The 63903-nt window shown below is 65.5% G+C and overlaps 9 protein-coding genes across 17 annotated transcripts; 6 read left to right on the top strand and 3 right to left on the bottom strand.

Annotated features, from left to right (window-relative positions):
* Window positions 1–14995: 14995 nt before the first annotated feature.
* Window positions 14996–18273, top strand: LOC309597494 (uncharacterized protein; the record flags this gene model as incomplete). The annotated part of the gene is made up of 7 exons (XM_082326946.1): window positions 14996–15125; window positions 15338–15421; window positions 16176–16264; window positions 16618–16803; window positions 16993–17130; window positions 17317–17509; window positions 17936–18273. Exons 1-7 carry the CDS (start codon window positions 15059–15061, stop codon window positions 18271–18273), a joined length of 1095 nt encoding a protein of 364 aa, XP_082183072.1. The 5' UTR covers window positions 14996–15058.
* Window positions 18274–19330: 1057 nt separating this feature from the next.
* On the bottom strand, window positions 19331–22700 carry AFMID (arylformamidase). Of its 5 annotated transcripts, XM_082326394.1 has the most exons (11): window positions 22557–22700; window positions 22348–22438; window positions 22119–22223; window positions 21999–22047; window positions 21751–21836; window positions 21605–21677; window positions 21124–21221; window positions 20721–20799; window positions 20284–20419; window positions 19934–20038; window positions 19331–19752 (listed from the first exon to the last, which is right to left on the bottom strand). In XM_082326394.1, the coding sequence occupies exons 1-11, from the start codon at window positions 22584–22586 to the stop codon at window positions 19723–19725; spliced, it is 882 nt and encodes a 293-aa protein (XP_082182520.1). In that variant the 5' UTR covers window positions 22587–22700; the 3' UTR covers window positions 19331–19722. The 5 variants fall into 5 exon arrangements, 4 of the variants coding, with proteins under 4 accessions (XP_082182520.1, XP_082182519.1, XP_082182517.1 ...); XM_082326393.1 differs by lacking the exons at window positions 19331–19752; window positions 19934–20038 and having other exon boundaries at window positions 20106–20419; XR_014229700.1 differs by lacking the exons at window positions 19331–19752; window positions 19934–20038 and having other exon boundaries at window positions 20295–20419; window positions 21124–21677.
* Window positions 22701–23126: 426 nt separating this feature from the next.
* Window positions 23127–25853, top strand: TK1 (thymidine kinase 1; the record flags this gene model as incomplete). The annotated part of the gene is made up of 7 exons (XM_082327094.1): window positions 23127–23192; window positions 23846–23877; window positions 23950–24063; window positions 24146–24239; window positions 24577–24666; window positions 24755–24874; window positions 24995–25853. 7 exons carry the CDS (start codon window positions 23127–23129, stop codon window positions 25151–25153), a joined length of 675 nt encoding a protein of 224 aa, XP_082183220.1. The 3' UTR covers window positions 25154–25853.
* A 1099-nt stretch (window positions 25854–26952) lies between these two features.
* Window positions 26953–29458, bottom strand: SYNGR2 (synaptogyrin 2). The gene is made up of 4 exons (XM_082326742.1): window positions 29336–29458; window positions 28743–28980; window positions 28282–28421; window positions 26953–28174 (listed from the first exon to the last, which is right to left on the bottom strand). Exons 1-4 carry the CDS (start codon window positions 29441–29443, stop codon window positions 27977–27979), a joined length of 684 nt encoding a protein of 227 aa, XP_082182868.1. The 5' UTR covers window positions 29444–29458; the 3' UTR covers window positions 26953–27976.
* On the top strand, window positions 28931–39781 carry TMC6 (transmembrane channel like 6). Of its 3 annotated transcripts, none has more exons than XM_082326735.1 (21): window positions 28931–28998; window positions 30591–30700; window positions 30969–31087; window positions 31427–31549; window positions 31674–31832; window positions 31950–32055; window positions 32154–32250; window positions 32342–32596; window positions 32932–33122; window positions 33206–33350; window positions 33447–33602; window positions 33804–33979; window positions 34129–34210; window positions 34625–34722; window positions 34902–34997; window positions 35769–35844; window positions 36140–36273; window positions 36695–36871; window positions 37067–37145; window positions 37308–37386; window positions 37917–39781. In XM_082326735.1, the coding sequence occupies exons 2-20, from the start codon at window positions 30645–30647 to the stop codon at window positions 37377–37379; spliced, it is 2397 nt and encodes a 798-aa protein (XP_082182861.1). In that variant the 5' UTR covers window positions 28931–28998; window positions 30591–30644; the 3' UTR covers window positions 37380–37386; window positions 37917–39781. The 3 variants fall into 3 exon arrangements, with proteins under 3 accessions (XP_082182861.1, XP_082182862.1, XP_082182863.1); XM_082326736.1 differs by lacking the exon at window positions 28931–28998 and adding an exon at window positions 29717–29782; XM_082326737.1 differs by lacking the exon at window positions 28931–28998 and adding an exon at window positions 29918–29970.
* A 22-nt stretch (window positions 39782–39803) lies between these two features.
* Window positions 39804–41113, bottom strand: ARL16 (ARF like GTPase 16; the record flags this gene model as incomplete). The annotated part of the gene is given in 6 exon segments (XM_082326743.1): window positions 39804–39989; window positions 40230–40345; window positions 40620–40733; window positions 40841–40908; window positions 40911–40966; window positions 40968–41113. Coding segments are annotated over 6 exon segments (672 nt in total). The 3' UTR covers window positions 39804–39817.
* On the top strand, window positions 40650–51351 carry HGS (hepatocyte growth factor-regulated tyrosine kinase substrate). Of its 3 annotated transcripts, none has more exons than XM_082326740.1 (21): window positions 40650–40721; window positions 41635–41719; window positions 42118–42193; window positions 42706–42798; window positions 44696–44819; window positions 45793–45845; window positions 46390–46458; window positions 46665–46789; window positions 47028–47106; window positions 47194–47292; window positions 47668–47763; window positions 48140–48178; window positions 48264–48407; window positions 48562–48775; window positions 48964–49136; window positions 49294–49434; window positions 49512–49689; window positions 49769–49902; window positions 50222–50338; window positions 50545–50640; window positions 50723–51351. In XM_082326740.1, exons 2-21 carry the CDS (start codon window positions 41697–41699, stop codon window positions 50828–50830), a joined length of 2181 nt encoding a protein of 726 aa, XP_082182866.1. In that variant the 5' UTR covers window positions 40650–40721; window positions 41635–41696; the 3' UTR covers window positions 50831–51351. The 3 variants fall into 3 exon arrangements, with proteins under 3 accessions (XP_082182866.1, XP_082182865.1, XP_082182864.1); XM_082326739.1 differs by lacking the exon at window positions 40650–40721 and adding an exon at window positions 41177–41279; XM_082326738.1 differs by lacking the exon at window positions 40650–40721 and adding an exon at window positions 41177–41279 and having other exon boundaries at window positions 47028–47292; window positions 48565–48775.
* Window positions 51352–51451: 100 nt separating this feature from the next.
* MRPL12 (mitochondrial ribosomal protein L12) lies at window positions 51452–55436 on the top strand. Its single transcript, XM_082326744.1, has 4 exons — window positions 51452–51826; window positions 51930–52004; window positions 52150–52281; window positions 55092–55436. The coding sequence occupies exons 1-4, from the start codon at window positions 51572–51574 to the stop codon at window positions 55206–55208; spliced, it is 579 nt and encodes a 192-aa protein (XP_082182870.1). The 5' UTR covers window positions 51452–51571; the 3' UTR covers window positions 55209–55436.
* A 289-nt stretch (window positions 55437–55725) lies between these two features.
* SLC25A10 (solute carrier family 25 member 10) lies at window positions 55726–62302 on the top strand (the record flags this gene model as incomplete). The annotated part of the gene is made up of 11 exons (XM_082326640.1): window positions 55726–55815; window positions 58830–58949; window positions 59130–59244; window positions 59328–59376; window positions 59801–59842; window positions 60058–60101; window positions 60619–60689; window positions 60794–60886; window positions 61144–61221; window positions 61325–61381; window positions 62201–62302. 11 exons carry the CDS (start codon window positions 55726–55728, stop codon window positions 62300–62302), a joined length of 861 nt encoding a protein of 286 aa, XP_082182766.1.
* Window positions 62303–63903: the final 1601 nt, after the last annotated feature.

Genomic DNA, 63903 nt, shown 5'->3' with positions numbered 1-63903 from the left:
TCACCCCCGCAGAGGCTTCCTGGACAGGGAAGGTGTTCTCGGCGGTGATTAGACCCTGTCACTGCGTGGTGGTGCCGGGAGCCGGATGGGAAACGGGGCATGAGCACAGGGGGCCAGGAGCAGGGCCGGGAGACCGCGGTCCTGCGGCTCCCCCCACCCAATGTCTCCTGGGGCCGGGGTCCAGGTGGGTGCAGCGAGGCTGCCCGCCGAGCCAGGGCTGAGCAGGGGACACGGCAGCCCTGCTCACCCTGAGGCCTCGGCTCCCATTTGCCTGGCCAGGAGCACTCAGACAATCGGTTGGCATCCCCAGAGAGGGACTCGGGGCAGCCTGAGGACCAGTCAGCAGCAAGCATGGAGGTGGCCATTGCAAGCCAAGCTGGGCAACCCAGCAGCTGATCAGGGCACCCGGTCTCCTCGCTGTCCTGGGATGGACCAGGCACCGGCACAGGCATTGGCACAGCACCCTGCCACGCAGTGGCCCCAGGCCCCATCCTCCCCGCGCTGGACACAGCTGGAGGCTGAAGCCACCCATGGGCTTTCCTCTGTGCTGGGGCTGAGCTGCACCAGCAGGGACAGGACAGGACGGGTCAGCCAGCAGCTCCGCTCTGCCTGCTCTGAGCACAAACGACCCAAACCCGGCACGGCTGGGCTGGGAAAACCAGCGCTGGCTCTGCCCTGCCCAGGGCACTTCTAGGCAACTGCAGCCCCCTGCACCAGCCGGCCGTCCCACCATGCCAGCCTGCAGCATGGGGCTGCGGGGCCCAGCCTGTTCCCAGCTGCATCCCAGGTGGGAAGACTTCTGGCTCGTGCACCTCTCCAGGCAGCGTGGGAGCCACAGGCTGAAAACCAGCAGAACTCACTGCAGCTCTAAGCACAGCCTGTCCCCAGGGCCACCACCTCCTCCATGCCATGATGGTGGCCATGCAGAGCAGGGCGAGAGCAAATAGGGCCATGCAAGAGCCTGCTGAGGTGCTGGGGTGCAGGAGGGTGGTTGGGCAGGGACAGGCAGCTGCCTCACTGCCCCTGGAAGCCCCTGCCCTGCCCCAGCCTGGCCTCCCCGGAGGGGTGCGGGGCAGCCGCCAACGCTTCCCGCCATGCCACCAGCTCATTACTGGCACGAGAAGGAAGTGTCCACTGGGATGGCCAACCCAAGCCCTGCGGGGTCAGGGGGTGCAGGAAACCTGCTCTGGTGCATACCAGCATCTGCAGACCCAAAAACAGGAAACAACTGCAGCCTGCGATTGCCGCAGGCAGACAGCCCCCGGCAGGGCAGGCAGCGGGGCAGCCGGGGGGGCTCAGCCGGGCACCACGGCTCTGCTGCAGGTACTCCAGCTGCATGGTGAAGCCTGGCCGGGCACAGGCAGAGGCCATCCCTGGGGAGCAGGACAGACCCACGAGGGCACCCCGGCCCTGCACCGGGACTAGCAGCCTGCCCCTGGCCACCGGTGCACGGAGAGCAGCCCTGTCCCCTTGTGGGAGCAGTGGCCATGCCAGGAGGGGACCTTTCTGCTTGGAGCACTCCTGTCCCACCTGGGCCATGCCAGCTCCCTCCAGGGAGAGAAGGAGAGCCCATGGGACAGGCCAGCCATGGAGCCGGGCACGACCCACAGCCTGCAGCAGGAGGGAGGTGGTTCTGCATGGGGCACCCTCAGTGGGTCCCCCCGGGCTGGCTGGGCTGTCACCCAAGGGGACGGTCACCCACCAACCTCTCCTGTCTTTGCACCCAGGACTCGGCGGTCACCCCGAGGAAGGTGGCAGTGAGTGGCAGCACCGGTGGCCGCCAGCATAGCAGAGCCAGGCAGGGAGTTTGCTGCGAACACCCCGACCTCGCGGCACACCCCTCGCGCACTTCCTCCTGCCTCGGCTCCGCAGCGCCAGGACGTTCCCACATCCACCACTGCGTTTCCCAGTAGGATGCAGGAAAGGGCTGTGCAGCAGCCGGGGACTTACTGTAAATGGCACCACCTGCTCCTTACATGGCAATTCCTCTGCGGGCCAGGGCCACGGGGACGGTTGGGAACAGGGACTGAGACATCTGCTCCCCGGTGTGCTGCCGGGAAGCACGAGCTCAGGCTCTGCAGCACAGTCTGGGGCTGGTGCCGGCTGCCCCGGCTGCGGGCTCGGGACAGATGGTGGCTTCCTGCGCTGCACAGCCCCGCAGCCCGATGTCCCCGGGGCCCGCGGGAGCCCCCCTGATCCCACAGCATCCCCTCGTCTTGCGCCTCTGCCCCAGGCACGTGCACACAGCACGGCCCTGCGATGTGGCACAAGATCCCTGGCCCTGGCAGGGGCTCGGCCGGCGGTAGCCCATCCCATTGCTGGCACAGCGGAACCAGAGCCTTGGTGGCCAGGGGAGCTGCAGGGGCTGCCCTGAGCCCCTTCGTCGCATGCCTGGCTTGGCCCCTGGCTCTTCCCGACCTGGGCAGGGCTGAGAGCAGGCGGGGAACGCGGGGAGGCAGCGGGACCCCAGTGCCCAGGCCAGGGTGTATTTTGGGATGCTGATGAGCCCAGAGGCCTGTGTACGTCCCCATGGAAACCACTCTCTGTTGCTACTTCTCCAGCCAGACCCGGAGTCAGCTCGGAGGGAGCCAGCAGCTGCGGATTCCTCACTCCTTCCATCAGCAGCTCCACGCGGGGCTGCGCTGCCCCGGCTCCCCCCGCCCAGCAGCTGCAGCCACCAGCTCACCGCTCCCCCTTGCCCACCGGCCGTGCCGGGGGTCCTGCTGCCCCACCAGCCAGCACTGCCCCGAGCAGTGACACAGACCCTTCACCCTCCCCACGGGACCCTGGGAGGGAGCAGCCTCTCCCACCACCCCGCAGCCCCTGCCTGCCCCTGCCCACTCCAGCGCCTGCCCGGGGCTCAGTCCTGCACCCGACAACCACCGGCCACGGCGTGGGGCAGAGCTCTCGCTGCCCACGCGGAGGCGGATGTTCAGAGTGGAAACCCCCCCCCCGGCACATTTCCACAGCCCGGGAGGAAGTTTTCATCCCAGCAGCGGGCAGCTGGAGCCTGAAGAAAGTCTTGACATTTCAGAGGAAGGTTTCAAACAAAGCCACGTTGCTGTGGCAATGGCAGCCGCAGGCCCCCCCGCCCCATCCCGGGCTGGGGACACGGCCAAGGCGGAGGGAGCAGCAGCCCAGCACCGGCAGTGCCGGTGCTGCCGGGTGGGTGGATGGCAGTGAGCCGCGTCCTGCGGCCCCAGCCCTGCCCTTGTGCCGGGGCCAGTGGGTCCCGCTACCAAGTGCCGCCTGTGCCGTTGCCGGGAGGGCCATGCCCAGGAGGGGCTGAGGGTGCCGGCACGTGGGCAGACTCCATCCTGGTTCCTCTTCGGGGTCAGCCCTCTCCCGCTCCTCCACCAGCGACCCTGGCCCAGCCCGCGCTGCTTGTGCACCTGCATTCGCAGGGAGCAGCGAGGCGTCTGCCGCCAGCTGTGGTCACTGCTGGGCACGGGCACGCTGACGGCACGTCACGGGAGGTCCCCGTGGGCGCTCCGGGCAGCAGGCTGCCAGCTGCCTTGGGTGTGTTTGCCCAGCACAGTGCAGCGTCCTTAGATGACCCTGGCAGAGCAGCCATGGGCAGGTGCCAAACCTCAGCCCTGGAGCATCCCTTGGCCTCACATCAGCCCTGGCCTCGGCCCTGGAGCAGGAGCAGGCAGCAGCGATGCTGCACATGCAGCTGGGGATGGGGCTCCCAGACATGGGACCCTGCATCCGCGGGGCTGGAGCGGCTGCTCCCAGTCCAGCCCTGCCCGCCTGCCCCCTCCCCACCAGTGCATGATGCTGGGGGGCCCAAAGGTCCCACGGCTCCGGGCAGAGAGCAGCTGCAGCCTGTGCCAGCTGGGCTGGGGTCGGCGGGCAGAGGAGGCACTGTGCTGGGCGAGGACATGATGTGTAGCTGGCAGAGGGCACAGCTGGAGCAGATGTTCCCTAGAAGATGTTCCCAAGGGCCCCATCTCAGCATTTAACGAGTGGGAATGGGAGCACTTTACTGTAATTCCAGCAATTACATTGTTCATCCTTGGCAGCTGACACCAGTTGGTGTCCAGCACCACGGGATCATGATAAGCCACCTGGCACGGAGACTTGGCAGCACGCCGTGCCACCGGGCAGCCAGCCAAGGCAGGGCAATAAAGGGCTGTAGAGCAAGGTGTGAGGTATGGTAAGGACCCGCCCCAGCAGTTCCCATCATCGGCACAGCCCCCGTGTGCAGGTGCCAGCCAGGAGAGCCCCAGTGTCCAGGAGTGCCTGCCAAGCCTGGCAGGACTGGGGATCCCCAGCCCTGCGGCTCCGGGGAGCCAAGCTGCCGCCCGGCAGGGGCCTGGCAACCTCTCCGCACCGTGGCAGCCCCTGCACCCACACAACCTTGCTGGGGTGCTGAGCTGGAGCTGCCGGCAGCAGGATGCTCTGGCCGACGAGCAGCAGGGAGGGCTTGGGGCAGCGAGGTGCCAGCAGGGTGGAGGGAAGCCCCCAGTCTCCAGGCGCAGGAGGGGGCTTGGGGATGGGGCAGAGGCTGTGCTTGAGGGCCTGTCACCCCTGGGGGCCCCGGGGACCTGGCATCCAGCCCTGCCAGCATCTCCCTAACCCCTGCACGCCCATTGCTGCTTCCAGGCAGGTGCTGACCCCGGGGCTCTCCAGCCCTGTCCTGGCTGCTGCATCCGCTGGGTGGTCCCCACCGGTGCCCGGGGCCGCGTGGGAGCAGGGGACACTTGGCACCCAAGGGATGGGAGTGTGAGCCCTGCTGAGTCATCACTTCACTGTTCTCGTTTTTCCATGGTGCTGTTGTGCAGTTTGCTGGAAGCCAGCTAAGAGCCATGACTAATCTGTTCTCAAAACAAGCACAAAGAGAGCAGGGAGGTTTGTGCAAACCCTGTGGGGAAGGGGGGGTGAATCACGGCGCGGGGCTGGGGGAGGCGAGCAGCCGGGAGCAGCTGGGAATGCCCAGCCAGGGAGCAACCCCACGGGCAGCACCTGCACCGTATGCAGGGGGTGGGCACAGCCCAAAGCTCGGCAGGGGCAGTGAGGACCCCCCAGCTCCCTTCCCATCCCATCCCCTCCCCGCACAGCGCAGCCAAGCCAGGGAGGGTCAGGGTGCAGGCATGGCGCCGGGGCGCGGTGAAGCCCGCAGGGCAGGCAGGCGTGGGCCATTGGCACTTGGAAATGCACGTGCAGTCACTGGGGTTGGGGGTCCCATCCCGGTTGTTTTTGCCCTGCAGGGAAGCCACCGGCCAGGGAGGCTGGGGAAGGAAGCAAAGGAGTTTGCTCTGGCCGGAATCGGGCATCCATTGATTTGCTGTTATTTAAACCAGAGCTGCTGTCGGGAACTCTGCAGCCTGGCTGCCCTCGCACACGCTTCCTGGAAAGGGCCGTCCCGCATGCCCTCGATGGCGGGGGACGGTCGCCCCAAAATACCTGAACGAGGCACTGGCCCGCGCTGGGTTCGGGCAGCAGCCAGGGCAGGGGAGGCCCCCACGGGGACGGGAGACGGGGAGTCAATTTTGTGCTTGGTGTCCACTGCACTGCTGCCCAGGAGCTCTCAGCCCCCGCCGCCCCCAGCCCTCTTCGACTCGCCTGGCACCCCCGGCGCTGCCCCCCGTCACCCCACAGTGGGTGCTGGTGGCGGCGAGGGCGCAGTGGCACTCGCTGCCCCTATCATCTGCTGGGCTGAAGAGGGTTTACTGGAGAGGCAAAGTCATCACTTCCAGCGGGGGATGAATCACCCCTGTCAGGAATTCTGCCCGGGGGCTTTTCTGTAAGAGTGTGGAATTTCGACATGGCCGGCCGAGGGCCGTGGCCGTGCCCTCCTGGCCGTGCGGGTCCCTCCTCCTTGCACAACCTCCCGCCGGGGTTCCTGTTCCCGTCCCTGGCCTTGCAGCCGCAGCAGCCGCCGAGGGGCGCAGGCACAGGCACCCTGGCGGGGAGGGTCCCTGCCCACGGCAAGGAGCGGGGCCCTGGGAGCCGCTGGAGCCAGCGAGGGGGCCAAGGACGAGCCCGGGTTCCCAGAGTGGCACCCACAGAGCTGCACACCCCAGTGCCCTGCACGGCTGTCCCAGCCATAAGCGGGTCCCCGTGGGGCCGTGGGCTCACCGGTGCCGCCTGTGCTCAGCACCGCGTGGCCGCGGCTGCTGGCGGGCTGTCGCCACGGTGGTTGGCTGCGGTTCGGAGCCCCCAGCTGCACTCGCACCCACAAGCAGGTGCCGACAGAGGGGAAGTGGCGGGTCCCAGCCGCAGCAGGCGCGCTGTCTCAGCAGCAGCATCTTCCCTTTGCCCTGACTGCGCACATCCTACCCCCATTAGGACTGGTGGCACCCCAGACTGTGGGGAGCGGAGTGGGGGATGCCAGCAGGGTGGAGGTGTGCGACCGCGGATGGAGGGGCAGCTCCCAGCAGACACCCGCTGGCTGCCCCTGCCGCCATCCCGGTGCCATCCTGCTGCGGGGTCACTGCAGGGGGACGCTGCTGACCCTGGGGGACACCAACAGCCCGGGGGCTGCCCTGGCATGGGCTGCTGCAGCCCCAGGGCTATGGCTGGAGGGGAGGCAAGGAGGGGGCCAGAGGCCGGGGCTTTCCCGGCAGCCAGCGGTGAGCCCACAGGAGCCCAGCCAGTCCGTAGGGCCATGCCGAGGCTGGGGTTTCTCTCGGTTTCTACATGCTGCAGAAACTTTCTTTCAGAGCGAGAGCAGAGGGGTTTCTTGATAAGGGGGGAAGCACACTCAGAGCAGGAACTGAAACGTCGCCTTTGAGACTGGCAGCTCTTCCCCAGACCAGCCGCCCGGAACAGCCCCACCACTCTCCCAGCAGCTTTGCAGTAAAGGGGGCTGCCAGAGCGGGGGCTGCCCCTGCCCCATACCCAGCCCAGCCCGCCAGGACCTGGCATCTGCTCCAGTCATGCGCACAGCGTGGCCCCGCTCTCTCCAGCATCCCGCTGCAGCCCCTGCCTGCGGCGGCCCGTCCCACGGCCCCCCATGATGGCCTCCCCAGAGCCTCAGCCCCATCGATCCCCATGGCCAGGGCAGAGCTGAGCCCAGCCCCGCAGCCCCCTCCTTCACTCAAAGCCTCTGCTCTCTGAGCCTCTGCTGTCTGAGCCCAACCAGCCCGCTCCCCACGGGGGGCTCTGCCTGCATGCTGGGGCTGGCCCTGGGGGCCAGAGGAGGAGGACACGGTGGCTGGCATGCGGGAGAGGTGAGGGGGCTCAGACAAACCCACTGGCCAAACGAAGCCGACAGGAGCCCCTGTGAGTGAAAGTGAGCCCCAGCCCAGGCTGCGGCCGCAGCAGCTGCACCGCAGCGAGCGCGGCATGGGGGGGACGGGCTGTGCCGGTTCCCCAAACAAACCATCCCACAGGTGAGGAGAGCAAAGAGCCGGCTGCCCGCAGCCCCACAGGGCCTGCGCTGGTGAGGCGAGCACACCGCAGTGGGAAATCAGAGATAACAGGTCCCGCTTCCCGGCGCCTCCTTTCCTGGACATCAGGCTGCCAGGAGCAAAATGTGTTAGAGCCCCTTCCCAGGAGGCTCCGTGCCCCACTCCAGGTGTCCCAGCGAGGCTCCCAGCCGGGCACGGCCCCGCCAGGCCAGTGTCCCTGGCGGGGAAGGGACAGCCGCTCCGAGCCAGGCAGCCCAGCGCTACGTGGGGGTCGCAGGACTCGCAGCCTTTGCAGCCTCCCTGCGCCAGTGGCAGCTGGGCACATCTGCTGCAGGCAGCTTCGGTGCAAAGGGCCCACGTGCAGGCCCTGCCACCACAGCGCTGCTTCCCGGCAGGGGCCAGCTGCCGTGCGGTAGCCACCAGCCACAGCTGCAGCGATGCTTCCCGGAGGGCTGGGTAATTTGCTTGCCCTGCTTTGCATGCCTGAGGCTGCCCCGGGGACAGGGGGACGCAGGACGTGCGGTATGCCCGGTGCGGGGGGCACAGCCGCAGCCCTCACCCCAAGGCAGGGCAGGCAGAGGGGCAAAGCCGCCCCCGCCCCAGCGCACTGAGCACCCAGCAGCCTCTCCGGGTCTGGAGGAAGGGAGATGGGGGATGTAGGGACAGACCGGGACACGGCACAACCTCGGCTGTGGGAAGCTGCTTTATTTTGCTTTACACTTTCTGCCATTCCTGGAAACAAACAGCTGGAGGGGCCACTCCAACCTGCCTGCTGGGAAGCAGCCACATTCCCCTCGGTCCCCACCCCTCTCCGCCCTGCCAGGATGCTCCATGCCCAGGGGCTGCCTGCGACTCCCCGAGGAGCTGCTCCTTGCCCAGAGGGGCTCCCATGGCCCCCGCGGGGCTGAGCTGCCAAGCCCAGCCTGCCCCTGAACCCGGGAGCAGCTCATCCAACCACCCCAAAACCGGGGGGATGTTCATGCCTTGGTGTCGCAGAGCATCCCCAGCCCCGCAGGCTGGGATGGCTGCGTTTGGCCCCCCCTTCCACTGTGCGCAGCACTGGTGAGCCCTTGGGCTGCGGTCCCGTGCAGGGAGGCTGAGCAGCTCCATCCCAGCCCCGAGCCGCCTGCGGTCTATGGTCCCCGTGCACCAAGGCTGAGCAGCTCCATCCCAGCAAGCCCCACGCATTAGCACCAGGTTGATTTATAGAAATCCAATGGCTGGGGCTGCCAGTGCCTCCTGCCAAACCTCATTAACGGCTGGCCTGGGAGCAAGGCAAACAGCTCGTGCAGCAACAAGGAAATCCTTGTTTAAGCATTTCTGGCCATGCAGGGCCCTTCCCCTCCCACCCAGGGGAGGAGGAGGAGGTGCAGGCCACAAGCCCCAAGCTGGTACCACCTTGGCAGCCATGAGGAAGCAGACGCAAGGGGACATAGCAGGATCTGCACAGGGAGGGAGCCCCCAGGACGGGCTGTGAGCCTGGAGGGAGCGGGAAGCCACAGGGGCAAGGTGGAGGGCAGAGGGCTCCCACGCTGCAGCGCTGGGGTCTGCCCTCCTTGCACCACCACGGTGGCACCAGTAACCGATGGGGAGATGGGGACACTGGGGTGCCAGCAACGGGTGACCGAGGGCTGGCTCAGAAGGGCAGCACTGCTCAGCTGACAGCTTTAGGCAGCCGAGGGGCTTTGTGGCTCACTCCTGCCCCACTGCCTGGGGTCACTGGCTGGCCTCCCTGTGCTGTGCCATGCCGTGCTGCGGGGCAGAGCTCTGCCAGGGCTGCCCAGGGCTGTCCCAGAGGGATTCGCCAGTCCGCCCTGTGCAGAGCAGCCTGGAAGGAGCTTCTGCGCAGGGCTGGGGCAGGATCCTGCCTGCCCCTCAGTGCCCCCTGCTCCCACCCACGCTGGGTTCCCCGCACAAAGTGCTGGCCGTGGGCGCAGTGAGCTCCGGGCACGCAGGGCTGCCAGGAGGCCATGGAAGCCGGCGCCAGCATGCCTGCCCCGCGGCGGGCACCGGGCACCGGCACGGCTGGCCCACGGACCTGGCACCGGTGAGCTCCGGAGCAGCCTCAGCGACCTGCATCCGCCTGCCCCATGTGTGGCTCGGGATCTATTTCATCATCTGGAGAAAAGCATTTACTGCCAATAAACGGGCTAATTAATTCTCCTCAAAGACCTCTCAATTATTCATCTCGGGCCACAGAGAAAACAATTACAGCACTTACCTCAGCCCTGGCTGGTCCAGTGCAGCAGCCAGCGTGGGGCCAGGGCTGGCGGCAGGCAGGGCACGGCCAGGGACAGCCCGGCACAGCTCCCGGCATGGACCCCCAGCTCCAGGTGCCCAGCCAGCCCCAGCTCTGCCCACCCGGCAGGAGTGGCTCCACGGGGTTCTGGGGAAGGGCTGCTGACCCGGCACAGCCACCCAACCCAGAGCCATCGCCGGCAGCGGTGCTCTCCCAGGGTGCCCCCGAGAGCTGATCCCAGCACAGAGGCTCAGGAGTGAGGAGACCAACCTGGCCCCCTGCACTGCTCCTCGCCGCAGGGCGCGTCCCATGGGTCTAACCCCAATCTGCCCACGCGCAGCTGAAGCCGCTGCAACCCGTCCACCGAGAACGTGGCAGTGGTTTGCTCCCTCCTCACCGCCCACCTGCAGTGGTCTCCTCTCCTCATTCTCGTCGAGCCAGCTGCTCTCCACACCTCTGCCCAGGGACTCGCACCTTCGAGCTGTGGCCAGACCCAGCTACGGGCACCCGCTGCGAGCAGGGGCTCAGGCCGCATGCCCTGCGAGCTGGCTCCCAGCACTGCCCAGCCCCGTGCAGCACATTGCTCCTGCTCGTCTGGGGACAGGCAGGACCCCGGCCCGCCTGGGGACCCAACCCCCCGGCTGCCCCTCTGCCCCGCAGCCCCAGGGGCCAGGCCATGCTCAGGTCCCCCTTGGAGAGGGGCTTTTTCCCCAGACCATTCTCCATCTCCTCGGGATGCTCCTTCTGCCCCACAGCGGGGTTGAGTCCCTGCTCCCTCCACATCAGCTGCACCGCTGGGAGCTCGGGGGTCCCTTCCCACGGCACGGCCGGATCACGCCTGGGCAAGACGTGGGCGCAAAGGCTGCCCGGGGCCGGGGTCCGTGTCAGCCCTCTCCCGCCCACCTCCCCCGTGCCCGGCGGGTCGGGCTGCTCCAGCACGGCCGTCCTGCTGCGCCCCGGGCCCCCCCGGCTTCCCCGGGGAGCGGGGGCATCGCTGACCCGGCCCGGGCAGCCAGAGCCCCCTGCGCGGCTCCGCGGGGCGCCCGGCCCCGGAACCGGTGCCACCGGCCGGGGCAACGCGGGGGACCCCGGGCGGCCGCGGGGCCGGGCCGGGAAGGGTTAAGGGCGGCCGGCGCCCCCCCGGCGGCCGAGGGGCGGGCCTGTCGGGAAGCCGGGATTTCTGCGGTGGTTTTACTGGAAAAGTTGTTGCCGGCGGAGGGAGGGGTCACCCGAGCAGTCCCGGCAGGTTGGGGACGGGGGGGACCGGCCGGCACCGCACCTCCCGCCAGCTCCGCTCCGCTCCGCTCCGCTCCCGCCGTCCGGCCGCAGCCCCGGGGGCCGGCAGCATCCACCGGGCTCCGGCTCGGGGCTCCGGCCGTTCCGCCGGCCCAGGCGGGGCTCGCTGCCTGCTCCGCTGCCCGCGCTGCCGGGACGCGGCGCACGGACACCCCGGCTGCTCGCCGGGGGCCTCCCCGGCACCCCCGGTGCGGGCCCTGCCCATGGCTCCCGCAACCGGGGCAAGGACGCCCCCGGCCAGCCCGGGGACGAGGGACGCTGCCCGGCCGGGGGCTCTGCCCACCGTGTCTGGTGCTGGTGCCCATGGGGAAAAACCAGCCCTGGCCCACGGCGACAGCAATCGCAGCCGAACCTTGCTCCACACGGGCCAGCCCCGCCAGCCCTGCTCCAGGCAGTCCCACCGGGACGGGGCAGCGGTGCCCACCGGGTGCATCCCAACGGCGCCGTTGAGGGTTGGTTGTGGGCTCAGGCTCGTTTGGACCCCGTGTATGCAAGCAGCTGCTGACACGCACCCCAAGGAGCCCGGGCCCATCACGCCGATGGTGCCATTACACTGGGACAGCGGCGGGCTGGGGCTGGCGGAGATGGCAGCACCCGTCCCTCAGCGCCGCCTCCACCCCCAGCGTGGCCTGGCACTGGCCACGGCATGGCACGGCATGCTGGAGGCCTGGCTGTGCCCCTGGCAGGCTGAGCCAGGAGCTCAGCACGTCCCAGCGCTTCCAGGCATCACTCCACAGTTCCCGACAGTAGGAAATCACTTGGCTCCGCAGCTCCTACCCCTCCAGGGATGATTGATGGTGGCTCCCCCCTGCCCGGGGTGGGAGTGAGGCCCTCCAGGACGGCCAGCCTCAGCCAGCAGGACGAGCTATGGCAGCCCGCAGCGCAGGCAGTGCAGCTGCGGAGCCAAGGCAGCCCAGGAGGAAAACACCCTTGAGCTCATGGCGAGCACTTCGGCGTCGCCGCAGGCCCTGTGGCCAGCCCCAGTCACCCAGCACAAGACGCCCATGACACCGCCTGCGCCACCGCTATTCCTGTGCCCGCAGTCCCCACCCGAACCGGCCCGCAGCCCGCCGGCTCTGCCGGGAGGCCAGGAGCAGAGCGCCGGCCGCCAGCCCCGTCCCTGGGGCAGCCATGTGTGCTGGGGGCAGGCGGCTCAGCCCCAGCCCGGTGATGGCCCAGGAGGAACAGCCATGCTAGCCTCCTGCCGCCCCGCAGCGCCTCCCGAGGCACCCGCAGAGGGGATGCATGTGGGGGCCCAGCCCCGTGGCCGAGGGGCCGGGACGTGCAGCCGGGCGAGCGGGCAGGGCCTGGCAGCAGCTGCTCGCAGGGCTGCCTGTGGGGCCAGGGGCAGGGGGAGCCCAGCCGGCTCCGGGAATCGCCCCGGCAGCTGCCAGGCCTGTGGCAGGGAGGGAGGGGGGAAACCCGATCCTCCCCGGCGGGACCTGGGCTCCGCTCCCCGGCCAGACCTCGGCTGCTAATTTTAGCCCTGGGGAGGCACCACTGGAGCATCAGCTCAGCCCACCGCGGCGGCACGTTCGGTGGGGTTGGGAGCCGCCGGCCAACGCTGGCAGGTGGCGGCTGCGGAAGCCACGACACAGCCCAGCCCTGGGCAAGCCCCCAGGCGAGCCCCTCCAGCCGCTGGCCGAGCCCCCGCCAAGCCGCCAGCCAGGCGCCGGCGCTGCCCTCCTGCTGCCCACACGCCTGCGGCCTTGGCTTGGCCAGCCCCACATATGGCCACGAGCCCTCCCACGGACCCCGGTGCTGGCCCCACCGAGCCCCCACCAAGGCCCTGCTGGGTGCCACATGGTTGGGGGGCTCGCTGGGTGCCGGTGGCCGGGGGAGACCACCCCTGAGGCGGGTCCCAGCCCACAGCCCCGGGGGAAAGGCCCTGGGGGGGGGCTGGCAGGACGCGGGGATCCACGGAGCAGGCCCTGCCACGCTGCAAGGTCATGCGAAGGATGTGGCTGCCTCCCAGCGGAGGAGCTCCCTGCGTGGCTGCGGACCCCAGGCCCTGCCCGGGCTGGTGGTGGGGGCTGCGCAGCGCAGAGCCCTGATCCAGCCCCCTCGGGTCTCCCAAACCAGCGCTTGCAGGTGCCGAGATGACCGGCGTGGCCAGGATGGGTGCTCTCCCCACGCTGGGCACAGTGCTGCAGCTGGCCCAGTGGCCCCGTGGGGCACCCCAGGGCCACCTGGCCACCCCCACCGGGAGCAGCGGACAGGCGAGCAGCTGGGGAGGCCCCAGCCCAGGGATGCTCCAGCCAGCCGGCCCTTCCCGAGGGAGCAGAGAGCGGCTCCGGAGCCTGCCCTGCCCCAGGGCAGCTGCCCCAGACACGGTGGGGTCCCCAGCCCAGGGCCCCACAGCTGCACTTCCCCACCAGCCCTTCACCTGCGGCGTGACCGGCTGGGCTGCCCAGCGCTTACTGGAAGAGGAAGCTGCTGGGAAGGCAGCGCGTGCAGTGGGGCAGGTTTGGGGAGGAGAGGCTCGGCTCAGCAGCCGGCAGAGCTCGGCTGTCCATGCTCCCAGGTCCAGGGCCAGTAACGGGAAGCGTCTGCTCTCAGTGACGGTAAATCAGATCGGGGAGATTAGAGGCCTTTTTGCCTAATCATGAGCAGCTTGAAGTTGGAGGACAAGTTCCTGGAACAAAGAGGAAATGGAGGCAGTAAATAAAGAAAAACTGTTAACATGTGGCCCTGCGTGTGAAAAACGTCTCCATGAAGGACTGTTTATGGCTCACTCATCTGCGGGGCTGACAGCGCGGGCTGCGGTGGGAGGTGGCGATGAGGCCCCGCGTGCAGGGGCGCAGGCGGGGCGGCGGGCGTGCGGGCAGCCCGCTGGGACAGCTGTGGGGGGCTCTCGGACGGGGGGGAGGGCTAGGGGGGCTGGGGCCGTGTGGTGGCACATGGCGGAGGGAGGAGGAAGGCAGCAGCGTAGCAGGGGCCATGGCGCAGGCAGCTGGACCAGCGATGTCAGGGAGGCTGCGTGCACGGGGAGGCAGCGGCACGGCACATGCGAGGGGACGGGCAGCGGGCAGGCAGGGGCTGGGCAGCATGTGGCCCCCAAGGGGAAGGGGGGCACCCGAATGCACCTGCCCCACTGCTTCCCCCGCAAGTGCCAGGAGAGGTGCTGAGTGCTGCAGAGCTGTGCTGTGCCCCCCGCCTGCAGCATGAGGGGGACACAGCCCAGGCTCTCCCAGCAGAGCCCAGTGTCCCATGGAGCATCACCAGCCTCCAGCTGGTCCAGCCCAACGGGGGGAAGGCGGGGGGTCTCACTCCTGCGCCAGGCACGTGCTCCCCTGCTCCGGGGGCAGAGGGGATTTCTGCCAGGAGCCAGATGCCGGCGGGTCCCCTCTCCGGTGCAGGCAGAGAGATCCGCCACCAGCGCTGCTGCAGTACGTGCCTGCCCGCGGTGCCACAGGACAGCGTGTCAGCTGTTTCCAGGGCAGACGCAGCCAGAAGCCAGAGCCGATTCCCAGCAGCAAGGTCACCCCCGCGCCATCCCCGCTGGCAGCGGGAGCAGCGTGGCGGGAGCCATGGCGGTTCAGCACGGGTTCAATAGGCCTGCGGAAAGACTCGCGGACCTGTGCGGAGCCACGGCCAAGCGGGCGCCCGTGGCCTCGTGCCGGTGCTCCCTCCAGCAGGACACCGGGGACGGGCGCTCCCGGCAAAGCGAGGGGCCACGGCAGAGCCGGGGGCAGCACCCACCCGTGTCCCCCACCCCTCCGCCTGCCCCCGCACCGTGGCTCGGGGGTGCAGCCGGCACAGGGCAGAGGCCGGGCAGAGGCGAGGGATGGAGGGATGGGGAGGGTCTGCAGGGGCCGCGCTGCGGGGACAGCCCCGGGACGGTGCCCAGGCAGCAGCCGTTGCCCCGTATCCCGCCGTCCCCGCGGGTCGTGCAGCCCACGGCCGCGGGTCCCAGCCCCTCCCGCCACGGGGGCCGGGGCCACGGGCGATCCCGCCCCCGCCCGCGTACGCGCCCGGGAGCCCTTGCGGCGGGGCGGGCCCGGCGATGCTGGCGGCGCGGGGCGCGGGCGCGGCGCTGCGGCGGGGCCGGTTGCTGACGGCGGGGGCCGGGGCGGTGCAGCCGAGGGCCCCCCCCCGCCCCGTTGGGCCCCCGCCGCACGTCGTGGACCTGCGGAGCGACACGGTGACCCGGCCCTGCGCGGGGATGCGCCGCGCCATGGCCCGCGCCGTGGTGGGCGACGACGACTACGGGGAGGACCCGGCGGTCAACGGTGGGCGGCGGGGACGGGACCCCCCACCCCGCCCCCGGTGGGGTCCCTGCCTGCAGCTCCCCCAGCCCAGGGGCAGCCGGGATGGGGAGCCCAGAGGGGGCTGGGGGTGGGAGCCTGGACCTGTGGGGTTCCCGACCCCCCCCCCCCGTGCCCGCCCAGGGCCAGCAGACGCCCCCCCCTCCCCAGGACCCCTGTGCTTCTTGCCCCTGCAGAGCTGCAGCGCCTGGCCGCAGGGATCCTGGGGATGGAGGAGGCTCTTTTTGTGCCCACGGCCACGATGGCGAACCTCATCGCCGGTGAGTGCCCGGGGCTGCACCCAGCCCTCCTTCCCCGCGCCCCGGGGTGGCCAGGTCACAAACCGAGGGGCAGGTTTGTGCCCCCATCCCATGGAGGGTGTGGAGGGCAAGAACAGCCCTGCTCCTCCCCGGGGTCCCAAGGAGAGCCCCACTTCTGCTCAGGAAGCTGCCCGGACGGCTGCAGGCTGCATCTGACCTGGCTGCATCTCCTCACCCCTTCCTCGGCCCACTCCACCTCAAATCTGCAGCAGCATGACCCCGCTCGGACCCCGGAGCTGCTCCCTGCTGCTGCTGAGCAAACCCCCGTTGGGTCTGCTCGTCCCCGTCCCGTGCTTGGCCTCCACTCTGCTCCGTTAACCTTTACCCGGTTTGCTTTCCTGCCCTCCTGTGAGCGGGGCTCTGCTGTGCGCTGCGTCGGAGCATGGGCCCCGCTCCAGCCCCTGCCATGTGCATGCACCAGGGAGGGGAGGCTGTGCCCCCCAGCTGCTCCCCCACCTCCAGCTGCTGCGGGCAGCCCCGGTCCCACAGCCCCAGCACCTCCGGGGACAGGGTGGGCGCCCTGTGCCTGCAGGAGGCCGTGCTGCTGTGGCACCGCTGTGCTGCGTGCCCAGCCCTCGCACGCCGGAGCCCCACAAACCACCAGAGCGCAGGCAGCCCGCGGGCACCCCGGCTGAGCCTGCCTGTCCTCCGGCACGCGCTGCCCGCTGGGTGCTGCCCGCGGTGCCCCCTCCCTCACGGCCCCTCTCCCTCCCAGTGATGTGCCACTGCCAGCGCAGGGGGGCTCAGCTGCTCCTGGGCCGGGACGCCCACCTGCACCTCTACGAGCACGGCGGGGCCGCGCAGGTGGGTGCTGCGGATGGACAGACGGACGGACGGGCTGCGGCCCGGGCTGGCGGGGCACGGCGGGCCCGGTGACACTGGCGGCGCAGGCAGGGGCAGGAGGGCGGCTTGCTGCTGCCCTCCTCTGGCTGCCGGGGCCGGGCTGGGCGAAGGATGCCGTGCTGGGCTGAGGCAGCAGCATCACCCGGATCGCCCCGAGCCACAGCCTGGGGCACGAGTGGGGGCTGCGCACACCCGGCACAGGGCAGGAGGGGATGGAGGGGCAGAGGGCGGGGACCCCCGTGCACCGCCACCATCCCCCTATGCGCCATCATTGTCCCCCATCAGCTTTGCTCCCTGCCTTGCCCCGGGCACAGGTCGCTGGCGTCCACTCCCAGGCGCTGCCGGATCTGCCAGACGGCACCTTCGACCTGGACCAGCTGGAGCTGACCATCCGCGAGGCCCACGGCAGCCGGTACCACCCGCGCCCCGAGCTCATCTGCCTGGAGAACACGCATAGCTCGGCGGGGGGCCGGGCGCTGCCCCTCACCTACCTCCAGCAGGTAGGAGCCGGCAGCTGGCAGCAGCCCTGCCTGGGTGCACGCAGCTGGACGCAGCAGGACGGCACTGCAGGGGTGCCAGGGCCTTGCTGAGGAGCTCGGAGCGCAGCTCACATTGGTGCTGGCCGCCCCACCGGGCTCGGTGCCTCCAGGGGTCCTGCCCAGCCCAGCTCCTCTTCTGCCTCCCCCCAGGTCCGGGGGCTCGCTGACCGCTATGGGCTGCGGGTGCACATGGATGGAGCACGGCTGATGAATGCAGCGGTGGCCCAGGACGTGGAGCCGGCTCAGATCACCCAGCACTGCGACTCTGTGACCCTCTGCTTCTCCAAGGTGTGCTCGTGTGGGGAGGGTGTCCCCGGGGCCAGATGGGTCCAGCACAAGCTGGGGCCTCGCCCTTGTTTGGGGGTATGGGGCTGAGCGCCCAGCTTGCAGGCTGGGGCATCCCTGGGTGCATCCCTGGGAGGGGTACGGGCAGCCCCCCAGGGCAGCTCGGGTCACCCCTCTGTGGCTCCGCAGGGCCTGGGCGCCCCGGCCGGCGCGGTGCTGGCTGGATGCAGGGAATTTGTCGCTGAGGCCTGGCGCGTGCGGAAGCTGCTGGGCGGGGGGATGCGGCAGGCAGGCGTGCTGGCAGCCGCTGCCCGCCTCGGGCTGGAGCACGCGGAGGCGACGCTGCGCAGAGACCACGACAATGCCCGACGCTTTGCTGAAGGTATCTTGGGGTCCCTCGGCACGCCGGGAGGTACAGGTGCCTCCAGCCTGACATCGCTGCGGCACAGCCGGGTCCTGCCCTGCCTGACAGCTTGGTGTGGGCCCAGCCTTGTCCCCTGCTGCCGGCTGGGCTCACCGCACCCAGCACTGCCGGGGGTAACAGCGGTGCAGGCACCTTCCCTGGGCAGCCGTGCTGGATCTCCAGCCAGGCAAGGATGCCGCTGGGGTCCCTGCCTGGCTTGGAGTGCCGGGATGATGCCATGCCTGTCCCCATGGTGCCCACAGTGGCCCTGGTGCTGCACAGCAGGGAGGGCAAAGGGCCCCTCCTTCAGCTGGGACCTGGGGCCGGGCTTGGGCAGCGCTGCAGCCTCCTCTCCCGGGAAGCCGGGTACCGGGCTCGCAGCCTACCACCCCTGCCTCCTCCCAGGTATCCAGGAGCTGAACTCACCCCTCTGCTCTGTCAACCTCGCAGCAGTGGAGACAAACATCGTGATGGTGAGCGTCAGGGGGGGCTGGCCGTCCCCCGCAGAGCTCTGCGAGCACCTGCAGGCAGTGAGCGAGGAGGAGTTGGCCGAGACCGGCCAGGCTGTCAGCGTCCTGGTGTTCCCCTGGTCGGCACGCACCGTGCGTGCCGTCTGGCACCGCGATGTCTCAGCCCATGACACTGAGCTCGCAAAGAACAAGCTGGAGTTTGTGGCCAGGAAATGCCAGGAGAAGCTGGCCCTGGGACTGCGCCCAACTCCTCCGAGCGTGGGGGGAGCCTGAGCATCCTCCCAGCCCCAGCCCGGGGGCAGCCGCCTTCCCCTGGCTGCTGCAGGCAGGCTTGGGCGGCTGTTCCAGCCCTGTCCTGGCAGCCAGCAGCAAAGGGGCTGGGACCAGCCACAGCGTGCTCCAGGCATGTTCCCAACCAGCTACGGCACAGCATCCACCCCTGCGTGCAGCCCTGCAAACCAGCATGAGCTCAGCCCCGGGGAGACCCCAGCCCACCGCCCCAGTGGGAGCACCAGCCCTCCCAGGAGGGATTGCCTTCACAGACATGCCCCGAGGGACAGAGGGGAGCCCACATCTCACGCTGTCACCCAGACCCCTCCGAGGCAGTGTTCCCGTCTTGCTAGTCACCCAGCAAACATCCTCAGAGCACCCTCTAGTCCTCTACAGAAGCTCTGCTTCTGTAACTCAAGTCCTGCAGACAGCACCCAAAAGCAGAGCCAGACACCCCCCGCCCCAAAGGCCACACGCTGTGTCTGGCCCATGTGCACTGCACGTGTGCAAGGACACTGCAGCAGGGAGACAGACCCCGAGGGATGGTCAGGGCACAAAATAAATGTGTTCTGGCAGCGCTGTGGCTGCGCAGGATGTTTTCTCCCAAGCGTGCTCCTCCCCTGAACATGCAGCAGGGACATCGTCGCAGCCCAGAGGTCCTCATTGAGGGACAAGTGCTCCTGAGGATGCGGAAGCATCTCACAAGTTGGTATCTGGCCAGGACTGGCCCAGCCTGGCTGAGGCAGCTCCCCAGTGTGCTGCTCCATCACCCCCATCCCCAAAGGCTTGTGTTACCCCAGTCCCATAGCTTCCCAGCAGCTGCAGGCAGGCTCTCCGGGCTTCCCTGCCTGCTCAGCCTGTCGCTTTCTGGGTTGGACTTTGCCTGTGCAGAGAGCGGGGCCGGGCTCAGTGGTGTGCTTCCCAACGCCGGCATGGAAGAGCCCAGCTGCAGGACGGGAGCTCCGTGCTGGGAGAGGAGATTCTGCAGCAGCCACATCTAGTGTGTACTCACTGGCTCGGCGCAGCCCCAGCTCCCCAGGAAGCAGAGTTACACCCAGGCAGCAGTTATTCCTATTTTATTTTGTATTGGCAATAAGCAGTTTAAAGGAAATCAACGGAACAAACTTCATCACCTGGTTGTCCAGGCGGAGCCCTGCAGGCCTGCCAGCCCCATGCACTCCAGACAGGCAGAAACACTCCTGCAAGGGAATGCCAGCCCAGGCGAGAATCGGCGATAACTGGTGCTCCCCTGCTCCGAGCCCCCCTGCCTGGCTGCAGGCTGGAAGGAGCGGAGGGGGCACAGAGGGTGTCCAGAAGCAGCAGGCGCCCTGTGCTGCAGGAGGAGACCCAGCGGGCTGGAGCGAGGAGGGCAGCAGGGCAGGGTGCACGCAGGCTGCCTGTCACCGCCACGCAGGGCTGTGTTTCCCATCTCAGTTTGCTCCTCACGTGCCATCAAGTTCTTGAAATCATGTTCAGAATTACCTGGGATGAGGAAGCGACCCTGTGAGCAGTGCCTGACCATGCTCCTTCACTCCTGGAGATGACAGCCAGCCCCAAAGCTGCAGCCCCGCACTCGCCCCGGTACGCAGGGACAGCTCGTCTGGCACAGCCCTCCTGGGCTGCTGATCTTAGAGGGATGGGAGGACGGGAGCTCTTCCCCTACCTGAGTGAGGACATAGCTCTCCTCCGACAGCTTCTCAATGATGTCAAAATGATCCACGCCGGCGAGATCCAGCAGGGAGACGGACCAGCCAGCTGCACGCAGGGCCTGCAGAGAGAGCGGTGCTGGCAGGAGGGACCCTGACACCCATCCACCCCAGACGGGGCAGCAGGAATGACGGCTCAGCAAGGATTAGCATCCTCCCCTGAGCCGCTGTCGTCTTCAACAGCAGCCATTGCCACAGCAGCAGAAACACGGCTCTGATACGGCACACGAGCTCTTCGTCCCAGCTTAGCAGGTCTGAGTGGGCCAGCTGGAGCAGCATTGCCGCGGAGCCGCTGCCCAGAGCTCACCTGGCCGTACTCCTGCGACTGCCTGCGAAACTCCGGGGAGTCATGCTGGGCCACAGCCACCAGCACCTCACAGGCTGCAGCCGCAGGCGCTGCTGGGGCGACGCACAGCATGGGGCTGTTCCTCTGGGCGACCTCCCTGGAGGAGACACCGTGGTGGCAGCTGACGTAGCCCCTCGCTCGGAGAGGGGGTCTTTGCCTGCAGAGCACCCGTGTCCTCGGCTGGGCGCACCAGCCCGGCGGAGGGCGCAGGGCCTGTGCCCGGCTCAGGCGCAGAGGCAGCCGATGCCCCGCTGCGCAGGCAGGCTGTGCGGGCAGGGGCAGAGCAGGCTGCAGAACCGCTGGCATTTGCCCACAGGCTGCGCTGGCCAAAGCCATGCGTGTGCCACAGCCTGCCCGTGCCCTTTCCCAGTCGCTGTCCCCACAGCGTGCGGCCTCACCGGCTCATCTTCAGCGCATCGTTCACGTAGGTGTGCAGGATGGGCTCCAGGTCGTACACGCCGCTCACCAGCACGGCTCCTGGAGGCAGAGGCGTCAGTGGGTGAGGGGCCCTGCAGCTCGGGCCGCTCTCACAGCCCTGCGCATGGGAACTCTCCGTGAGCCCACGTCCCCAGGCCTCAGTGAGCGGCGGGCGGCCACAGGACACGCACACCCCCAGGGAAAGCCTGTCCAGGAGCCCAGAGTCCTGCACTCCCAGCGCCTATGGACTGCAGTCAGCTGGGGCAACTCATCTCCCTCGGCTCTACAGCCCCCAGAGCCCTGTACGGGCAGCAGAAACGGCCTCATCCCGGGTGCAGACACCAGTTCACCTTCAGCCCCCACGCCCGGACATGGCGGTGCTACCTTTGATATCTGGCACCACTCCGTATTCCGTCCAGTCCGTGGACAACACCATGGCTGCCAAGTGGGCCCCTGCCGAGTGTCCACACAGGTAAACACCTCTGGAGAGAGGGAGCCGTGAGCCAGTGCAGGGAGCGACAGCGCGGCGCCTGCTGCCTCGGGACGCCCCGCTCCGTGCGGAGGAGGTGGCACAGCCGCCAACGCCACAGCCCAAACGCGGCAGCTCGGACACGTTTCCCAGTCCATCAACTGACACCTCGCGCAGTGACAAGGGAGCATGGCCACGGGTGTTGCCCAGCGCTTGGACCAAGGCATTGAAGCTTTTGTCACAGCACAGGGCTCGTTTGTCCCCTCCTGTTGCTGCCACAGCCACCCCCATGCACCAAACCACCCAGGGAGTGTCGTGGGTGCGTTTTGCCTCGAAGGCCCGACAGCGGACATAGCGGTGGGGCGGAGGGAACCCCAGGAGCTGCACGCGGCCCACCTGATCCCGGAGAACCGCTCCACCAGGAAAGCGAGGCTGCGCCGCACCTGCAGCACCATGGCGTCCATGTGGCCTGGGCAGAGAGCGGAGTCGGGAGGGCGCCGGGCCAACGCGGGCAGCCGCAGCCTTCGCTGGGCAGCACCTACCTTTGGGGGCTGTGTCGTACCCCACCGCCACCACCGCCACGCCACGCGACACCAGCGGAGGGGCTGCGAATCCCGACTCGTCTTTACTGGGGAGCAAAGAGCAGCTGGGCTGCGGGGGCTGGCGTCTCTGGGGTCCGATCAGACCCAGAGTACCCAGAATGAATCCGGGTGTCACAAGAAGGGAGGCGGCAAAAGCGGGCTGGGGGGCTCCCTTCCCAAGGGATCGCCTCACCGACAGCCCACCTCACCTCAGGCACTGCCAGTATCCGCCATGGATGTAGACCAGGACTGGGAAGGCTGCACGGCACAGCCCGGGGTGAGCGGGGGGCACGGCCCCCGCTCGCCCCCGCCGCCTGCCCATCACCTACTTCCAGAAGGGTCGGTGGGAAAATAAATGTCCAGCTTCTCCCCCTCCCCGTCGCCGTAGGGGATGTGCAGCGAGGTCTGCGCGCCGGCCCGGGCCCGCTGGGTTCCTGCGGGAGGACGGACACGGCGCCTGGGGCACGGCCCGCGGGGCCGGGGCACCCCGAGCGGCAGCCCCGCTCCCGGCGCCCCCAGCCCAGCCCTGCCCCGGGGCCGGGACCGGCGGCTCCTCACCTGCCGCCGTCGCCGCGAGGTGGGCCTGGATGACGGCGTCCCTGCCCAGGCGGGGGGACCACCGGCTGGGGGAGTACTGCTCCTCCAGCGCCTGCGGGGGAGGCACGGGGGCTGCGGCGCGGGGCAGCTCCGCCCGGCCGGCGGCACCGGGGCGGCGGGTGCCGGGCGAGGATCCTCGCCCCGCGCACCGCCCGCCCCGCGGGCCCTACCTCCGCGGGCATGTCCCGCCACCCCCCCATGCCGCGGCCGGTCCCGGTCCCGATCCCGATCCCGATCCCGATCCCGGTCCCGGTCCCGATCCCGATCCCGGTCCTGGTCCCGGTCCCTCCGCGGCGGCCCCGCGCCCCTCGCCCGCCCGGGGGCGGGGCCGGAGCCCGGGGGCGGGGCCGCCCCGCTCCCATTGGCCGCCCGGGGGGCGGGGACGGGGGCGGGGCACCGGGCGGGGCCGCCCCACTCCCATTGGCCGCCCGGGGGGCGGGACCGGGCCGGGGACACCGGGCAGGCTGACGGGACGATGACGTAGAGGCGTGCCGGCGGGCGGGCGGGCGCGCGGTGCACGCCGGGAAGGCGGGGCGGGCCCGGGCGCGGAGGCGCGGAGGGAAATAAGAATTTTCGCGCCTGTGCTCTCATTGGCCGGCGCGGCGGCTCGGCGGCGCCAGCCCTCCTCTGATTGGCCGGCGCGGCGGCGCGTGGGCATGAGGCCTCCCCGGATTGGCTGGCGCCGTTCCGTAGCGGAGAGGCGCGCGCGCGGGCTGTCTGTCCGTCCGTCCGGTGCAGCCATGAACTGCCTGACGGTGCCCGGCGTCCACCCCGGCTCGCCCAGCCGCCAGCGCGGGCAGATCCAGGTACGGGGCCGGGGCGACACCGATACCGGTGGCGGGTGGGCGCTCAGCGGCGTGGGGCCGGTACCGAGGGGGATGCGGAGGCTGGGCCGGTACCGGGGAGGGGGGGGGAATGCCCGGGCAATGGCGTGGGGCCGGTACCGAGGGGGATGCGGAGGCTGGGCCGGTACCGGGGAGGGGGGGGGAATGCCCGGGCAATGGCGTGGGGCCGGTACCGAGGGGGATGCGGAGGCTGGGCCGGTACCGGGGAGGGGGGGGGAATGCCCGGGCAATGGCGTGGCGCCGGTACCGAGGGGGATGCGGAGGCTGGGCCGGTACCGGGGAGGGGGGGGAATGCCCGGGCAATGGCGTGGCGCCGGTACCAAGGGGGATGCGGAGGCTGGGCCGGTACCGGGGAGGGGGGGGGGGGAATGCCCGGGCAATGGCGTGGCGCCGGTACCAAGGGGGATGCGGAGGCTGGGCCGGTACCGGGTGGGGGGGGGGAATGCCCGGGCAATGGCGTGGCCCGGGTGGCGTGGCGCTGCGGTGGGCCGAAACAGTACCGGGGGTGCCGGGGCTGGGCCGGGTGATGGCCAGGCCGGCGCCCGGGGGCTGCCGGCACGGTGCCCCCGCCAAGCTGCGCTCTCGCCCGCTGACCGTCGTGGTTCTGCCCCCAGGTGATCTTCGGACCCATGTTCTCCGGGAAGAGGTAGGCCCGGGGCGGATGGTGGGGCGGGGAGCGGGCCGGGGCCCGGGGCCCACTGACAGCCGTCTCTTGCAGCACAGAGCTCATGCGGCGGGTGCGGCGGTTCCAGCTCGCTCAGTACCAGTGCCTGCTGGTGAAGTACGCCAAGGACACGCGCTACTGCACCTCCGGCGTCTCCACGCACGACAGGTGAGTCCCTGGGGCAGCAGGAGCCGCCCCCGTGGGCCCAGCAGCTGGGCTCCCCAGCTCACCGCCTCGCCCTTCCCCGCAGGAACACCATGGAGGCCCTGCCAGCCTGCCTCCTCAAGGACGTGTACCAGGAGGCACTGGCCTCTGCGGTCATCGGCATTGATGAGGGCCAGTTCGTAAGTGCATGGCTGGGGCAGGTCCTGGGGAGCTCTGCAGGATGCAATCTTCAGAGCACCCTGTGCAGGAGAAGGTCTGAATCCTCTGCAGCAGGGGGTGGGAAGAAATACCCTAGGGCAGGTTGATCCTGCTGGACTATGCTTGTGTAGTCAAACCCTCCCCTTCCCTTAGGGCCTGCAGGCTGAGGACGGTGGGCCTGGAGTCCATTTCACAGATGGGCAACAGGGCTTTAATTTTTTTTTTTTGCCCTGTGCTGCTGTCTGGGCATGTGCTGCTGGATCCTGAGTGAAGCGTTGCCCCTTCTTCCTCCTGACGCTGTTTCTGTACCTCCTCTAGTTCCCAGACATTGTGGAGTTCTGCGAGATGATGGCCAATGCTGGGAAAACCGTCATTGTTGCCGCTCTTGATGGGACCTTCCAGAGAAAGGTAAAAGGCTCTGTTGTTTAGTATAGCAGCTGCTTTGGGATCCTTGTAGAACCCATCCAACAGAACTGCCCCTGCTGTCTTGGCACAGGCCTTCGGGAGCATCCTGAACCTGGTGCCGCTGGCAGAGAGTGTGGTGAAGCTGAACGCCGTATGCATGGAGTGCTACCGAGAAGCCTCCTACACAAAGAGGCTGGGAGCAGAGAGGGAGGTGAGTTCCCTCGGAACAGAAAGCACTTCAGTAGCTTCACCTGGCCAGTCCTGCTAGTCTAGAGGGATCTCCTCAGGGGAACCGGGCTCTGCAGAGTCACTCTCCCAATTTTCTTGCCAGGTTGAAGTGATTGGAGGAGCAGACAAGTACCACTCCGTCTGCCGAGCCTGCTACTTCCGCAAGCGGCCTCAGCAGCCTGGGTTGGAAAACAAGGAGAACGTGCCCATGGGGGTGAAGCAGCAGGACGTGGCTGCCTCCCGGAAGATCTTTGCTTCTTGACTGCTGGGCTCCCGCATGGGGAAAAACCAAGAGGAAGAAAGCTAAATGCTGCAGCTCCCAGACGCCAGATCTGTCTTCCTCTGCTTTTAGCAAAACTGTTAAGTGTCTTAGCTCTACCTGCCAAACCAAGCTGCTGTTCCTCTGCACCGAGCGCCAGGAAAGAGGAGGATCAACCGGACCTGATGCCGGGGGGAGCTGAAGCAGGAGCCTGACTAAAAGTGAGTTCCTTTCTCAGAACACGGAAAAAAGACAGGTGTAGTTACTGATGCTGCCACACAAACAGGTCCTGGAAAACTGCCACAGCAAGCCAGGCTGCAGGGCTTCTATCGCTCACCATAGTTCTGGCCTGCTCTCCTGGTCTTCTGCTTATGTTCAGACTGGCCCTGGTGACTGGTTCACTTGCCTGTGAACGCAACTGTTTCTTTATCTCTGGTGCATTCTTGCTAAATTCCAGGTTTCTTAAGACAATGTACAGTAACTTAGTATTTTAAACCCACTTCCTTTTTTGGCACAGTCTGAGGAGATAACCCGTTCCTTGTCGTAGAGCTGTGGCACAACTTTTCAACTGACACACGTAGCAGCAGCCTGGCCCTCAGCAGTCCCTTTCAACGATTGTGCCTGGCCTCTCCATTTGCCGTTACGCTCACTTGCTGTAACTGTCTTGAAAATTTTTGTTGAAACAGAAAAGGGGAGAAAGGAAGGCTTGACTTGACAGCCTGACAGTAGCCTCTTCCTAGCTTTTGAACTTTAAAAGGGCTAGTGGTAGTCTAGTAGTAGTCTGTGTATTAAGACAGAGTCTTCTTGGAAGAACTGGACTTCACTTCAGAAAGAGCCTCCTCTCCAAAATCGGGGTGGTTTTGCTCAGGTCCAAGCTTGGTGCTGCCACTTCAGTGCTCGGTTACCTGTGAAGGGTTTGGAGGCTCAGGACTTAATCTGTAAAGTTTTGGGCTACTATTTCTGTACAGATCCAGCTACTTGGAAAAAGGTCTCTGCTTTGAGTGGATGGTTCTTGACTCTAGTCATGTATCTCACTCCCTCCTGAGCCTTCCAAAAACTCTCAAGGCTGCTTCTTCCTCTGCTGTAAGTTGACTGAAGGATCCTCTTCCCCCTTTGCTTGACTTGGCTTCTGAAAGGGCTTTGGGTTTTTTTTTTTTCCTTACTCCTTGCAAAAGTGCTTTTCCCTGTAAGCCAGTGTCCACAAGCTCCAAGCAGTAGCTTTTGGTTCCGGCCAGGTCAAATCTTCACGTGCAGCTGCGGTGCTCTCTGTTTGCCTACACCCTCCAGCTAAGTGGAGGCACCTCCCTAGAAGGTTACAAGAGCTGTCTGAAAACCCCTGCTCCCTCTGCATTACTTGAAGTGATGACAGTTGTAGTACTCACAAGCACTTGATTGCCAGGCCTAGGCTTTCCCCTTAGGGACGGGGAAGGTGGCACTGCTACTGGTTTAGGTTAATAAATAACTTAATGAAATTGTCTCTGTGTGTTTTATGCCAGACTGCTCTGAAAAGGCTTCCCTGCAGTGAACAGTGTGCAAACAGGGCGGGCTGATCGCTCACAGCAGCAGCCTGGGTCACAGGGGTGGTGTTGGAGCTGTCTGCTCAAACCTTCTAGCAAACAGACTCTGCGAGGAGCAGGAGGAGGGCTAAAAATAGCACTAGCATGAGCGTGCTGTTTGCAGTGCAGCAGTTGGCTGGGGCTGCTCTGCCACTTCCCTGCCTGGACCCCGCCGCCTCAGCCCTTGGGGAGAGAGGGGGAACCCTGTTTTGCTTCCCTAGAGAAGAAAGGCACGTGATGGCGAGGTGAAAAAGTTTATTCCATCTCTACAGTGACAAAGAACTACTTGAACACCAGCCCCAGCAGCGACAGCTCGCATATTGCACACTGCTGCTGGGAACAGCTTCACAACAGGTGCAGCAGAAAACACAACCTGAGACAGCCAGCCTGCACAGGCGCCGGCGCAGCACCCTCGGTCAGCCGGGAGCGAGGGCTGCGAGCAGGGCACTGCCGAGGGAACAGCGGGCAGGACACAGGACGGCGGCCTCGCTTCTGCAGAGGCAGTGCTTAGTGGGAGGCAAGCGAGGGGTGCCCAGTACTGAGTCAGCAGGGAAAGTGCTCCAGGACGTTCCTGGAGCAGCCACGGCCCCGCTGAGAGAGCCCAGCACTCGCCGCTCCGATGGATCCTAAACCACGTCACCCGAGCACCGGCAGCTCTAGTGCAGGCTGCGAGAAGGCACAGCACAGGAGTTTATAGTCAAAAAAAGACAGGGCTTTGGCATCAAGCTCACCCAGCAGCAGCTGAGGGACGAAGGCACGGGAAGCCAGCGGCAGGCAGGAGCTGGACTGCACTGCCCAGCTGTGCTACAGCAGCGAGAGCCGGCACTGGAGGTGCCGCAGCCGTCAGGGCTGAAAAGGCACCGGTGCCAGGACGGGCCGGGGCAGCAGTCACAAGGGCACAGCCAGGCCAGGGCCGGGGGGTGCAAACCACACACCCACCCCGCTGCTTCCTCCCCCGGCCGCTTCCCCAAGGGCACAACAGCGAGGGCAGGCGCTCGGCCTCGCCGGGGCCGGCCCCACGCACCCACCCTCCCCGGAGTTGCAGGGCTGCGCTTAGCAGTTGCGAATCACCTACCACGCACCGGACTCTGGATCCCAGCGGCGAGGAGCTCAGCTCTGCCACCGGGACCAGGTCCCGTGGCCTTCACACAAAGCAGCCGCCACCCTCCCACCCCAACTTCCCACTTCAAGTCGCAGGTCCCTCCCCTCCCACCCCGCAGAAGAGAATTGCACTGGTACGGTCGTCCCTGCCGGGCCACCGGGCAGGGGCTCAGTACACCGGCGGGGGCTGGTAACCCTCCGGGGCTTCTGCCGTCTGGGTGAAGGGCGGCTGCTGGTAGCTGTCGTGGCTGATGTTGGGGTAGCTGGAGTAGGGAGCCGAAACCTCTGGGGTGGGGTCGACGTAGCTGTGAGCAAAGTCCTCCACCCCCATTTTGTACCTCTTGTAAGCGAAGGCGATGAGGAGGCCCTAGAGAGACGAGAGGGCCGGGGGTGTCAGGGCTGTGTGGCCCGGGGAGCCCCTCCACGCTCCCGCCCGAGCGGGGCAGGGCCGGGCTCTGCCATGGCTTCACTCACCCAGGAGAAGATGGAGAAGAAGCTGAAGGTGATGGCAGCACGGGCCGAGTCAGCCCCAACCGGCACGTCCTCAGCCCGCGTCCAGGCCCACTGGTTGGTCAAGAAACAAAAGCCAATGAACCACAGGAACGTCCAGAGACCTGCGGGAGGAAGGCGGCGTGAGGGGCTGGGGCTGTGTCCCGCTGCTCCCAGGCAGGTCCCCAGGCCAGACCCTGCTCCCACCGGGCTTCTGCCATCGGCACAGGGCCGGAGGCCAGCGCAGGTGCCCGGCCCGGTGCAGCCGCCCGTGTGCTGCTCCCCACGGCTCCTTGGAGCACTTTCAGCAGGCAGCGCGTGGCCCGTGGGCAGCGTGCCAGGTGGGAGCGACTCCCTTCGCCAGGCACCGGCAGCCACGTCATGGGACAAGGGCAGCCATTGTAGCAGCCGCGGAAGGCGCAGCCCTGCCCCGCAGCCACCGGTACCTGAGAAGCCGAGGTCTGCCAGGACCAGGTACTTGCGGTCGGTGGCGTTGCTGATCTGGGGGAAGTAGATGTCCACCATGAAGAAGAAGATGCAGGCGAGGAAGGCGAGGACGCCGATGCCGATGCCGTACCGGCAGGCGTCCTCGTTGTGGTTGAAGATACAAAAGAGCTGGGGGGAGCTGGGCAGGTTGGTGTAGCCCTCCCCGACCAGGCAGGCGAAGACGATCAGGGCGAAGATCTGCAGAGACGGGAGCAGGTGTCCGGCGGGCGGCACCGGGGCAGCGGGGCCCCTTCCAGGGTTGCCCGCACCCGGCCGGGCTGGGGGCACCGGGCTCGGCTCGGCGGAGCGCCGGCCACCGCGGCTGCGCTGGGGCAGGAGGCGGGGAAGGCCGGGCCGGGCCGGGCCGTGGGGGCCCGCAGCGGGCAGGAGGGAGGGGAAGGCCGGGCCGGGAGGGAGGGAGGAAGAGGAGGCGAAGGCCGGGCTGTGCGGGCTCCGGGGCGCGGGGCCGGCCCGACCTGGGGCCCTTCCGCAGCCCGGCGGGGCTCTCCCGGCGCGGCGGGGCCCCGTCCCGTCCCGCCCCGTCCCGACTCACCGCGCTGGCGATCCGCGCCAGCACCTGCGGCTGCTGCACGAAGCGGCCCAGGTCGAAGGCGCCGCCGGCCTTGGCCGCCCCGTACGCGCCGCCGCCGCCGCCCTCCATCGCGCCGGAGCCCCCGCCGCGCTCCCCACCGCTTCTGCGCGGCACCGCCCCGGGGAGGGCCCGGCCGGGCCGGGCGGTCCCCCCCCGCCGCCGGGGCGGAGCGGGGCCGCGCTCAGGCCGGCGGGACCGGGTCTCCCCCGCCCAGCCACCGAGCGCAGCGCCAGCCCCGCGGCCCTCCGGTGCCCCCGCGGCGGAGGGTCCCGCACCCCCCCCCCCCCCGCCCCGGCGCTGCCCCTCTCCCTCCCGGTGCCGCGGCTCCAGCGCAGCACCCGGGGCAGCGCCGTGGGACGGGGCAGCGTCGGCCGCTCCCACGCGGTCCCGACGTGCTCTGTCTGGGAGGTGGCAGGAGGGATGGGACGGGACGGGACGGGATGGGACGGGACGGGATGGGAGGGTCGGTGCTTCCCCCGCCCTCCCCGCGGGGGGACGGGGCCGCCTTCGCACCCACGCCGAGCCGCGGCGCTTGCCCGGTGCTCGGCGCGGGCGGAGGCGGCGGGAGCCCCGGGACGCGTCTCCGTCGATTCCTGGTACCGGGGCCGGCGGAGGGGGGAGCTGCCGGGGGGACCGGGCGGCAGCGGGGCGCGGCGGGTCCCAGCGCCCGGGGGTGCGGGCGGGGTGGCGGGGAGCCCCGTCGGGGCCGCTGCCTGCCCGGAGCAGCCTCAGTCCGCCCCGGGAGAGCTGTGGAGCCTCAGGGCGGTGGAGGGGGGAGCGGGAGGGGAGGAAGGAGAAGGCGCTGGGGCAGCGGCGGAGGCGCTCTCCGGCCCCGGGACGGCGCTGGCGGGCTCCTCCGGCGCAGCCCCGGGCCGGGGCCGGTGCGAGCCCCCCCTGGGCGGGCAGGACCTGCTCGGCGGAGGCTGCGCCGCCTCCCCCATCCGCCCGCCCGCCCTTCCTTCCTTCCTTTCCCCGCCGCAGCTCCCCGCCTGCTGGGCCGCCGAGACGGGTTGGCCCCGCTGTTAGTCCCGGGTTTAGACCTGGGTTTAGCTCCCGCCTGCCCTGGGCTCCCACACGCAGCGGCTCCGGCTCCGGCTCCATCCCCGTCCCAAGGGCAGGCGGGACCCCGTGTGCCCCGGGGCAGCCGTGGGTGTCGGGGTGACCGTGGGTGCCAGCTGCACGACGCCGGCTGACGCCTGTCCCCTCGCTGTGGCAGGGCGGCGTGTCGGAGGGAGCGCGGTGCCACAGGGACACGCTCGGCCCCAGCAGGATGTCCCAGTCGCCCTCCTTCGCCCTCCACGTCTCTGAGGACACCAAGAGCAATGGGTGAGTGTGGGCCTGCCCTCCCGCTGCCCGCATCTGCCCGAGCCGTGCCCCCGCACGCTTGGTCCCGGGGATCCTGCAGCTCCAGTGGCACAAGGCTGGTGTCCCCGCTGCAGGAGAGAGCAGCCCTTGTGCCCAGCAGGCACTGGGTGCCCGTGCTACAGGGTGGCACGGCCAGGCTTTGGGCTGGCACCAGGGCTTTTCCATGGCTCCATCCCCCGGGCCCCGGTGCCCAGCCCAGCCCCAGGTGAGTGTGTCTGTGTTCCTGCAGCCAGGAGCCGAGCCCAGACAACGAAGGAGCCCTGCACACCTCCTTCCATCAGCTCATCCAGGAGCAGAGCAGCTTGGTAGAGGCGGGTCTGGAGCTGGAGATGCAGGCGAGGGGCAGAGGTAAAGCGCTGTGGCCACAACCGGGGTGGAACAGGAACAGTGTGCGTGTCCAGGGCCATCTACCGTCCCGGACCCTGCCTGGATGAGCTAGGGCTCGTGCTGAGGCTGCGGCCAAAGCACTTGTAGGAGCCCACTGACGCCTTTGCCAGCACAGGCAATGGGGCAGACCTGCCCCTGGGGACACAGAGAGCATCTCTGGAGAAGGGGGTGCTCTGGGGAGAGCACACACCGGGGCAGGCGCCTGGCCTCGGTGCTGGAGCAGGGCAAGCGGGGCCACAGGGACTGGAGCCATGCGTGCTCCGGCTCTCACTGCTCTGCATCCTGCCCTCCGTCTCCCAGATCACCTGGTCCCCCTAGACGCCTGTGCCGCAGCCTGGCCGGAGCCTGAGCAGGATGAGCAGCACCCTGGCTACTCCTCCGCCTCCCTGCGGATCCTCGCCAGCATGCCCAGCCGCACCATCGGTAGGTGTTGCCCACCCTCCTGCCCTTCCCGAGGCCCAGGAGCCCCTTGGCAGAGCTCTCCCATCTGCCCTGCTCTCCAATGGCCAGCTGGCCACCCACCCCCTTGCCCCGCTCTTGCCCGCAGGGCGCAGCCGTGGGGCCATCATCTCCCAGTACTACAACCGCACGGCCCGGCTGCGGCGCCGGAGCAGCCGCCCACCCCTGCAGCAGCTCTGCCGCGCGGCGCGGCCCAGCCTGCGGCAGTATGACCTGGAGACTGACCCTGCCAGGGCCACGCTGGAAGGTGAGGGTCCTCTGGGAGTGGGGGCAGGCGGTGCTGGGCACTGTCCCCTTGCTGGGTTCCCGATGGGCATGCCGTGTCCTGGCCAGCCGCATCCTGCTGAGCCCCTTGTGCCCCCAGACAAGCGGAGCCTGCTGGTGAAGGAGCTGCTGAGCCTCTTGCCCAGCCAGCGCGGCCACATGCTGCTCACCGTGCCCCTCAGCCTGGCAGAGAAACGCATCCTCAGGTAGGTCCTCTCCTGCCAACCCCGGCCAGGCAGGGCCCCCACAGCCGGAGCTATCCCAGGGCCCGTGCCCCTCTCTGACATCCCTCTCTGCTGGGCAGGCAGGAGCTGATCAGGCAGAAGGCCCCCCTGAGGCAGCACACCCAGCACCGGTCCTCCTCCTCTCCCTGCGGATGGTGCAAGGACTACATTGTCCTCGTAAGTCTGGGGCGCGGGTCTGTACAGCAGCTATCGGCGGCTCTGGTACAGGCTCCGGCCCCGGTGCTCTCCCTAGGCTTCCTCTCCCCAGGGCTGCCGGAACCTCTGGTACAGGCTCTTCTCCCTGCTCCCCGCCGCACAGCCCTGGCACTATGCCTTGAAGCAGATTGGCGGCCGCTTCGGCTCCAGCGTCCTCTCCTACTTCCTCTTCCTCAAGACGCTCCTCATGTTCAACATCTTCTTATTCCTCATCCTCCTTGTCTTCGTGGTGGCCCTACAGGCTGCGTATCCCCCTGCCTCGGCCAGCCCCCAGCCCTTCACTGGCCTCGAGCTCCTCACGGGAGCGGTAAGCACCACCAGCACATCAGTGCCAGCGCATCCCTGGGCCAGGAGCGGCTCTAAGCCCGGGGCCCAGCCCTGCATCCCCGCCACAGCAATGCCCCAGTAACTGCCCTGCATCCTCTGCCATGGCGATACCCTGGTCCCTGCCCTGCATCCCCTGCCATGATGATGCCCCGGACCCTGCCCTCGCACAGCCAGGACCCTGGGACCACCAGTGCTGTGGGTGCAGAAGGGGGTGCCTGGTGCTGCCCTGGCCCAGGGCTCTGTGCCCCTGCAAGGTGGCACAGTTGAGCCAGGCTGGGCAGGGAGCCATGGGCCCCATCGTGCACTTTCCCACAGGGCTACTTCACTCACTCTCTGCTGTACTACGGCTACTACAGCAACATCACCCTCAATGACCCCCGCACCTCCAGCCCCAACGGCAGCACGTGCCCCCTCGGAGCCCCCCTGCTCCCATACAACATGCCACTGGCCTACGTATTCAGCGTTGGGGTCTCCTTCCTCATCACCTGCGTCCTGCTGGTGTACAGGTGGGTCAGCAGCGCCTCCGGCACTGCCAGCCTTCCCCTTGCTGCCCAGCCCCGATGCCCTGACGCCGTCCCCCTCACTGCAGCATGTCCTGCTCCTTCGGGGAGAGCTACCGCGTGGGCAGCTATGCGGGGGACCTGGCCGTCAAAGTCTTCTGTGCCTGGGACTTCAAGGTGATCCAGAGGCGCTCAGTGAAGCTGCAGTGTGAGAACATCCGCACCCAGCTGAAGGTGAGGAGCTGGGCTGGAGCTGGCCCCTGCATGCCCTGCGCCCTGCAGTGGGCAGGCAAAGGCGTTCACGGGAGCACTGGCACTGCTCTCTTCCAGGAGCTGCTCGCAGAACAGCGGTCCCGCTCCCGCTCCCTGAGCCTCTGCCAGCGCCTGGGGCATACGGCTGTGCTTCTCCTGGCCTGGGCCCTCTCCCTGAGCACAGTGCTGGGCTGCGTGCTGGCTGTGCACTACTTCTCGGAGCACATGCACATGGTGGGTGCCACCCCTCACCGTGGGATCTCCTGCCCTGGTGTTGGGGGGCTGGGGCTGAGGTACCGGGGAGGAGGCCAGAGCAGCCCTGGGAGGCAGGGGCAGCCCCGTTGCAGCTCCCTTCCTGGCGTCAACGTTTGCTGCCCTCTGCAAGGGTGCCGGGCTGCCGGCAGCCATGTGCTTACCCTGGTACCCACTTGCCAGGTTCAGCAGGACTACCAAGCCCTGGGCAGCAGCAAGTGGCAGCAGGAAGCCATCCTGTTGGTCCTGCCCCTCGTGGTGTCCCTCCTCAACGCGCTGATGCCCCACCTGTACAACTTGCTGGCAATGTGGGAGAAGCACGACTCCCCTGTGGTAGAGGTCTACGTGGCGATCTGCAGGTAGGCTGGCCGGGGCTGGGGCAGGGGGAGTGTCCTGCACCCCCACCTGCAGTGTTGGGGGAGGCTTTGGGGCCGGGCACCCCGTCTGCGGGGCTTGGTCCCTCCATCCCCAGGGCTCAGGGGTTCCCGGCCCTGCTCCCACTCCCCAGGAACCTCATTCTGAAGATGGCGGTCCTTGGCCTGCTCTGCTACCAGTGGCTCAGCCGGAGAGTCGTCTGCTCGACGGAGGAGGTCAGTGCTGTCACCCTGGGGCTGTGCAGGGCTGCGCTCTGCACGGATCCGTGTGAGGAGCCCATGGCACCCGTGTGAGCTGGCTGGGCCATGCCATCCGGACTGTCCCTTGCTCGGGGAGCACGGAGCAAAGCCAAGGCTACGGTCCCAGCACCAGCAGGGGCAGGGGTCGGGCAGCACAGGGTCTGCCGGACAGTGTCTGCCAGACAGCACTGCAGGCAGCATCATCTCCTTTGCCGGGGAGAGGTGGGTGACAGCCAGACAGGGGCACCCCAAGCACAGGGTGGCTAGGGAAAGGGGTGCAGGGAAGGAAAAGGTCCCACAGCCCCTCACACCCCATGGGGACCATGGAAAGGCCATGGGGGAGGACAAGCCTCATTGCATGCTTCATGCCACCTTTGGTTGTCTCCCCAGTGCTGGGAGACATGTGTGGGGCAGGACCTGTATCGCTTCGTGGTGATGGACTTCATATTCAGCCTGATGGACACGCTCTTTGGGGAGCTGGTCTGGAGGTAACGTGCCCTGGGAGGGGTTCCCCCGCTGGTGTGGCATCCCCGGCACGGCCCCGGCTCTCCGGTGCCCGGTCAGTGCTGCCCTGGTGCACCCAGGCTCTGCCACTGTGAGGGGGAAAATGGGTTGCTGAGCGTCCCCCGCAGCGGCAGTGTGGGAGCAGAGCTCCGCTCCTTCCCAGGCTGATCTTGGAGAAGAGGCTGAAGAGGAAGCGGAAGCCTGAGTTTGACATCGCCCGAAACGTGCTGGAGCTGATCTATGGGCAGACCCTGACCTGGTGAGATGCCATCTAGCCTGGCATGGCTCTGCTGGCGAATGCCTTGTGGTCCCTGTGAGCCCCACAGCTGGCAGGGACCAGCCACGGGGACCTGCACATGTTGCACTGAGCGTGGCTGTGGGAGATCCCCCCCAGTGCCACATGCGTGGGACGAGGGAGACGGGCGGCCTGGCATTCACAGCTCCTGGTGCCAGCACCTTACAGCCACAACCCACACGCTCACCCGGGAGGTCTGGCTTTGGCGACGGGGTGAGAGCCACTGGGGAATCAGCAGCAGAGCATCCCAGGACCAGCCCAGTGTCCCCTGCCCAGCTGGTCCCCCCAGAACTCTGGGGGAGGAGCAGGCTCTGGTGCATGTGCAGCCCCTCTTGTTTGTCCAGACCATAATGGCACTCACTGCTCCAGGAGACCTGCTCCCCTCCAGCCTGTCCGCTCGGCTGCCCAGGCCCTTACTTTGCCACCCCCCACCTTTCTGCATCCCCCAGCCTCGTGCTCCCCTGCCCAAGGAGGGGATCCACGCATGCGCTGCTGCGTTCCCACTCGCAACGCACCTGGGAGCCACAAAGGCTACAGCTGCCCCGGGGATTGGTGAGATCCCAGCCCAGGCTGCGCAGCAAAGCTGGCACGGGGAGTTGTGTGCTTGCTCTTTGCTTTACGAACGCCTGACCGCAGCTGGCGATGGTGCCCTGCTGCCGCCCACAGCTCTGCCCACCACTAGCTCCCACGGGGCCCAGACCTGGGACAAGCTTATCTTCCCCCTCTCTCTCCCAGGCTGGGCGTTCTCTTCGCACCGCTCCTGCCGGCCGTGCAGATGCTGAAGCTGCTGCTGCTGTTCTATATCAAAAAGGTGTGAACTGATCCCCCACCCCGCAGCTCCCCAGGCGTCCCCACGACGGGCAGCCCTGCGGTGACGCTGCGCCCTGCCACAGCAGCACGCAGCAGAGGTGCTGCACCGTGCAGTGAGCAGCGCTGTCCTTGTGGGAGGGAGGAGGTGTTGCTGGGGACAGGGTGTCCCTGAGCTCACTTGGCTCCCGGCGGATGGGAGGGACGGGACGGCGGGGTGGGGGCAGCTGTCTTGCTTGCGCTCCTGGGGCCACTTCCCAGGAGAGAGCAGCATGCAGGACTCTGCTCCCTGCCTGCAGACCAGCCTGATGCAGAACTGCCAGTCCCCCAGCAAGCCCTGGCAAGCATCTCGCATGAGCACCGTCTTCATCACCCTGCTGTGCTTCCCATCCTTCCTGGGTGCAGCCATCTTCCTCTCCTACACCATCTGGTCGTGAGTACCCGCCGGACCACGGCTCGGGGTGCAGAACTGCCGGCTGCCTGGTGAAGGAGAGGGACTTGGGGAGCCCATGCCTCCCTGGCCCTGACAGCATGCAGAACTCATCGTGCCCAGCGCAGGACTGTGTGATGCTGCCCCAGGCAGCAGGTGCTGCCCAGCCGCTGGTCATTGCACAGTGTAGCAGCAGTTGGCCTGTGCCCACTTCTCCCAGCTGTTCCCAGCTATTCCTGAGGCAGGACAAGGGGATGAGGACCCCTTTGTCCAGCCACTGGGGATGGCTGGGGCAGGCGAGGCTTGGTCCCCAGGACATCTGAGGCCGGGCAGTGCCCTGGGCTGGGGGTAGTGGCCGGCTGGACTGCCTATTGCTCTGACTGACCCCATCGCTCTGACTGACCCCATTGCTCTGTCTGCTCAGGGTGCGGCCGTCAGAAACCTGTGGTCCCTTCCAGGGGCTGGAAACCATCTACAAGTCAGGGAAGACCTGGGTGCAAGTGCTGGAGAAGTCCAACCCGAACATCACCTGGTTCACCTGGGTCCACCAGCACGTGGTGGAGAACACCTTCCTCCTGTTCTTCATGTCCGGGGTCCTGCTGTGAGTAGGGACCCGAGCCCAAGGCTGAACCCTGGGCCCACGGTTTGAGGGTCCCACAGCTTTGAGGGTCCCGCTGTCACAGCCCTGAGCGGGGGCTGGGAGCTCGGGTGTCACTCCAGAGCCCTGCGCCCCAGCCCAGGGCCAGGAGTGCAGCATCCCCCAGCTGCCACCGTCCTGTCCCGCTTGTCATTGCAGAGCCGTGATCTACTTCAACATCCAGGTGGTGAGAGGCCAGCGGAGGATCATCTGCCTGCTGAAGGAGCAGATTGCCAACGTGCGTGAGCTCTGCGCGCCGGTCCTGGCAGTCCCGGCTGCTCCACGCCCTGGTGCAGCCCCAGGACTGCCAGATTCGGGCTCTAGCCCCAACAACACTGCCGCCTCAGACATGCAAGAGCCCATCCCACGGCTGCTCACTGCAATGTCTCTGCTGTTGCAGGAAGGGGAAGATAAAATATTTCTCATTCGGAAGCTTCACTCCGTTTATGAGCAGAGAGAGAGATGCACCTGAGTCCCAGGTGAGGCTTGCATGAAGGGGAGATGGGGCTGCCAGAGTGCTCAGAGCTCGGCCAGGCACGTGGACATTCCTCTGCTCCGTGCTGGAGCACAACAGCGCGGCACTGCCAGGGCCAACCCGGCTGTGGCGGAGTGCTGCTTGCCGGGGAGCGGGAAAGCGCAGGAGGCGATGGGGCAAGCCAGCCTTTCCCAGAGGCATTGCCCCTCGCTTTGCTGGTGTGGGCGGCAGCGTACCTGGCTCAGCCGGCAGCTGGGGATGCAGGGCTGAGCGTGCTGGGGAGATGCCTGGGCTGCTGGGCTGCCCCGGTACCCAGCCTGTGCCAGGGGGTGCTGGATCCCTGGTGCTGCTGCAGTCCGGGGATGGCACCGGCTGCCAGCAGAGCCAGGACAGGGACAGGGAAGGGGACTGGGACAGGGAACAGGAGGGGGACGGGGACCCTCAGAGAGCCTCCTCTCTGCTTTCAGCATGGGGCAGTGCTGTCTGCCCCCAGCAGCAGACTCAGCGTCTCAGGGACTGTATCTCTCCTCTTAGCGTCACAGGACAGGACTCTGCTCACAGCCAGGCACTGGATCCAGCCCTCTTTCTGAGCCATCGCAGCCTGGCACTGGAAGCAGCGGGGCCGTGAGTTGCTGGGGAAGATCCTCTCCTTCGGGTTGCAGTGGCCAAGGACCCACTGGGGCACATCATCTGGCAGCTCCGCGGGGATGCTGCGGCACAGGGACATGGGTGCTCCCACTGCCTGGAGCTGCTGGGGATACGGCAGATGCAGCAGGACCAGAGCCAGGACTGCCGTCATGTCCCAGGGCACAGCTCCGCATGGGGCTGGCTTGCCAGCAGAGCCCTTCTCTGTGGGCGGTTACTGTTAGAAGAGAACAACTGTAAATGCCCCAGCCAGCCTGGAGAACAACTTCGGGCTGTTTTCAGAAGCCTTCGGAGACAGTGGAGCTTTCTGGCTGGAGAACCTGCAGCCTGCTTTGCACTGCCCAGAAGCAGCGAGGCTTCAGCCAGGAGCTGCCCAGCACCGACCCAGCTCCAGCCCCATGTCTGGCTTGTCGGGAGGAGAGCAGCTGGCCAACACCTTCCCCCTGAACAAGGCCACCTGGGCCCCTAGCCGCCAGGCCAGGCAGCCCTGCGGGAACACTGCGCCTGCCAGCAGGATGGGCCCAGGAACACCACCACGGTGCTGAGCGCTGGGCTGAAGAACCCGAAGGCTCTGGCTCCCCAGCTGCAGGCTGACCTGGCCCATTAAAGCATAGCTGTGCAGGAGGGCTCTCAGCCCGCGTCTGGACCTGTTGGGTTGGAAGCAGGCAAGTGGGTTTGGTGCGTTAGCGTCAGCATTCATTAGGGGTGGTGACTCAGCAGCCATGGCAGGGTGTGCTCAGGCTCCTCAGCACCGTCTGCCTGCCCACCGGCTGCTCTGGGAAGAGCCCAGCTCAGCCTGCACCGTGGAAGCAAGGACTGCTGCTGCCTCATTGCATACGGCCCTGGGAGCCGCTCGCTGTCACGGTGTGGTGTCCCCAGCCCCTGGAGCCACTCGCCATCGCAGCGCAGTGTCCACGGCCCCAGCCCCGAGAGCCACTTTGCACCGCAGCATGCTGGCAGCACCCCCTGGCCCTGGAAAGCTGGTTGCCCCTGTGGCACGGCACCAATAGACCCAGGGAGGGTTGTGCTGTGGTGTGTGCCAGGCCCAGGCAGCCACAAGTACCCCGTGACTTGGCACTCGCGCCGCCGGGTGACGCAGCTGCCTGCTCGGCTGGGCTGGGCTGTCAGCACAGGCACAGGATCGGTTATCGGTGCGGGCACAGACGGGGGTTATCAGTGCAGGCATGGGATGGATTCTCTGCACAGACCCAGCCATTCTCTGAGCCCGAGCGAGTGCTGGAGAGCAGCCATGGGCTGGCCCTTGCTGCAGCTTGTGAGACATCCCCAACTGAGGCATCCCTGCGGCTCAGTCTGCCCCGGCTCCCAACACCCACCCAGGTTCCCGCAGTCTTTCCACATGTCACCCCACTAGGCCCACAGGGCCAAAGCTGCCAGCAGGAGCCCCCCACACACTCGGCCTCCAACCCCAGAGGCATTACCAGCCCCTGCCCTGCTTAGCCCAGCCCAGGCACCGCCGCCCGTGAGCACCGCAACCACCGCTCCTGCACCCAGAGGTGCCAGCGTGGCCCCGTGCCGGTACAGTCTGGCCTCTGAGGCTCCTGCTCATCCCTTCCCGAGAAGGCCAGGGTTTCCACCCGAGCACAGGGCAGCCACCAGCCTGGACAGTAAGGTGGAGGTTTTACTGTAACGTCCCACAGGAGTCCTTCCACCACCAGCCCGCGACACCGTCCTGGGCCCCGCTCCCAGCCCCACGCAGGGCAGCTGCTTGCTGGCCACCTCCGGTGACAGGATTCGCCTGGGCTGCCGCAGGCACCCAGGTAGGGTCGGGGTCAGCGAGGGTCTCCAAGGGTGGCCCGAAGCCACTGCAGGACGTCGGCCAGGCCGGTGCCATCGCGGGCGCTGGTCTCCAGGATCGTGATGGGCTGCGTGGCACAGGAGACAATGTCCTGCATGCGGAATAGCGACTTCATCTCCGCCAGCGACATGTAGCAGGGCAGGTCACTGCAGCCGGGGACAGAGGAGGGGGATGTGTTAGCCCATCATGATGGCTCTCCTGCCTGGCCCAGCCCCCGGCTCGGGGGTCTCCGCGGGCCCAGAGAGCGTGGCAAAGCGTGGCTGCTGCCCCCCAGGACACATGAGGCTTCCTTGGGTGTCACCTGATGGAAGGGACGCGGGAGCCACTGCAGGCCCTCAGCATGCCCCCGTGCACCCCCACCCTCCAGGCTGCCCCCCCCTCCTCACATCTTATTGAAGAGGACGAGCACGGGCACGGAGGCGAGCTGCTCTGCAGAGAGGACGGACAGCAGCTGGACGCAGGACGAGGAGACCTGGGTGGGGTTGGCGGCATCGACCACGAACTGGAGGAGAAGAAGGGAAAGCAGCGGTGCGGGCGTCCCCGAGGGCGGCCCTGTGCTGGCCCGGGGAGGAGGAAAATCACCCAGCCAGGGCGAAACCGAGGGTGAAACCCCCCCCGCAGCGGAGCAGGGGCCAGTGCCAAACCCCAGCCATGGGGAGCCCCTCGCCCTGTGCCCGGGTCCGTCCCTCGGGGCTAGGGCTCAGGATGGGGTCCCCGCTTGGCCGCCGCCGTCACCCCGCCAGCGCGGGGGTCCCGGTGCCGCCGTCGCCGCTCACCAGGAGAGCGCTGCACTCGCCGTAGTAGCTGGGCCAGATGGGGCCCATGCAGCCGCCCAGCTCCCGGACCGTCACCCTCCGCGGCAGCCGCAGGTCGGTCAGGTTGGTGCCCACCTGTCGGGACAGGCGGCTCGGCTGGGTACGGCCGCGACCGCGTACCGGAGCCCCTCGGCCGTACCGGGGCCGTGGCCGGTTCGCAGCCCCCGCTGTGCCCTGCCTACCGTGGGCAGCGTGGCCGGGGGCTCGCCCAGCTCCGCGGTCCCCTCCTCGGCGCTCAGCTGTGCCGCGGGTTAAGGACACGACGGCGCTTGGGAAGGAAACGGGGACACGGACGCCGCCCGCTGCCCGCCCGGGACCCCCGCCCCGGTCCCCCCGGTGCCCCCCGGTGCCGGTCCCCGCCGGATATGACGCAGCCGCCTGGCCAGCAGGCTCTTGCCGCCGCCCGCCGACCCCAGCAGCAGGCACGTGGGCGCGGGCCGCCCCGCGCCCGCCATCCCGCCCCGCCCCGCCCCGCCCCGCCCCGCCGGAAGGAGCCCCGCCCCTGCCGGAAGCCGGAAGCGGAAGCGCCTGCGGAGGGGCGGTGGGGCAGGATCGGGCTAGGCCGGCAGCGGCGGGGGGACGCGATGGGGCGCGGCGGCGGCACCTTCGAGCGGCTCCTCGGTACCGGCCGCGGCCTCCCCTCGGCGCCGGCGGGGGGGGGGCGGGGGTCGGGCAGGGGGACGCGCCGCTCGGGCGGGCCGAGGTCCGCAGCGCTCGGCCTCGGGAGCCGGGGCGGGCCCGGGGCGGCGGGGCCGGGCTGGTGCGGCGGGGCCGAGGTTACCGAGCGCCCTGAGGCGTCCGAAGGGGAAGAGCTGCCGCGTTCCGGGAAAAATCAGGACTTTTTATCCTGGAGGGCTCGGGTCTGAGGCATCGCCGGCCTCCGGGGCAGCTTCCCTGCAAACGCCTTAGTGGTCGTGGAGCAGGGCTGGGATAAACAGCACCGCCTAAAGCAGCCTAATAGGTTTATTCCTTGCAGATAAGGCTACGAGCCAGCTTCTGCTGGAGACGGACTGGGAATCCATCCTGCAGATCTGTGACATGATCCGTCAGGGAGATACCCAGTAAGTGCTCTTGGCAGTCGGATGCGCTATAAGCGTAGCTCTCCTTGTCTTCCCAAGGTGAAGTGTCAGGGTCGGGGACCTGTCAGCCCGCGGTAGCACGCATCTTGTTATCCCCTTTCGGAGAAGCGTTGGAAAGGCAGCACAGTGCGCCCTGATGTGCTGAGGTGCTTCCCTGACCTCAGGAGATGCGGGTTACCTCTGGCCTGAAATCCTCAGGGAAACTCAAGCTTGAATGTGCTTATTCCTTCTCTTTCCAGTTTGCCTTGGGGGAATCACGTAGCCCATGAGCTAACTGTACCCTTGTGTTAGGGTGGGGCTTAGCAGGCTATCAGCAGCAGGTGGAATCTCCCTTCCAATTCTTGATTAGCTGAGGACGTGTACTCTCTTTCCTTACCCAGAGCAAAATATGCTGTCAATGCTATCAAGAAGAAAGTCAACGACAAGAATCCCCACGTGGCGCTCTACGCACTGGAGGTAATGTCAGCCCAAACCACGAGTACTGCAGGGGTCTGGCTCGCAGGCCAGGGAGCTTCCTGGCTTTTATAAGCCTGCTTCCTGGGCTGCCCTGTCTGCAGAGCATTCCCTGCCCTGCTCTGGGAGTGGTGGAGTCGTGGCTTAGAGTTTGCCTTGTCTTGGCTCTAGCACAGAGGTTTCATGACTGATTGGGAGGCTGTGGGTTTTGTTCTTTAATTCAGTTTCGGAGTTAGAAACAGACAGAGCTGGAACTTGAGATGCTGTCCCTGGGGGTCTGTCTCTAAGCAGCAGAAGTACAAAGGCTGCCGTGCGGTTGAAGCGTAGCTGACTCTCCAGCACGGTGGTGTGGATTTCTCTGGCTTGACTGACACTGCCCTAACGCGACTCGTTACTTAAATAATACCCCTGTCTTGGTGTGCTGCCTGCAGTAACCTGTAATGTGTGCTGGGACTCATCACGGGCCATAGAGAAGGAAGAAAGTGGCAGGCTAATATTGTCATTTGCCCTCGCAGGTCATGGAGTCGGTGGTTAAAAACTGTGGCCAAACAGTCCATGACGAGGTGGCCAATAAACAGACTATGGAGGAACTGAAGGAAATACTCAAGGTAAATATATCTTATTCTACTATTGTTTTCGAACGAGCTTGTAAGAGAAGCAGCAGAAGGAGAAAATGCGTGCATCCTCTCTTTCATTCCCTTTGTGTAAGGAACAGAAAGGAAACTGGAAATGCGTTTCAGAAAAGAGCAAACTGTGTTTCATGATGTGAAGGGATGAGTGTAGGGAGCTAAGGGGTGCCTGCTAGGGAGAGAAGATGTGAGAGCAAAGGTAATGTTTGACTATTCCGTGAAGTGGGCTAGGAATAGGCTGCAAAGGCCTAGACCATTTCATGGTAAATGCTCCTGGGTGAAGTGAATTCCCTCCTGCAGTACAGTATGAGACATACAGGAAGGTAAGCAGCAAGGTAAAAACTGGCAGAAGCTTCCTCTTTATCGTGGCCGTTTCATTAGCCTGTGGAATTGTTTGAGGAGCTTTCCAGGATCTAGACCTGGCTGTTTCCACTGACAAGCTATCACTTGCCAATTTGACACAACGTGATGCCTGCAGGAGCTCTGTGTGTCCTTGGACTGGAGAATTCCACGAGTGAAGTGGAAATGGGAACTTCTGTCTCCAGCTCCCAGCCCCAGATCAGCAACGCCCAGACAAGAGCTAGTTAGAGTAGTGCTGTTCCTTCCTTACAGCCTCTGTCTTCTGCCAGAAATAGACGACCGGATGACCCAGATATTTGGTGAATGAGCTGTACGAGTCCTATCATCTCACACACGGTAGCTGGGTGTCTCTCTCCTGTCACCTTCCTGTTAGGGCTGACGCAGTCTCCAGGCAGGATCTCCTGCTGAGATAGGAGCACTGCCACAATGTGACAGCCAGGTATAGTAGCGCAGCTGCTCCGAGCACTGAGGAGATCAGATCAAGAGATTTTGTGGTTCTCTCCAGTCCGTGTCTGCCTCGGTAGTTTCATAACTGCTGCAGACCCATTCTCCTCTGACCCTTGGAACTTTACTGCTTGTGAATGCCCAATGCTGGTAAAATTGTCTTCATTCTGATGAGGTTCAGGGCTGTGACATTTGTGGAACGCAGGATTTTGCCAAATCTTCTAGAAGTTTGGAGCTCCAGGAATTGTTTATAAGTCACACTGTGTGGGCCAAGCTCTCGGCTGAAATAGGAGCTTGACAATGCTCCTCTGCTTCTCGGGGGATTTCTGGAGCAGCCGGTCATGTGAATGCGTGATGGCTTGGTCAGCTGATGACAGGGCTGCTCTCAGAGGCTGGCCGGGATAGGAACAGGCTTACCAAGTTTCCTCCGGCTCCTTGAACTGTGATACAACCTCCCCTGCCTCCAAAGGGCACGCTTCCCAGCTGTCCTCACTGCGTCACATCCCGAGGTAGCTTTGGGTATTCCTGGGCAGGAGTCTCGGGGCTGGAGGTGCCGACAGCCTGACACCACCACCCTCCAGATGCCCTCCAGCTGTAGCTGTGAGCTTGTGGTGCTCTGTCAGCGCTCCGACGAGGCACTCTGCTGTTCTGCCCAGCTGCGTACCTGTAGGTCCTGCAATTTTCTGAGTGCAGGATGAGCAACTCTTGTGAGATGTTGGGCAGGCCAGTGCTCGTGCCTGCCCTGGGGAGCAACTGTGTGAGTCTTTATAGGTATTTTTGCAAAGCATCGCAACTGCACCCCTTTTCAAGTTGGTCCATGCTGCTCTGAAGGACATTTTCTTCTTCGTGCTGGAGGGGAGAAGTGGGGAAGCAGAAGGGTTATGTAGTCCTTGCTGTGAATTGTCCTTATTGCAGCTTTCTGACAGCTCTTACCTTGCAGAAGTACTCTAAAGTCTCTCTTTCCATGAGTGGTATTTCTGACTTCTCTTCTGGGGGATTCACGCCATCCTTTGGGTTTCAGAGTCTTTTTCTCAGATTTTTTTTTTTTTTCTTCTCCTCCCTTTCTGTGCAGAGGCAAGTGGAGACAAGTGTCCGCAGTAAGATCCTGTACCTTATCCAGGCCTGGGCTCACGCCTTCCGCAATGAGCCCAAGTACAAGGTGGTGCAGGACACCTATCAGATAATGAAGGTTGAAGGTGAGGACTCTGTGGGCAAAGGTGGGTGGACAATTGGCAAAGCAGCTCTGCTCTGGAGGAGCACTGCAGGAGAAGGAATGGGTGTCAGGACCCTCCCTGGTGTTAGCAAAATCTGGATTTGCAATACTGAGCTTTTTCTTGGTGCCCGAAACCCAGTGTACCCTTTGGAGTGACTGAATCCTGCTGCAGAGAGAGGACAGCTCCATCGTCCCAGGACTGGGGGCTGCCTTGCTCTGGGCCTCCGGCCCAGCGAGCAGCTAAGGGTTGGCAGCGAGACCTGAAAAGCAGGAGCTGCGAAGGTTCTTCGGGAAACTGGCAGCAAGTCAGCATGTCCTCTGGGAAGAGATTTACAGTGGGGTGGTTCCTTCCTTCCAGGCTTTCGTTAGTACCTCCAGGATGGGTCCAGGCTCCTGCTTTCTGACAGAGTGTCAGTATGGCACTTTCTCTCTTGTCCCGGGCATGGCAGCATTCCCTGTGAGGGAAGGGACGCGCTGCTCTTTCTGCCTCTTTCTGTGCACCAGAACTCCGCAGGCAGTGGCAAAGCCTGGAGGTCCCAGTCCCCCGCCGAGGCGGTGTTGCCACACTCTTGCCATTCAAGGGGTGAGACTCAAAGCCCTGTCTGCCCACACAGTGCGCTTTTTCTTTTCTTGAGCAATAAGCCTTATCCAAAGGGCCCTGATGTCCCTTACAGGTGTATAAGGGAAACCAATAGGGGATTGTCCTGTGCGTTCGAGAGCATGGCTGAGAGCCCCATACTTCGCAGACAGCAGCAAGTGCTGTGCAAGCATTGCCCTCTGGCCTCCTGCAGGAGGAAGATTGCTGTTAGTTGTGTCAGAGTAAGATAATGGTCAGGGCAGGCATGCTGAGCTGGATCTGACGCGTGGCTGGGACCTATGGCACGAGGCTGTAGGCACCACGGCCTCCCTGCGTGCAGGAGCCCTTTCACAATGGGACTCTGTCGCTTCTCCCGCAGGTCACGTGTTCCCGGAGTTCAAAGAGAGCGATGCCATGTTCGCTGCAGAAAGGGTGAGCTCTGCTGGCGGGAAGGGAGTTGGCAGCGCAGGACAGACCTTGCTGTCCTGTCCCCTTCCTACTAAAACTTCAGTTCTTGCATTTCTGCGTTTCACGCAGATTAGAGACCTTGCTGGGCGCATACTGCTCCCAGCTGCCACGCGGGCAGTTCTGGGGTGGCGTACAGCGATTTAGCCTAAAACTACCAGAAGGAGGGGAGACTTGACTAGGACAGGGAGTTAGTCTCATCTTAACCTACTCGGTGGCCTTCCAGCAGCGTGGCAGTCTGAACGTGGCAGCAGGGCATTGCTAACATGATTGCTGTGCAGACACGTTCCTAGAAAATCTCTTGCCAACTGGGAAAGCACTACAGTCTCTAGTGACACGAGAGGAGATAACTTGCAGGGATTAGTATTTCCCGTTGAGCTGCAAATGCTTCCAGTCTCCCCCATTCATGAGAGTGCCTTGGTTAGCAGTAGGAGCTCCTGAAAAGCTCTGTGGAGACACTCTCCTTAAGGCCCTCCTCCCCTCCTTACACAAGTTTCCTTAACCTCAACAGGCTCCAGACTGGGTCGATGCTGAGGAGTGTCACAGATGTCGAGTGCAGTTTGGCGTTGTGACGCGGAAGGTGGGTGCCGCTCCTGCCCCTCTGGGTTCCCTGGTCCTGCACAGCCCCCCGGGACTCGCAGGACTCCCTGAGCCTGTGTGGAAGTGTGTCAGGGCTTGACCGCGTTCCCTGGCTGCTGGCAGGGAAGTGCCACGAGCGTCTGAGTGTTGTTGTCTAATGGTGAACGAGTGTCTTGCCACCACATTGATGTCTCCTGTCCTTTGCAGCATCACTGCAGGGCCTGCGGGCAGATCTTCTGTGGCAAATGCTCCTCCAAGTATTCCACCATCCCCAAGTTCGGGATTGAGAAGGAAGTGAGAGTCTGTGAGCCCTGTTACGAGCATCTCAACAAGTCAGTACCCTTTGTGGTGTGTTTCTTTGCATGCAAGAGCTGGGACTGTGAGGGGAGAAGCTTGGCATGGAGCCACCTTTCTGCAGACCAGAGCGAGGGTTTCCCAAGCTGAGCAGGCTGGGCTGGGTTCCCTTCCTTCCTGGGAACGGGGTTTACAGCTGTAGTGTTGTACAGAGCTGGGGCTCCAGTGTGGAGGAAGGAGCACTCAGTCTGCACTGTCACCTCTTTCTGACTACAGGAAAGCTGAGGGTAAAGCTGCTGCCACCTCCGAGCTGCCCCCCGAGTACCTGACCAGCCCTCTCTCTCAGCAGTCCCAGGTGAGTGGCTGCCCTGTAGGTGATCTAGTGATCCAGACCTGCTTGTTGATCCCTTTACTGACCACTGCCTCATCTTTCCACTTGCAGCTGCCTCCGAAGCGTGACGAGACAGCTCTGCAAGAGGAGGAAGAGCTCCAGCTAGCTATTGCCTTGTCTCAGTCAGAGGCCGAGGAGAAGGAGAGAATGGTTTGTGCCCTGCTTGGCATCTGGGAGTGGTTATTGCCACACAGCCCAGATGTGCTGGGCATCTCCTAGCTGTGTAGTAGCAGATCTCTAGGCATGTCCTGGTGTGAGTGAGTCGCAAGGCCTGTGAAATGAGAAGGTGAAAGCAGGGACATGCCGTGTTGCAGTCCCGAATCTTGGAAACAGGCTGTGCCCAAGCTGCAAGCCCTGGGGCATGCTGGCCTGCGGGAATTGTACAAAGCATGAGGCTGGGTCTGCTGGCCGTGCCGGGCCATCGCTAGGAACCTTGCCCACCCAGTGTGCCCAGCCTGTTGCTGACTGGGTGATTTGGAGGAGTCTGGACAGTCCCTGAGTTGATTTGTTTTTTCTCTTTTGCAGAGGCAGAAAACAACCTATGCCATGTACCCGAAGGCTGAGCCCATACCCGTCACCTCATCAGCCCCCCCGGTCAGCACTCTCTATTCCCCGCCTGTGGTACGTTCGTGGGAGCCCCTGAACGTGAAGTGGCTGGACGCAGGCCACTTCCCCAGCCCAAGCCTGCCTTGCCTGGGGTCAGATTTAATCCCTGTTCTGAAAGAAAAGATTTGCCCCATTCAGTCCCTTGCTCTTTCACAGCACTACTGTGTTTTCAGCAAGAAGGCCTGTACTCAGCCAGCATTTAGGTGCCTCCGCTGCTTCCAGTAGGAGCTGCAGTGTGTGTCTGGCTGAAGGAGAGGGCTGTCCCCTTTCAGTCTCTTGCTGGTGCTCAGCATTGGTGGTTGTGCATGGCCAGGTCCAAGCAGGATATCTGTGTGGGAGCTGTGGGTCTCTGGTTTCTCTGTACCGGATTTCCCTGTTTATCTCTTTCCAGAATTCCTCTGCTCCCTTGGCTGAGGACATTGACCCGGAGGTAAGGATCCAGGCCTTAATTAGTCCACAGTACAGGCTTGCTCCCAGTGGGGCTGTGATGCTCATCTTCCTTCTCTTTCTGGCAGCTGGCTCGGTACCTGAACCGCAATTACTGGGAGAAGAAGCAGGAGGAAGTTCGCAAGAGCCCCACCCCGTCAGCACCTCTGTCCCTCACAGAGCCAGCTGCTCAGCCTGGAGAAGCCCACCCTGCCCCGCTCGGTGTTGTTGAGGTAAGAGGGGGCCTGGACCTGTGTCTGGCCGCTTCGGAGGAGTGAGGAGTGCCCGACTCCTTTGTTCAGCCCAGTCACGCAGCTCTGCAGGCTTGCTGCTGGCTCTCGGCACGCACGGGAGAGTTGAGGCTGACCGGCTGCCCTGTCCTTCCAGCAGCAGTACCAGAACGGCGAGTCTGAGGAGAACCACGAGCAGTTCCTGAAGGCGCTGCAGAATGCGGTCACCACATTTGTCAACCGCATGAAGAGCAACCACATGCGGGGCCGCAGCATCACCAATGACTCTGCCGTATTGTCCCTCTTCCAGTCCATCAACAACATGCACCCCCAGCTGCTGGAGCTGCTCAACCAGCTGGACGAGCGCAGGCGTACGTGGGAGCTGCCTCGCCGGGGGTGTGGGAGGGCGTCCTGGGGAGGAGTGGGTGGCTGCCAGGGCTTCCCCCAGTGCCAGGGTTCGACACTGCCATGACACAGCCACTCTGGAGAGAAGCCAGTGTGGGGTGGTCTGTGTGCTCTGTCCCGAGAGGGTCCCTGAGGCTGTCTCTTCCCTCCCCAGTGTACTACGAAGGCCTGCAGGACAAACTGGCGCAGATCCGGGATGCCCGTGGGGCTCTGAACGCGCTGCGGGAGGAGCATCGGGAGAAGCTGCGCCGTGCAGCGGAGGAGGCTGAACGCCAGCGCCAGATCCAGCTGGCCCAGAAGCTGGAGATCATGAGGCAGAAGAAGCAGGTGAGGCAGGGAAGCGTTTCCAGGGTACCAGGGGCCGTGTCAGCCAGCAGGCCTGCCTGCACCTTGGGCCAGCCCAGGGCTGGCAGGGACGGCTGCCCTGGCAGGAGGGGACGCTGCACTGTCCTGGCTTCTAGCTGTCACGGCCCTCTTCCCACAGGAGTACCTGGAGATGCAGCGTCAGTTGGCCATCCAGCGACTGCAGGAGCAGGAGAAGGAGAGGCAGATGCGCCTGGAACAGCAGAAGCAGACCATCCAGATGAGAGCCCAGATGCCAGCCTTCTCGCTGCCTTATGCCCAAGTACGGCGGCTGGGCCAGAGACCCACCTGCCAGGTCCCAGGGACGTGGCCTAAAGCTTGCTTTTCTTCCCTCAACAGCTCCAGGCCATGCCCGCAGCCAGCGGGGTGATCTACCAGCCCTCTGGGCCCACCAGCTTCCCTGGCACCTTCAGCCCGGCCGGCTCTGTGGAGGGCTCTCCCATGCACAGCGTATACATGAACCAGGCAGCACAAGGCGGCACGGCGCCGTACACCGCAATGCCCGTCACAGGGACAGGTACGTCGCTGAGCTGATCCCACGTGGGTGGAGGCTGAGCGCAAGGTCGTTGCTTCAATCTCTGCCCTTTCTACCCCAGATCCCAGCATGGTGAACGCCTACATGTACCAGCCGGGCGCAGGCAGTGGGCAGGCGGCTCAGCAGGGGCAGGCGGTGCCCACCACCACCCCGGCGTACTCGTCCTACCAGCCAACTCCAACGCAGGGCTACCAGGCAAGTGAGGGCAGCGTCCCCGGGCCGTAGCAGAGCAGCTTGCGGCCAGCTGGGGTGTTCTGCGGGGCTAGCGCAATTCACTCGGTGACTGGATCTCTGAGAGGGAAGAAGTGGCTGGTTGGTCCCTGATCTCTGGATCTTCTGCTGCTGCTTTCACTGTGGGAGTGGGTTGGGGTCAGAGTTGGTTCTGGGCTCCCCGGGGCGCAGAGAGAAGAAGCCTGGTTCCAGCGGAGTGGGGAGAGTGGTGCTGGTCCTGGGGTGTTGGTTCGAGACGAGCCATTGCTGCCTGCACCACCTCTTACCAGCCTCTCCTCCCCAGAGCGCAGCCTCGCAGTCGCAGAGCATCCCGGCCATCTCTCAGGCCCCTCAGTCGGGCGCCATGGGCTACATGGGCAACCAGTCGGTCTCCATGGGCTACCAGCCCTACGGCATGCAGGTGAGCACTCCCTGCTGCATGGGCCCCTTCTTGGGCACTGGCAGGGGACAAGGTAGGGTGGTCTCCAGCCCGTGGAGCCTTCCTGGGCCTGCACTGCCGGTGGCAGGGAAGGGGGAGGCCTGGCGGAGGCTGCGGGCCTTCACCTCTGCCCCACGGGCACTGTGCGTCCCCCAGCCCCTCTGACAGCCGCCCCTTTGCTCCCGCAGGGCCTCATGTCCGCCCTGCCGGGCCAGGAAGCCGCGCTGAGCAGCTTGCCAGCCCAGCAGTCCTACCTGCCCGGGCAGCAGCCCCTCTACCAACAGGTGAGTGAGTACTGCTGGCGGTGGGGGGTTGGGGACCCGGGGGGGGGCTGCGTTTGCTAATGAAGCGCCTCATTTCTTCCAGATGGCACCTGCTGGGGGGCCCCCCCAGCAGCAACAGCCCCAGCCAGCGCCCGCCCCGGTGCAGCAGCCCCAGGGCAGCGGAGAGGCCCAGCTCATCTCGTTTGACTGATCGCCGCCGCAGGGAGCGGGGGGATCCCGTTAACACTACTCTTCATCCGAAATCACTTCTCTACTTCAACTCCTCCTGCCCTCTCAGTCCCCGCGTCTGTCCCTGGCCAGGGAGGGGGGGACGTGGGACCGCAGGGTCCCAGCATCGGCTCCGGGGCCCCGGCAGCAGCAGAGCAGCCCCGCGGCCCGCTCCCTGCCGCTGCTTGCCCGGCCCCGCCACCCCGGCAGCCTGCGGCCCCTGGGGCCGGGCGGGAGCCGGGTCCCTGCCGCGGCCGGGGGGGGGTTGTGGCCGCAGGCCCCGAGGGAGCAGCGCTCCCAGCCGGCCCCCGCCCCGCTCCCCTCGCCTCGGGCACCGCCAGCTTCGCCCCGTCCCGCCCCTACCGAGCCCCGTTCCCCGCCAGCGCCCTCTCCCCTCCCGGGGTCCCTCCCCGGGCCGGGCCTGTCCCCGTCCCCGCGGCGCAGCCGCTCCCTCCTCGCCGGGGAGACCGAGCGCGAATGGTGACAATAAAGTGTTGGGAACGAGCTGCGGCCTGGTGTGCTGGGGGCGGCGGGGGCGGCCCGGGGCTGCGCGGGCACCGCGCCTGCCCCACCGGCGGCGGGGGCCTACCGGGACGAGCGAGTCGCGGCGGACCCGGCGGCTAGAGCGGCGGCTCCGCCCAACTCCCACCATCGAGACGCGGCGCGGGGGCCGCCGGGACCATCGAGCGCGGGGCAGAGCGCCGCCGTGTCCTCTGCGGCCGCCATGCTGCCCGCCGCCCGCGCCTTGCCGCCGCGCCTGCCCCGCCGCCCGCCGCCCGCCTGGCGCTGGGCAGCGGCCGGGCCTCCCGCCGCCGGCCTGCGGGCGCTGGGAACGGGCCGAGCCCGGCGCTCGGAGGCGCTGGCCGGGGCGCCGCTGGACACGGCCGCTAAGGAGTACTCGCCCAAGGTGCGGCAGCTGGTGCGGGACATCGCGGGGCTGACGCTGCTGGAGGTGGCCGACCTCAACGCGCTCCTCAAGGTGGGTGGCGAGGGGCGGACCGGCCCGGAGGGGCTCACCTCGGCCCGGACCGGCCCGTGTGCGCTCGCCTCACCGGCCGCCGGTGCCGCTGCTCTTCCCGCAGGAGACGCTGAAGATCCCGGACGTGGGGGTGATGCCGGCCGCTGCCTCCCTCCTGCCCGCCCAGGCGGCTCCGCAGGTACCGGGATCTCCGGCGGGGGGGTCGGGAGCTGGGGCCTGGGGGCTCCGTGTCGGCCTCGCGGGTCCCCACGCGTGGCGGGGCGGGGAGGAGGGCGGGCCGTACCCCTGGCCGGGTGCCTTCATCCAGCTCTGGCTGCTTCCAGGAGGAGGAGGAGGTCCCGCTCAAGAAAGAAAAAACACATTTCACCGTCCGGCTGACAGAGCTGAAACCTGCCGATAAGGTGAAGCTGATCAAGGAGGTGAAGAACTTCGTGCCGGGAGTGAACCTCGTGCAGGTGAGGAGGGGGCTGCCCGAACCCCCGGCCGCCCCGCTGTGTCGGCCCCGAGCCCGGACCGGTTCTGAGGCACCTTGCGAGCGGCAGCCTCGGTTCTCTGTTCAAAAGGGAGCCTGGATCTCCGTGTTTAGGAGAACGCTCTGCCTGTGTGTACGCCTCGGTGCAAAGATGCGGACGAGGCGTAGAGCAGGAGTCGGTTGCATCTTGTCTGTCTGGTGTTTTTTAGCGAAGGCTGTTCCCTCCCAGCGCTGCTGTGTGGCCAACAACTGAGCCCCTAGCAGAAGCGGTGGGATGAAGAAGGAGGCTCAGCAAAGACCACAAAGTCCTCTGTGCCAGCCTCAGTTTCTCTGAATCTAAGAGCTGCTGTGAGCTTTCCTGCAGAACTTGGGATAGCCAGGATTCCTCACTACAGCTGGATTTGGCTTGCTGTCCCCTAAAGTTTTTTGCTTTTTCAAGGCCAATATATTTCTGAATTTAGATGAGTTTCTCTAATTCTCACATCTTACAATCCATGCTTCTGGTCCTTTTCAGAGCTCCTCTTTTTATAGGTGATGCCTCCTCCTTTTCCCTTGGGGGAGATGGCCTTTCACAGTCCTATGCGGCATCTGAGCTCACACCCTTGAGCAATGATGTTAGGCTCAGAACAAAGAATGGGTGATACAGCCGCTACTGCGGAAGCATTTAACATGCTTCAAGTCTCCACTGGATGATGCTTTCGTATATTGGGGATAATAGTAGCACTTTCTATTTATCCAGTTGCAAGGAAGAAACGTTGAGCATTGTAAAATCTGCTCTTATTTGTAGCCTGGGATATCAGAAGGTTTTGCAGAAAATCTGACCTGTCCATACCGATATATTGCAAAGCAAACAATTCAGTAACAGAGAAACTCTGGTGGCAGAGGTGTAAGTTTCGTTGACTCACTGGGATAATTAACTGACTATCACCTTGGTTAGTCTGGCAGTTGTTTATCCATTATCGATCCCAAGCAAACATTAAAATACCAAAACCCTGTAACGGACACGATCAGTGGATAATTAAAAGCTGTCCAGAGAACTAATGCTAAATCAGCTTGGCTTAGCGTGTGGAACTTGTCAAACAAGCTGGTTACAGTTCCGATGCAGGTACAAGGTTGGTAGGTGCAGGTTATTGCAGGTAAACTTTGTCAAGTGTAACTTACCTGACCTGGTATTTTGGTTAAAATGCACACACACACACACAAAACAAACTGCTACTGGTGGTTGGTCCTGTCTACAGAGGTTGTATTCAAAGCGTAGCTGATACGTTTTTATTGTAAATTTTATTGCCATCCAATTGAGGTGGTTTTTATGAGATTTGTAGGGAATCTATTCTTGGCCTGTAAGGCTGTTAATGAAAGAAAGCATTGCTAGTAAAATCTTTGGACATTGTGTGCTGATGTGACTCGAACAGGTCAGCCCTGCAGAAACGACTGCTTGACGAGACAGGCGCGTTGTCAGTGCAAGCCAGACTCGAGTCCGTTTGCACCTCTGAAAGCTTGTTCAGAGCCGGCCCAGCAGACACTCACCTCGCGTCTTCACCAGCCCTGGCTGGCGTTCTCCTGTGCTCCGCGGAGCCGGGATTGGAAACGCGTTGCCTCTCTGCCCCGTGGCTGTTACTGTGCAGGTCCAGCTTGGCTCGGGTCCTGCTCTTCCTCCTGCTGGGAGCTCTGAACAGCTGCTTCCTTTGACTGAGGCTGCTTTAGAACAGAAGTTAAGCATTAGCGAGCGAGGGTCTGAAATGAATAACCTTGATTGTGTTGCCTGTCCTCATCACAGCAAGCCAGAACAGGCTCCTTTCCGGATACTGTCCTGGGCTCTGGTGAGCGAAGGCACACCTACCCTGCCGAGCTTTGCCTGCACAGCTACACCTTCTCATCCCTAGCAAAAAAAGCATTTTCTGCCACCACAGATACATCGTCACTGCGCCCAACATGAATTAAAACAACAAAACCTTCTTTCTTTCAGCAATGGTCGATCTGTTGGGTGCTAAATACCGCTCTCTGCCGTGCCACACAGCAGAGAGCTGGCAGCAGCTCTTCACCGTAGGAACCTCCCCCAGGCTTTGTTTTTAAGGAGACAAATAGCTTTGTTGTTGCTGCTTGGTATAAGAACAAGAGCATCTGATGGCATCAGGGGCTTATCCTCCCAGGCTCCCTTCGCTTTCTGTACAGCAGTACTGCAGGAAGCCCCTTTAAATCAGTTCAGCAGCTTTCCAACTTGCCTTAAATACTGCGGTACTGCATAGTACCAATAGTTTTGTATAAAAAATCCTGAAACAATCAAGATTGTGTTGTCAAGCATAGTCTGGACTGGAACTCTTTTCTACCCAGTACAGCGGATTCCTGCACAGCTGTGTATAAACCCTGAGACGGCCTCTCCTCCCCGCTGGTGGAAATATGTGAACCAAAACACTCGTGCTGAAAAAAGTCGACCCGAGGCAGGCCGGTAGCTGCCTTGGCAGGTTACTGCCTGGTGGCTCTGCGTGCGTCCCGGGTGCCTTCTCAGACCGGGGCTGCACCTCTGGGAGCACCGTGCACATGGTGGGAGGAATTTATGGGCAGTAACTCACTGAAAAAGGTCTTCCAGCACTGTAGTGGGTGTGCGGTCGCTTTAGGTCAGGTTTAGATGTCTTCCGGCAGGATGTGCTGTAGTTCAAGTAAAAGTCTTGGGTTTTAGACCGGTCGTGGAGTTTCCCTGGTCTGCTTATGCAGAGGTCAGGCTCATGGCTCTAAATCTGTTAATCCAGGTAGTGAAAACCAGTTTACAAGTCTCGTACTTTGTCCTTCCCGCAGGCAAAGAAGCTGGTGGAGTCCCTTCCGCAGGAGATCAAGGCTAACGCCTCCAAGGAGGAAGCGGAGAAAATCAAAGCAGCGCTGGAGGCAGCAGGAGGGACCGTGGTTCTGGAGTAGGCGGCCCCATCTCACCACGGAGGGACTGGTGCGACGGCAGCCTTCCCCGCTGCCGCCTGCCCGCGCGCCGGCCGCTGCCGGAGCCGGGGTCCGGACATTTCCGAGTGCAAGACATCCCCTAGTCGTGCGGTGGGAATGCTCTCTCAAAGCGATCCAGCGTGAGAGTGCTGTACGGTTTGGCGGGGCCGCTGCCCGGTTCCGTCATCGCCATGAACTCTACCTTCATAAATATCCAAAAAAAAAAAAAAAAACAAACCTCGTGTAAAATGATTCATCTCTCCAAAATCAGCCCTGCCTGATCGTCCCCTGGGCTCTGCGCACGTACCCCAATGCCGGTGCTGCCGTGGCGGCCCCGGGCTCGTCTCGGTGGCCCCGGGCTCGTCTCGGTGGCCCTGGGCTTGTCTTGGTGGCCCCGGGCTTGTCTCGGTGGCCCAGGTACCGTGGGAGGGGGCGTGGCTTATCGGGAGGGGGCGTGGCGCTGACCCCGGGGGGCGTGGCTTTAAGCAGAAGGGCGCCGATGGCGGAGCGGCGCGTGTCGCGTTGGTACTTCGGCGGCCTCGCTTCGTGCGGTGCCGCCTGCTGCACCCACCCGCTGGATCTGCTGAAGGTGTGTGGGGAACCGGGAACCGGCAGCGGGGGAACGGCTGTGAGGGAGCGGGGAACGGCTGTGAGGGAGCGGCGGGGGGGGCGGTTCTGAAGGGCTGGCTGCGAGGGGCCGGGGGCCGGCTGCAGGAGCGGCTGTGAGGGGCCGGGGAATGGCTGTGAGGGGTCGGTTCTGAGGGGCCGGCTGCGAGGGACCGGGGAGCGGCTCTGGGGCCGGTTCTGAGGAGCCGGTAAACGGCTGTGAAAGGGCCGGCTGTGAAGGGCCGGGGAACGGCTGCAGGAGCGGCTGTGAGGGGCTGGGCAACGGCTGTGAGGGGTCGGTTCTGAAAGGCCGGCTGTGGGGAACCGGGAGCGGCTCTGGGGGACCGGGGAGCGGCTGGGGGGCCGGTTCCGAGGAGCCGGTGAACGGCTGTGGAGCGGCCGGCTTTAAAGGGCCGGGGAACGGCTGCAGGAGCGGCTGTGAGGGGTCGGCTCTGAAAGGCCGGCTGCGGGGGGGCCCGGGAGCGGCTGCGGGGGGGCCCGGGAGCGGCTGGGGGGGGGCCGGGAGCGGTTGCGGGGCCGGTTTTGAGGAGCCGGAGAGCGGCAGCGGGAGACTGGATCTGAGGGCCCTGGGAACAGCTGCGGAGAACCGGGGGAAACAGCTGCCGGGGGGCCGGTTCTGAGGGGCCGGTTTGCGGCTGTGGGGGGACGGAGCACTCGGGGACGCGGCCCTGGGCTCGGGGAGGAGACGGGCGGCTGCGGGGCCTGGGGGCACGGCAGTGAGGGGACAGGGCTGAGGGGACGTGGGCCCGGCCCAGGGGCAGGTGTGGGCCTGGGGGGACACAGCTGGGAGCTCTGGGGAGATCAGGGTGCCCACCCTGGGAGCTGTGGGGGCCGTGGAGGACGCCCCGGGCAGCCCTGCCCAGGTGCCTATGTGAGGCACGGCGGTGGCTCCGGGGCCAGCGGCGTTGGACACAGGCCCACTGGGCTCCGCGTCCTCAGGCCAAGATGTCACCTAGGCGCCGCGGACGGCCTGGCATCCCCGCTCCTGCACAAAGAACGCCGCGCGCAGCCCTGCGCTGCCAGCACCCACGGACGGGGTGAATGCCAGCGCTGCCCCGGAGCCTTGTGCGCCGGCCAAGCAGCAACGAGCCTGGCAGCCGGGCAGGCTGCGGAGGGGGAGCGGGAGAGCGAGCCCAGGCCGGGCCCTGCCGTGCCCAGGGCCGTGCCTGTGGGCAAAGCTCAGGACAGGCAGCCCCATCCCACCACACCGCATGGAGAGAGGGGAAGATGCACCAGGTGCAGGCCCAGGAGAGGAGCCAGGACCGGCAGGGGGATGCCGCTTCCCCGGTACTCGGCCTGTTGCCATGCCCGGCTGGCCCCGGCTGCCCAGCGGAGGTGGCTGGCAGCCCATGGGAGCTCGTGTAGGATGCCCTGGCAAGGCGCTAAGAAGGGGAATTAGTCTGGCACATGCCTCTAGGTCTGCCTCTGTCTGAGCCAGCATGATGGGTGTGACTTTTGGGCTGCGTCCCCATGCACTATCGCCTGTGGATGTGTAGCCCCTGCATGCCCTGTGGCCATGGGCAGCCCAGGCCAGCTGGCTGTTTTTGCCAGAGGGTTCACACCTGAATATTGAACGCGGACCTGCCTTTGGCCCAGAGCTCCCCTGCAGCGGGGGCTGGTGCCAGGGGGGGGAAGCACGAGGGGCCTCAGGGTCTGGCAGGGCAGGGGACCGAGGGCGCTTTGCCGCACCTCTGGACCTTGGCCCCGGTGGGAGGCCCCAGCCAGCCTGGCCGGAGGGTGCTCACACCCCTGCCAGAACCTCTGAGCCGGCACTGCGCAACCGCTGGCCGCCCACAAGGCTGCTGCCCTGCAGCAGTGACCGCAGCACTGGCCAGCTCCTCCCCTGCCTGCCTGCCCTTCCTGAGGCCTTGGGACCAGCAGGCAGCAGAGTGCTTCCAGGCGTGGCTCTGGCGTACCTGCCTGCCCGCCCGGTCCCTCTGCCCCGGGCTGCCCAACAGCCGCTCGCCCAGCTCCCTGGCATGCCACGAGCTGTGGTCCCTGATGCCTGAAATCCGCCTGCTGGGGTCAAAAGCAGATCCGTTCCCTGCACCCCCGCTGCTGCCCCACACGGGAGACAGAGGCTGTTCCCAGCATCCTGCAGCGCCTCCCACGCCCTGACCGTGCCGGGGCTTCTGTAATGGGAGCCAGGCCTGGTCCCCTGCCAGCGGCCCTTTGCTCTCTTTAATTTTATCTCCGTCGGCCTTTGACCCACACGTGATCTTCACAGTGTGGGGCCGGGCGGGTGCCCTCAGAACGTGCTCCGGGACTGGCCAACGCGGCTCCTCTGTCCTGGCCAGCCCCTGCGCAGTCCCGCTGCCGCTTCCTCTGGTGATGGTGGGAAGCGTTGGGCTGCTCTGGATGGGGAGGGGAGTGCCTGGACACCTGGGCTGTGCCTGGCTGTGGCAGGGAGCCGTTTGGAGCTAGTGAGCAGTGTTGTCTTCCTGCCTCTGTGATTCCTCCAGCTGGGGAGGAGGGGAAGTTACTTCTGGAGGCCTGCCGCCTCGCGTGGCGAGGGTGTAGGGCAGCAGGAGGTCATGAATTCACCAGCCCTGTCATGGTCCCTCTGAGCAAACCCGCACTGGTTGCTCGCTCGTTCACGTGCTTCTGGATCCTCCCCGTCCCGACATGGCCCGGGGCCTTTCTTGGTGGAGCAGGCGCTACCACTTCATCTTGGGGCGTGCTGTTGAGGCCAAGGAGCTGGGCAGGCGCCTGGGAGGGGCTGTGGGCAGGTGCCTCGGCACTCCCCCTTCTGCTGCCAGCCTCCACCGCTCTGATGCTAGGCTGGGCCCGTTTCCAAGTACTGCTTAGGTGTGGGGAGCCTGGGGCCATCGCCGTTTGCACGGAAGCTCCTGCGCAAGTGCTAATGAGTTACCCTGACAAGCACTCGGAGCGGCCATCCCTGCTCCGCTGCCCTGCGCTCTCCCGTTTCTGCCCAGCACTGGGCCAGTGCACTGATGCTGCCGAACTCTGCCCCAGGTCCACCTGCAGACGCAGCAGGAGGTGAAGATGCGGATGATGGGGATGGCGATGCGTGTGATCCGCACCGACGGCTTCCTGGCTCTCTACAATGGGCTGAGCGCCTCGCTGTGCCGGCAGGTGAGTGCCACCGTGCCCTGACGGCCTCTGGTTGCCCAAGGCCAGCACGGAGCTCCTGCTGCGTGGCGCTGCTCTCCCCGTCTGACAGCTGGGCTGGAGCTGACAGGCTGCCCTGAGCCGCGGGGGCTGAGGAGGCAGGTGCCCAGCGGGGCACAGCGGCTCATTGTCCCTCTCCTCCAGATGACGTATTCTTTGACTCGCTTTGCCATCTACGAGACTGCGAGGGACCGCTTGGGCCAGGGCAGCCAGGGGCCTCCCCCCTTCTACCAGAAAGTGCTGCTGGGTGCAGTGGGAGGTGAGCGAGGGAGAGGGTTCCCTCGGCCCTGGGCTCCCTCAGGCTGGAGGAGCCCCCTGACCCCAGCTCTTCTTTGGCCGCAGGTTTCACCGGCGGGTTCGTGGGGACCCCGGCAGACATGGTGAATGTCAGGTCAGTTCTGCCCGCGTCCCGGTGCTGCTGGTGAGGGAGGCTTGTGGCTGGTGTGCGGCAGCCGTTGGGACGGTGGGGCGCTCCCCGCGTTCCTGACTTCTCTCCTGACCAGGCTGCCCCGTGGTTAGTGGCCCAGTCCCGGCAGGGAGCCCAGTACCCTGGTGAGGAGCTCTGCATCTGGGAGGCCCAGAGTTCTTCTGCTGTTCAGCGTGACAGCCCCAGCCCCCTGCGCGGCCCTCCGGGGGGATGGGGGGCTGGAGGCAGCTTTCTTGTCCCGTTGCAAACAGGCGACGCAGTCCGTCTGCTGGGCCTCTGCCCGCTGCCCTGAGCAGGGGCAGGCTTGCCCCGGGCCCCCGGTGCTGGGGACAGACGGACGGACAGCGGAGCACTGTCCCCCCTCACCCCGTGGTGCTCTGCCTTGCAGGATGCAGAACGACGTGAAGCAGCCGCCCTCCCTGCGGCGCAAGTGAGTGGGGGGCCGGGGCTCCGGGGGGGGCCGGGGCTCCCGGGGCCGGGGCCCGTGTGGCCGCGGGGGGGCAGCACCGCACCGGCGGCGCGATCCCGTGCCCGAGGGCGGCGGGGCCGGGGCCCCCGGAGCTGCAGCTGCCCGCTCGGGGCGGTGGTGCTGCCGGGGTGCCGCTCCCCTCAGACCCTGACACCTTCCCCTCTCGCTCCTTCCAGCTATTCCCATGCCCTGGACGGCATGTACCGCGTCCTCCGGGAAGGTGAGGCTGTGCCAGCCGGGGTAGGGTGAGCCTACCTGGGGTGTCCTTGCTGACACTGGGAAACCGTGGCAGGAGTGGCCCAGGGAGCTCCGTCTGGGAGCTGCCGCGGGCGCTTGCTCAGCTGGGGCCGGGAGAGGGGACGGAGGGTGGCCGTGGGGCCAATGGGGCCAGGAGAGCTGAAAGTCAGGCAGGACCCAGCACCTCTGCAACATCTGGCTGGGGCATGGGCCAGGCAGGGCCTGGCAGCCTGCCTGTACTCCAGGGGAAGGAGCCGGGAGCCGCTATGAAAAAGTGCAAGAGGGTGGAGCAGGTGGGAAGGGGAACGAATGGCAGCAGGGAGGAGGTAGGGCTGTTCTGAAGGATTCTCCTTTCCTGCAGCGTATTCGCTGTTGTGTGTTTTAAGCACTGTTGTATGAGGAGTCTGGGATGCAGACCGGACAGGGAAGGAGGCTCCGGGGGGGAAGAAAGTGTGAGTAACGTCCCAGGACTGTGCTGATCCCAATCTGTCTGTCCACAGAGGGCTTGAAGAAACTCTTCTCAGGAGCTACGATGGCATCCAGTCGAGGGGCCCTAGTCACCGTTGGGCAGGTAGGACAGCTCTGCTGGGCAGTAGGTACCTGGGGAAGGGACAGGGGTAGGCCCTGGCATGGCGAGGAGGGGGGATGTGTCACTAATACGCTGTGTCTCCGCAGCTCTCCTGTTATGACCAGGCCAAGCAGCTGGTTCTCGCGACTGGGTTGCTGTCAGACAACATCTTCACTCACTTCCTGGCCAGCTTCATCGCTGTGAGCAGGGCTGGGTGCGGGGAGGCAGGACTGGGACTGGGTTTGCTGGCAGCCGGGCTCAGGACCTGAGGCTGGGCTGCCAGAGCTGCCCCTTGGGACTCTGATGAAGGGGGGCCGGGCACAGAGGCTCCTGTGGGGCTCCCAGCATGGCGTTGGGGACAGGCAGGGCTCTGGGTCTCTCCAATGACCATGGCAGTCGCTGGCACTTGGGTCTACTCCGTGAACTGGAGCTGCTGACCCCCGCTGATTCTCCCCAGGGCGGATGCGCCACATTCCTGTGCCAGCCCCTGGATGTGCTCAAGACCCGCCTCATGAACTCCCAGGGCGAGTACCGGGTGAGTAGCCCATCCTGCCCACCTTGCTGCTGCCGGTCCTGTCCCCTTTGCGCACTGGCCTCTGCCTCCCGGTGCCTCCTCATCTCTCTCCCTCTTGCCCCAGGGTGTTGCCCACTGTGCCATGGAAACTGCCAAGCTCGGTCCCCTCGCCTTCTACAAGGTACCTAGCTGGGGATGCGTGGGACGGGCTGATAGGGCGGAGCATGGGAGACTGGCTGGGAGCAGAGGTCCAGAACAGTTCTGGGGCAGGAGTCTTTCAGGCCCTGCTGCTGGCAGCCTGACAGCATCCTGCGTCAGGCCTTCATCTGCTGGTCCCCAGCTTGGCCCTGGACTATTGCAAGCCTTGGCCTCTTCTGGGCTTGCATCCTGGGTCTGGGCACCGCAGCAGCTGCCCTGTTGCACCCATTGGGTTCCCAAACGGGAATGCAGGTATGGGCAGTGGTGCTCCAGCACGCGTTGGGTGGCCCTGCGTGCCTGGGCTTGGCGCAGTGACCCGTATGTTCAGTCTCGCTCCCGGTAGGGATCCTGAAAAGGGGTTTCAAACCCGAGGTTTCTTCCAGATGCTGCCAGTCAGGCATTTTCCCTGTTAAGGCCTGTCTGCTCATCTTCCCCAGGCAGCGTCCAACCCCCTTCTGAACCGGGGGCTGTGGGATCTCGCCCAGGCTTCTACTGAGATTCTGCCTACGTAGTGGTGATGCCAGCACTGATGTGTTTGGGGGCAGAGGGGTTGATGCATGATGCTGAGATCTGTGTGCACTGCGATGGCTGCGGTGCCTCCCTCACTGCTGTGGCAGTCTCTGCCTGCCACCGCAGCCCCAGCTCCTCAGAGCTCGTGCTGCATGCCCAGCCAGCCGCTTCGCCGTGCTTGCAAGCTCGTGCTGCTCCCCATGGGTTGGGCTGCTGGGCACCCTTGGCCCTGACGGGGAAGCCCAGGGCCGGGCACATGCTGACTCTCCCCGTTCTTGCTGTCCCCTTCCAGGGCTTCGTTCCTGCTGCCATCCGGCTCATTCCTCACACTGTCCTCACCTTTGTCTTCCTGGAGCAGCTGCGCAAATATTTTGGGATCAAAGTGATCACCTGAGTAGGAGGGACAGGACCCTGCCTTGCCCCAGGGGGGCGAGCCTGCGGGTCACCGCTGAGATCCCAGAACACCTCTTTGCTGTCTGGGGCCAGCGCCACTCTCCCTGCTCTCATCCCCGCTCCTGTGCCTTGCCAGTACCTATGGCCAGCCAGTCCCAGACTCCCCTTTCCTTTCTCCCCCCGTTCTCAGCACCTCCATTACCTCTGGGAGATTCTTGGGCCTCTTGTCCTCTTTGCACTGTTGGTTTGGGGTTTGGGTTTTTTTTTTTTTTTTGCTGTCTTCCCACTGCCCTAGTGGCCACGAGTTCTGCCCCTACCTCCCTCAGCCCTGTCCCCACGGGCCTCTGGGAGCAGGACTGTGCTGTCCTGGGGAGGACGGGGGATCCGGCCTTCTGGCTCCAGGCCTGGTCACAGAGCCTACGGGGCTGGGGGCCGGTGGGGGCAGCGACCACACTGCGGCGGGGCCTGTGCTGGGGGCAGCGGGGCGGGGGGCTGGCGTGCTCCCAGCCCCTCCTGCAAGCAGCAAGGGGAGACGCAGCTTTAGCACACCAAGGCTCCGTCCTTCTTTAGTGCCTCTGGCTCCACGTGCTCCTCCGCTGACCCCAGGGCAGCCTGGCATCCCCAAACACCCCCTGCTTCTGCTTGGCCAAAACTCACCAGCGCCCCACGGTTGCTGGGCTCTTCAGGGATTGTGCCTCATACCAATGATGACAGAGAACGGACCCCGTGGGCGAGGGGCAGCCGCTCGGCCGCCCTGCCCTGCTGGCCAGGCCCGGGCTGGAGCCCTTCTTACCTGGCCTGCCCTCGCCCGGGGCAAGGCCGGCAGCTGCACCGCTGTCCCCCGGCTCCGGCAGGGGCCAGGCAGCGCGTGCTGGAGGGCCTGGCGCTCGCTCACTCGCCTGCAGCACACTCGCCCTCCGCCAGACCCGGTGGGAGCATCCGTCCAGCACCGCTCTGCGGCCTCACCCGCCCCTCCAAGCCCCTCGCAGCGAGGCCAGGGCAGACCCCAGCCCCGAGTGCACCGAGCTGCCTCACACCCCCCCCACCCCCCCTGCACCGCCCCGCGCGCGGGGGCTGCAGGCACCGGCCCCTCTGCCGTGTGCGCCCCTGTGCGTGGTGGCCCCGAGGGATCAAAGAACTGGAATATCTGTGACCTTAATATATAATAAACAGTGGAACAAGCACAGGGCTTGGTGTCCTGCTCGGGGTGGGGGGGATGCTGTGCCCCCTCCCACTGTGGGAGGGCCCGGGCTTGCAGCTGAGCTCCCTGGGCGCAGAGGGAGGAGAGCGAGGCTCGTCCCCCCGGCGCTGTACCAAGCAGGGGGGTCTTCACCCCGTCCTGCGCCCCCAGCCCAGCCCTGAGGGTGCTCCCGGCCCCAGGTGGTGGGGAGCCCTGGGCCAGCCCTGCTCTGAGCTGTGCCCGGTCTCAGCTGAGCCGTGCTGAGGGCGCCTGCCTACCTCTGCCTCTGCGCCGGAGCGGCCTCCTGGCTGTGACACTAATTGGGCTCCGGCAGGCGGAACAGAGCCAGCCTGGGACAGCAGAGAAGTGAAAGCTCGTCACCTTAACGAAGTCTAATGATGCTGGCTGGCATTGCTGCTTTG

This window comes from Platalea leucorodia (assembly GCF_965183815.1).
Source record: "Platalea leucorodia genome assembly, chromosome: 14".
NCBI lineage: Eukaryota > Metazoa > Chordata > Aves > Pelecaniformes > Threskiornithidae > Platalea > Platalea leucorodia.
Note: the sequence above shows the minus strand (reverse complement) of the source record. Positions and strands in the feature narration are given on the sequence as shown.

Coding starts and splice junctions, on each gene's coding strand:
- HGS (XM_082326738.1), top strand. CDS start 41,243: ATGGGGCGCGGCGGCGGCACCTTCGAGCGGCTCCTCG. Junction 44,820..45,792: donor TCAGATAATGAAGGTTGAAG/GTGAGGACTCTG, acceptor CTTCTCCCGCAG/GTCACGTGTTCCCGGAGTTC. Junction 46,790..47,027: donor TGTTACGAGCATCTCAACAA/GTCAGTACCCTT, acceptor TTCTGACTACAG/GAAAGCTGAGGGTAAAGCTG.
- MRPL12 (XM_082326744.1), top strand. CDS start 51,572: ATGCTGCCCGCCGCCCGCGCCTTGCCGCCGCGCCTGCCCCGCCGCCCG. Junction 51,827..51,929: donor ACCTCAACGCGCTCCTCAAG/GTGGGTGGCGAG, acceptor CTCTTCCCGCAG/GAGACGCTGAAGATCCCGGA. Junction 52,005..52,149: donor CCGCCCAGGCGGCTCCGCAG/GTACCGGGATCT, acceptor GGCTGCTTCCAG/GAGGAGGAGGAGGTCCCGCT.
- SYNGR2 (XM_082326742.1), bottom strand. CDS start 29,443: ATGGAGGGCGGCGGCGGCGGCGCGTACGGGGCGGCCAAGGCCGGCGGC. Junction 28,422..28,742: donor GGCAGACCTCGGCTTCTCAG/GTACCGGTGGCT, acceptor TTCCTCCCGCAG/GTCTCTGGACGTTCCTGTGG. Junction 28,175..28,281: donor TCTTCTCCATCTTCTCCTGG/GTGAGTGAAGCC, acceptor TCGTCTCTCTAG/GGCCTCCTCATCGCCTTCGC.
- AFMID (XM_082326391.1), bottom strand. CDS start 22,586: ATGGGGGGGTGGCGGGACATGCCCGCGGAG. Junction 22,439..22,556: donor GGCGGGACATGCCCGCGGAG/GTAGGGCCCGCG, acceptor CCTCCCCCGCAG/GCGCTGGAGGAGCAGTACTC. Junction 20,800..21,123: donor AGTGGTGCCAGATATCAAAG/GTAGCACCGCCA, acceptor CTCTGCCTCCAG/GAGCCGTGCTGGTGAGCGGC.
- TMC6 (XM_082326735.1), top strand. CDS start 30,645: ATGTCCCAGTCGCCCTCCTTCGCCCTCCACGTCTCTGAGGACACCAAG. Junction 32,056..32,153: donor GCAGAGAAACGCATCCTCAG/GTAGGTCCTCTC, acceptor TCTGCTGGGCAG/GCAGGAGCTGATCAGGCAGA. Junction 36,274..36,694: donor CTCTCCTACACCATCTGGTC/GTGAGTACCCGC, acceptor CTGTCTGCTCAG/GGTGCGGCCGTCAGAAACCT.